This window comes from Euleptes europaea, chromosome 10 (genome assembly GCF_029931775.1).
Source record: "Euleptes europaea isolate rEulEur1 chromosome 10, rEulEur1.hap1, whole genome shotgun sequence".
Classification (NCBI taxonomy): domain Eukaryota; kingdom Metazoa; phylum Chordata; class Lepidosauria; order Squamata; family Sphaerodactylidae; genus Euleptes; species Euleptes europaea.
This window is the reverse complement of record NC_079321.1, coordinates 31003773-31075614: the sequence shown is the minus strand read 5'-3', so window position 1 is coordinate 31075614 and position 71842 is coordinate 31003773. Positions and strand designations below refer to the sequence as shown.

At 44.4% G+C, this 71842-nt stretch overlaps 2 protein-coding genes across 2 annotated transcripts; one reads left to right on the top strand and one right to left on the bottom strand.

The window, feature by feature from the left end:
- Positions 1–24753: 24753 nt before the first annotated feature.
- On the bottom strand, positions 24754–34986 carry CMPK2 (cytidine/uridine monophosphate kinase 2). Its single transcript, XM_056856555.1, has 5 exons — positions 34366–34986; positions 32606–32720; positions 30514–30715; positions 29310–29543; positions 24754–24877 (listed from the first exon to the last, which is right to left on the bottom strand). The coding sequence occupies exons 1-5, from the start codon at positions 34984–34986 to the stop codon at positions 24754–24756; spliced, it is 1296 nt and encodes a 431-aa protein (XP_056712533.1).
- Positions 34987–39452: 4466 nt separating this feature from the next.
- RSAD2 (radical S-adenosyl methionine domain containing 2) lies at positions 39453–50023 on the top strand. The gene is made up of 6 exons (XM_056856556.1): positions 39453–39717; positions 43518–43679; positions 45148–45377; positions 46726–46875; positions 48595–48627; positions 49859–50023. Exons 1-6 carry the CDS (start codon positions 39453–39455, stop codon positions 50021–50023), a joined length of 1005 nt encoding a protein of 334 aa, XP_056712534.1.
- The last annotated feature ends 21819 nt before the right edge of the window (positions 50024–71842 follow it).

Genomic DNA, 71842 nt, shown 5'->3' with positions numbered 1-71842 from the left:
AAATTGAATCAAATTGATTCACAGGGACAAATTCTATGAGCCCCTAACTGAGGTGCCTCCAATTCTCTATTTTCCCAGCCATAGGACTTGCAAAGAATAAAAGGGCTCTGTCCCCACAAAGGAAGAAGGGAAACAGAACTGTGGCTCTCTGTGGCTTGTTTCCAAACATGAATGGCTGGAAGAGCTCTGTGCTCCTCCCTTGCAAGGATCCAACTGGAAGGGAGAAATGCCATTCCATGGGAAATCAGTAGAATAAAAGAAAAATGCAGGGATTGTTCCAGGAAAGGGTGTTCATAATAGATACTGATACAAATCAGTGGGTTATAGATCAAATCAAGCTTGAACTGACCCTAGAAGCTAAAATGACTAAACTGAGGCTGTCGTATTTTGGTCATGTCATGAGACGACAAGAGTCACTGGAAAAGACAGTCATGCTAGGAAAAGTGGTGGGCAGCAGGAAAAGAGGAAGACCCAACAAAAGATGGATTGACTCAATAAAAGAAGCCACAGCCTTCAATTTGCAAGATCTGAGCAAGGCTGTCAAAGATAGGACATTTTGGAGGACTTCCATTCATAGGGTCGCCATGAGTCGGAAGCGACTTGACGACACTTAACACACACACACAATGATGGTTAAAGCAGAAAGTGCCCTCGCAGGATTACAGCTGAACATTAAGAAGTCAAAAATAATGACTACTGGGGAATTACACAACTTTGAGGCTGACGATGAAGAAATGGAAACTGTTCAAGATTTTCTATTGCTTGGATCCGTCAGCAACCAAAAGAGAGACTGCAACCAAGAAATCAGATGGAGATTGAGATGGATTCTAGATCAAATCAAGCCTGAACTCTCCCTAGAAGCTAAAATGACTAAACTGAGGCTATCGTATAAAATGGATTGACTCAATGTCCCTCAGTTTGCAAGACCTGAGCAAGGCTGTTAATGATAGGACATTTTGGAGGTAATTAATTCACAGGGCTTGTGTAGTGGAACATTGTGGAAGACCATTGTACACTCGAGGAGATAGGTGGTGCGCAATACAGTCCTTCTCCATGTGAAAGCAATCTCAGGGAGTTAATTGTCACATCACACTGTAAATAATGAGCACCTGGTGGTGGGGAAATAAATTTAGTTTAGTTCTCTGCTGAGGGAGGGCGGAGCTTCAGATAAGGAGCGAGAGACTGAGAAGAAGCATCTGGAAAACCAGGACGGGCTGCCAGAAAGAGGAGACGACTTCCCATCCTCGTAAGATTATTTTGCCTGGATAAAAGGTTATCTTGGTTTAAGACTACTTAGCCTAGATAAAAGGGTATATTTTGTTTTGTCAAATAAAGACTGCATACCTTGTTTTCCCCAATACCTGCCTGTTGGAATCAGTTTGTTTTTCTAAATCATGGGTAATACAGGTTGTCAAGTCAGAAGTGACTTGACAGCACTTAACACACACACACAAGATCTCTGATTCATTTTACTGTTCCAGAAAATCATGGTAGTGACCCAGACCAGCAATTTCCATGTATTTCTTCAGTTCAGGAATTTCGTTATGCACACCTCTGACCAAGACGTACTGAAATGAGAAGGGGAGCTTGGAAAGGCTTACAGCACAACAGTGAAACAGTACATGCCGGGGGGGGGGGAGAGAGAGAGACCAGCTGCTCAGCCCCTTCCTCCTCTGTACCTGAGGCCCTGGAAGGAAAGGACTGTTACTTTATTCACATGAAATTTTTGGTGCTGTTTCTTGTATAGTTTGTTTAATGTTGTTTTTTATTGGGAGTTTTTTTATGCATACAGAACTGGACTGTGTTTTGATGGACATGCAGTTGCACAACATTATATCTGTTGAGAAAAGAATCAGTATAATAGTCAGAAAGACTAAAACTAACCAGAAAAAGGAAGAGCAACGTGTACAGCAGCATTTGGGTAGTGAAAATGGCTGGGTGATCCATTAGGGAACGACCAGTGCAATCCTAAGTAGAGTTACACCATTCTAAGCCCATTGACTTTTTTGTTGTTATTATTGTTGCTGTCAAGTCACAGCTGACCTAGGGTGACCTTGTATGGTTTTCAAGGCAAGAGACGTTCAGAGGTGATTCGCCATTGCCTGCCTCCATGTCGTGACCTTGGACTTCCTTGGTGGTAATGTATTGGCCTGTTTGGCTCACCATACTTAATTATGTGGGAGCTCTAGCCCTTTAAGTAAAGGCCGTTATGCTCTGCACTTTTATCTCTTTTCCCGTTCTTCCTTTCACCGGCTGCTGTGGCTGCTGTGTGTGTTGATGATTTCTGGAGCTGTAATAAATGTGTTTAGGAGCCCCGTGGCGCAGAGTGGTCAGCTGCAGTACTGCAGTCAAAAGCTCTGCTCACAACCTGAGTTCGATCCCAGGTAGCTGGCTCAAGGTTGGCTCAGCCTTCCATCCTTCTGAGGTCGGTAAAATGAGGACCCATCTTGCTGGGGGTAAAGGGAAGATGACTGGGGAAGGCACTGGCAAACCACCCCGCAAGCAAAGTCTGCCTTGGAAACGTCGGGATGTGAAGTCATCCCATGGGTCAAGAATGACCCGGTGCTTGCACAGGGGACCTTAACTTTTATCTTTTTAATAAATGTGTTGTTTTTAATTCCACTGTGCAGTCATCTTTCCAAGGACTTTTCACAAATACTGACCAGGGCTGACCCTGCTTAGCTTCTTAGATCTGATAAGATCAGGCTAGCCTGGGCTATCCAGGTCAGGGCCCCGTTGACTTAGACAGATATGAAGGGTGTGAGCTTGTTTAGGACTGTACTGTTAGTACTAGGGGTGCAGTCTTTTTGTTTTATTTTAAAAAAAAAATTCTTTCATTCCTTATCGCATCAGTCCATTTTCATGATGAACATTTTGAAGTATGTTATGTGTGTTACTTGAACTAGCCTTTCATAGCTTATGGATCAAAGAAAGTTGCTAAAGCGGGAACCTTCTTGTGGCCTCCCAGTGTAACACTATCCCAGGACTGACTGGCTCAGGGAAATGAGATTGCCGGTAGGCTATTTATTTAGATAGGATACAAGAAACTTTGAGGTATATATGTAAAAAGTAAATTATTGTAATTCCAATAAATTCTAAACTAACTAAATGAATATAATTTAATAAATGTACAGTAAGTAACATATATGCCCTGTCCTGGATGGCCCAAGCTAGCCTGATCTCATCAGATCTCAGAAGCTAAGCAGGGTTGGTCCTGGCTAGTATTTATGGGTAGGGTTGCCAGGTCCCTCTTTGCCATTGTCAGGAGGTTTTGGGGGTGGAGCCTAAGGACTGCAGGGTTGGGGAGGGGAGGGACTTCAATGCCATAGAATCCAATAGCCAAAGTAGCCATTTTCTCCAGGTGAATTGATTTCTATTTTCTGGAGATCAGCTATAATAGCAGGAGATCTCCAGCTAGTACCTATAGATGGGAGGCCACTAAGGAATACCAGGGTCACTGTTCAGAGAAAGGCAATGGCAAACCACCTCATTTAGTCTCTTGCCTGGGAACCCCTCCTGGATTGCCATAAGTCAGCTGTGACTTGATGGCACTTCACACACATACAAGTAACCTATACAACTCTCCTCTTGTCACTGTAAGATACAAGGCCACACATGTTTCAACAAGCTGTCTTCATCAGTGGTCAACCATACAATTTTATTTCTAAAAAATACAGCTGATTCCTATGTCAAAAATTCATGCAAAATATACAAACTATTGCATACAATACACACAGAATTAAAACCCAAATAATTACTGCTCATGGACTAGAGGAAGAGTGGGATCACCCAAGTGAGGTTGTCAGTGATGGACATGGACGTTAGGGTTGCCAGGTCCCTCTTCACCACCAGTGGGAGGTCTTTGGGGCAGAGCCTGAGGAGGGAGGAGTTTGGGGAGAGGAGGGACTTCAATGCCATAGAGTCCATTGCCAAAGCAGCCATTTTCTCCAGGTGAACTGATCTCTATTGGCTGGAGATCAGTCATAATAGCAGAAGATCTCCAGCTAGTACCTGGAGGTTGGCAACCCTAATGGATGTGGTTGCCTCTTCAATGGCTTGCCAAGAGGTTGCTAGCCTTGCATTGTCAGCATCATGGTGGAGCCTGGAGATCTCCCAGAATTACAGTTACAGAGATTAGTTCCTCTGGAGAAAATGGCTGCTTTGGAGGGTGGACTGTATGGCATCACATCCCTGGTGAGCTCTCTTCCCAAACTCTGTCTCCCCTGGCTCCACTCCCAAATCTCCAGGAATTTCCCACTGAGTTGGCAATCCTATCCTAGGCACTCTATTGGGTAAAGAATTTAGTACAGCAGTCATTACACATCAGAAACCTAATGAAGCCGTGGTTTTATCAAAGCCAAGCTTTGTCTTCTGTGCCTTCATTCCCGAGTTGTGGAAAAACAGCTTGCACAACAACCCTCATAGAAACATAACATACAGCTTCCATCACATGGAAGTGTTTCTCACAGGTTTCCACATCACATGATAATAGTTCCTTATTATCCTCCCCTTATGCAGGTGTGGGGGAAAGGTTTGAGAATTTAAACTGGGGAGTTCTCCGTCCAATAGCTGATTCCCTTAACTGTTACACTATCTTGCATTCCTCTGAACAGGGAGGTTGCCGAGAAAACGATAAACATCAGGGCACACATACACACAAAAATGTCAGCAGTAAATTTTCCTGTGAGTTTTAAATGGCCTCTGAGGGGTCGTTCTTCTGAAGCTCCTCTGTTGTACAGTCAAGACAAGCAAGCTGCAAAATGAAAAGCATGGTGGTTTGTTGGTTTGCCTAGGCCTGCAAAATCCCTAGAGCCATTCCTTGTAGAAGCTTATGGGCTGTCAGAAGATTATGTCATTCGGCTCACTTTAACCTGCTCCGCACTGCAGCGAGTCAGCATTTTAGTATGAAATAAGGAACCAGCAGCAGAAAAGAGGTGGGGGGGATTTTCCCTTCTTATATGTTTTAACAGTACTGAAACATAGTGAAGTGTGGGGGCTGTAATTCCATTAAGAGCTCCAAATGACATTAAGCAAACCTGTCCAATATCTGTCTTAATGGGTTAACAGACTTGGTAACTCCAGCTGGATATGGATTACTGCTGAAATTGTGTTCCTTTCAATGTGTGGCAGTCACTGACTTCTAAAGAAAAGAAATATATGATAATTAGTATTACAAACTGATTATCTGATGAGGAAAAATAAAGAAGAAAGGAAGAATTAAAAATTAAAAATGGTGGTGGTAGCAATTGCCCAACAAAATAAAGGAAGAGGGAATAAGTAGTTTGGATATGTAGGCTGTGATCCAAAGGGCACAACAGGAAAGGAATTATATTTAAATGAATCACCCAGCTTTCATCAAAGGAACTGAGTGGGTTTAGGATTGTAAAGACGGTCACAACCGTATTTTAAATTTAATTTTAAAATGAGAGGCTACCTGCATAAGTTCACCTGGAATCTACATCCGGGAATTTCCTACCCTAATTCCAGAAAAGAATCTAAAATGTATCTTGCTGGATCAGACTGAAGGTACATGGAATTCAGAATTTTATGTCCAAAGGTAGCCATTCAGATGTTTCTGGAAGCTTCTAAGCGAGGTTTGAAGTGAGGGAGTGGTGTTTCCCTGCTGTTTGACTCCAGTGTCTGGTAATCCGAGCTACAAAGTCTCTGAACACTGATGCCATTTATGCATGGGAGGTTTTGCCTTGGATTTGACGCTCTTTAAATGCACATTTTCCCCATCCAAATTCTCAAAACACAAAAGTAAGAGTTTTGAGAATTTGGATTGATTAATGATTTGGCTCTTTGGTAACCTAGTTGTAGTAGCGCTACCCTGCTATAGCCAAGGTGGTGAAGTTGGTCCTCTATAGCTCTTATCCACCTTGAGGGAAAATTATCAATGAGTATTAACGAAGTTAATCCAGATGGAACTAGATTTAGCTTAAGCCAAAGGTTTATGGCTTGGGACCAAGCATATGTTTCTACAGGTACCATACCTGTTTCGATCCTAAGCAGGGAATTTGAAATACAACAAGGTACTCCAAATAAAGATCTAAGGAATTTGCACTGTATTGCTTCGAGTTTGTGATGATCTTTGTATAAGCCTATCTGGGAGCCATACATGAGTTGTGGAATAACTTTAAATACTTTTAAATGCTTTCAATGCACAAGGTATGTGAGAACCCCCCTTTGTAAAAAAGAATCTTAAAATTGCTGTGGCCGATCTTTGGGCTGCCTCAGATATATGAGATATCTGAGCCGACCATGTGCTAGATGATTGGAACACTACTCCTAGATACTTAAACACTTTGACTTGTTCTATCTTGTGTCCGTCAATCTGCCATCTATGCTTGGCATTTTTTTTGTAGAGAAAACAATTTTAGTTTTTGAAAGGTTGATTGTTAAGCGCTCCTCCTTACAATAAGCTGAGAGTGCCCGAAGTGCTCTTTTTAACCCTACCTTAGAGGTAGAAAGAATGACAGTATTATCTGCATATAATAATGTGGGAATGTATCTATATGCCACATTGGGAGGGTGGAAATCAGGGTTAAATAGGGACTGTACCATAGAGTTAATGTAAAAATTAAATAGTAAAGGGGCAAGAATGAAGCCTTGTTTTATGCCTCTCCTTACTGGGATCATGTGAGTTAGGTAACCTTGGGGATTACATCTTAAAGTCAGATAGTTATTCTCATGCAATGTATGGATAAGTAGAAGTAATCTATTGTAGAAACGTCTAGTTTTGACCAGTCTGTTACGCAATATACTATCAAATGCCATTTTATAACCTACAAAGGCTGCATAGAGAGCGCATTTGCTTATTATTAATTCACATACTCCAGGACTGAAGCCAGATATTAAGAACAGGTGCTAAGGGTCCCTAAAGAAGTTGCAGGTAATTGATCAAAAAGCACTGATTAAAATAGTTAAATGGTTATTTACATTAGTTGTCCCTAATGACTCTCAATACTAGCCTTACAGATTTGTCAGTACTGATGAACTACCATGCCTGTATGAACCCCACTTTATTTTGGGGATCAGAGCCTAACTAAACAATACACATTGTTTCTTACCAGCCATGTCAGGACACAATTCAGATTAGTTCTGCAAACACAAGCCTTCCTACTAGGGTTGCCAGCTCCAGGGTGGGAAATACCTGGAGATTTTGGGGGTGGAGCCTGAGGAATGGGGGTTTAGGAAGGGGAAGGACTTCAATGGGGTAGAATGCCATAGAGTCCATTTTCTAAAGCGGCCATTTTTATCCAGGTGACATGAGTAGGAAGTAGGGTTGCCACTTTCCAGGTGGTGTGGAAAAATCCTATGTAGGAAATTTACTTTCAGTACACAGCCACTAATAAAATTAATGACACTAAGGGTGTTATTTGCAATATTCTATTATGCCCTTAACATTACAACGTAAAATAAACCATCACAGTGGATAATAGTAATACAGTTACTCAGATGCACAAACGGAACTAAACATTACATGAATAGTCCATGTATCTGAGTTCATATGATAGATGTTTTAGATGAAAAACAACATCCAATCACTTGTGAATACTGTGGTAACTTCTTAGAACATCAGCGAAAATGATTATGACTTATCCGGCAGTACGAGCTCTTCATGCCGAGATGCACTTAATCCCGTGGTCAGCTGGTGGTTGCGGGCCAATCCCGTGCTGTAATTGGGAATCCTGCTGCTGTGTGTAACTAATACAAACACGCTGCTGGAAAAAAGCTATGCGTTTACGCTGCTGTAAAAATCTTGCGTTTCAAACACATAGAACACTGCTGGAAAAAGCTATGTGTTCTATGCACATAGAACGTGGTGACAAGATCCCGGTTTCATCTTGTTTCGCATTGTAATTACGTTGGCGGGAAAATACGTTGGCTTCTTCAGACTTTATATTCTAACATCCGACTGCAATTTTGCAGTTCATGAGAATGACATCGTAGTCCCTTTGTTTATCTGTTAACTGTATTACTATCCACTGTGATGGTTTATTTTACGTTGTAATCCTACATAGGATTTTTCCACAGTATTATCTCAGTGCACATCTTGCTTATAGACTTTCCAGGTGGTGGCTGGAGATCTCCCGCTATTACAACTGATCTGTGTTGCCTGGAGATCAATTGTAATAGCGGGAGATCTCCAGCCACCACTGGGAGACAGCTATGATCTTCACTTTCCCTCCCTGCCACACGGGGCTTGGCTGGGGCAGGGAGGGAGTGAAGATCCTGCTGATTCCCAGCCAGGAGACAGCTGCAATCTTCAGTTTCCCTCCTTGTCCCAGTCAAGCTCCACATGGGGCTGGGGACTGGGAGGGGTGGGGAAGGAGTGAAGATCCCTCTGCGAACTTCAGCTTAGCCTCGCTGCAGGTTCTGCACGTTTGGACTTGGGAACAGGTGGTGATGTTAAACAAAAATCGGCACAGTTTAGCGTCGTCACCTACTCCAAAGTCCAAAACTTCCAGAACCTGCAGCAAAGCCAGGGAGGAAGGGGGAGGGGGAGGTGGTTTTAAAATGGCGGTGGGACCAAAGAGGCATTATTTGGGAATCTGCTTTTCAGTTCCTATTTATTGCCACCGTTTTTCTGCCAACAACCCCCCCCCAAATACCGAAAAGGTATTGTTTGGGGTTTTTTCCTGGTTCAGCATATTGATATGCACATCCCTACACATAGGCAAGATGGTCCCAATAGTATTTGCCCTGAGCACATGTGTGTTTAGGCTTCTGACATCTTAAAAAGATGATGCTCCCACAGTCGGTGGATATATACACTTGGGCCATTTGGTTAACACCCAGCTTCTGCTTTTTCCTCCATTTTTCCCCAGCCCAAACATAAGGCTTGGATGTTGCTTAGGAACTGTAGGTCGGTTAGAAAATGTACACAAAGGTCTCAGGCGTTTGTGGAAGAAAGGCTTCCCCGAGGCCTGCAGGCTGCTCATTGTTCAGCCTTAGGCCTAGGAGCATGTCAGAGTAGAGTTACCAACCTCCCGGTGGAGTCTGGAGATCTCCCAGAATTATAAATGTTCCCACCCCCAATCTCTAGGAATTTCCCAACCCAGAGTTGGCAACCCCATGACAGAGGCAAATAGTCCTCCCCCCACCCCATACTTTAGATTGTGAAAATGATATGGGTAGGAAGCAAAATCTTCACTCCCTCCCCAACCAGACACACCCCATGTGGAGCTTGACTGGGGCAGGGAGAAAAAATAAAGACCTCAGGTCTCTCCCAGCCAAGAGGCAGCCTAATCTTCAGTTCCTCCCCGCTGACCTGAACCCCCCCCCCCCGGAGACGAGCTCTGAGCCCATATTTGGGGGGGGGTTATAAAGCTGAAAAATTTCGAGTTTCCAGAAAAGCCAAATCCATTGTATTTGGCTTTTTCGGTTTTTTTGAAAATTTCTGGGTTTATTAAACCCAAATCCGAAAAATACCCACCCCCCCTCCCAAAAAAACCCTGCACACCGAGGTTTAAGATTTGATCTAATGCTTCATAAGAGTGTCCAGATTCTTAGACATAAACAGGTATGGCTTTAAATTTAAGGATTTGTTAAGAAAAATAACAATAGCGAATAGTCATTAGTAAATTGAATACAGAGCTTGAAATACATGCACACACACTAAATAATTGTTCTACAAAGCTTAACTTCTACTAAATCCTAATCTCAGCAAATGTTACTCATATAAAAAGCAGTGTGGGAAAAGGAGAATGAATGGAAACATACCAGCCTGGCCTAGAAAAAGAAGAAGACTTGGTTTTTATATGCCGACTTTCTCTACCACTTAAGGGAGACTCAAACTGGCTTAAAGTCGCCTTCCCTTCCCCTCCCCACACTAGACACCCTGGGAGGTAGGTGCGGCTGAGAGAGTGTGACTAACCCAAGGTCACCCAGCTGGCTTCGTGGGTAGGAGTGGGGAAACAAATCCAGTTCACCAGATAAGTCTCCGCCGCTCATGTGGAGGAGTGGGGAATCAAACCCGGTTCTCCAGATCAGACTCCACCGCTCCAAACCACCACTCTTAACCACTACACCACACTGGCCTAGTGACTGGTGTGGGTGAAATCCTGAGTGTGTATGAGAGGATCCAACCTAGTGGCTAATCCGTAATAGCCAGTTAGTGTCTGAAAGCGTTAAAGAAAATTCTATCTACCCTGTCAAGCTATAACTGGTTTAAATTTATGTGCCTCAGCCAGGTTTCTCCTTTGTCTGCCCGGAGACCCGTGTTGCTGTTCTATTCCTTGAAACTATCCTGTAAATAAATAAATCTTATTTATTTTTTCTGTTCAAAACCTGCTTCAGTGATCAACATAAACTATTTGCACATGACATATACTTACCTCACAGCCGTGAACCCAAAGCCTATACACTCGCTACCTTTAGAGCACCTGGTAACTGGGACAGTTTCTAGGTTAAAACAACCCTAGATCTCAGAGAATCTTAGGAGGCTGTGTGCGCACCCTCAGGGGAAATAATAGGCTTGTCACAGCAACCCTCGGAGGAAGAGCTTGGACAGAAAGCATATAAGGCCCTACACAGAGAAAGAGGCAGTTCACTCCCTGAAGCTGAGAGGTAGTGAAGCTGCTCGTAGAGGGAGAGTTGATCCCTCACCCTATCGCCAGGATGAGTCTGGGCTACTGGGATCAGATATTGAGACAGGAATAGGAATCAAGTAAGGTAGTCATGTAAGGGAGCTTTATTGTTTCCCAGTTGGCTTCTTCTCTGTGTGAGTTCTGCCCATTTTGGCCAGGAAAATTAATTTAAAAATTGCCATTGGCACGATGGCTTGACTTCACTTCTGGGGGAAACCCTACCATAGAGTTTTCAGTGATTTCTGGAGCAATGTGGCATTACGTGTGGTTCTTCCCCCCCAAAGGGATGTAATGCCAATGGCACCTTCCCATGCCCCCGCCCCACCATCTCCCACTGGGTGTGTCAGCCATCATCTGGTGGCCCTAGTGATAGTTAGGGATGCCAACCTCCAGGTACTAGCTGGAGATCTTCTGCTATTACAACTGAACTTCAGCCGATAGAGATTAGTTCACTTGGAGAAAATGGCCGCTTTGGCCGTTCCCGGGGGGAAGGACTAGCGGGACAAAGTTGCCGTGGCTCTGGTCACCCTGAGGGGTACAGATCTGAATAATTGGACTCTATGGCATTGAAGTCCCTCCCCTCCCCAAACCCCATCCTCCACAGGCTCCGCCCCCAAAACCTCCCGCCGGTGGCGAAGAGGGACCTGGCAACTCTAGCGACAGCCCAGGGTGAAAACGTATCTGCACTGGGAACTCCAGTATAAACAGAGGACAGTTAATTCCATGAGTGCTACCGGCTCATCATTAAAGCCAGTGTTCAATTAGGAGTACTTTGGAGGGCAGATAGGAGTGGTTTATGGGTCTTGGGAAGTTATATCTGGACCCAGTATAACTCCCAGAATGCTGTAAAAGCCTTGTTCCTGCATTTTGTCAGATTGAGCAGCCTAAGAAGATGCTGACAGTGGGAGCTTATTTTTGACAGTTTTGTGGAGGCCTCCTGAGGGGAGATAAATGGATTGATGAGGCTGGCTTTCTCCCCATTTCCACATACATACACACCACACACACCACCCAGCTCACTGGAGCCAAAAATATGTGCAGCTGCAGAAGCTTGCTTTCTTTTCTCTCTCTCTCTCCCTGTCTCTCTCCCTCCTCCCCTTCTGTTTCTTTTTGTTAAATTAACGTCCTGCAGAACTGGATTACCGCTGGCTAATCCTTGTAACCACAGGCACTCAAAATGGAAATCTTGCTTGGTAGCCCGTCTTTGGCATTTGCATCAGACTGCTGAGGGCAAAGATATTCATCTATTAGGATGCAAAAAAAAATGGAGTGGGGCAGGAGAAGGAGGGGAGATCCTGGGCTTCTAATGCAGGGCCATATTAGCTCTGCAGTAATTTATCCTTCCTTCCTTCCTAAGCCCTTTAAAAGTTAACGTTATGTTGAGGATAAGATCTGATCCCCCCTGTTCCATTTACTGATTTCAGTTTTGGTCTGTAGGCAGGATACCATGGGGCGGGGCGGGGGGGGGACTAGCGGGACAAAGTTGCCGTGGCTCTGGTCACCCTGAGGGGTACAGATCTGAATAAGCCATGCAATTATCTTTCATGTGGTGCAAGGATACTCTTTGTCTGGAGGCCCACGGTAGCAGCCTTCTCTGTAAATAGGATTGCCTCTGTTAGGACTCCCCCACACACACCCTGTAAGCTATTGGCAATCCTACTCCTGTTTTGACAGCTAGCCAGGAGGATGAAATTCTGGCCAGCTGGCAAACCTGCTTCCAGGGCTCTTATAATGTGCTGTTTCTATTGCATTCCATGTTATAATAGGAGGACCCTTTAGCTCGGCGTTGTGTATTCTTGTAGTCACTTTACAATGGCAGCCATTTGCTTCCTGCTTTACTACCTTTCAAGCCGCCACAGGGGCCTTTTATTTCACCATTTATATACAGTATGCTGCATTAGAACAGGAGCCTGTGCCGGGCCACCCTTTAAATGCCAGATTAAAAGCTTGTGTAGCAATTCAGGTTTTTTACCGCAAAAGAAGTACAATATTTTAATGTACATTACACAGCACTTTATGTGGTTGTGCTTGAAAAGCACTCATTGCATTATCCATTGGGCTGAAGGGGGAAAAGCAGTAATCCTAAGCACATTTACTGGAGAGTAGAAGAAGAAGAGTTGGTTTTTATACCCCGTTTTTCTCTACCTTTAAGGAGTCTGCCTTACAATCACTGCCTTACAATCACCTTCCCTTCCTCTCCTCACAACAGACACCTTGTGAGGTAGGTGGTGGAACTGAGAGAGTTCTGAGAGAACTGTGAATAGCCCAAGGTCACCCAGCAGGCTTCATGTGTAGGAATGGGGAAACCAACCTCGTTCACCAGATTAGACTTCAAAGTTCATGTGGAGGAGTGAGGAATCGAACCCAGTTCTCCAGATTAGTGTCTACCACTCTTAACCACAACATCATTGAGTAAACCCATTGAGTAAACATGCATAGGATTAGATTGCAGGGCAACTACAACACAACTATTAAGAGAGGTTTTGCGCTTCTGCTGGTTAATACTAATGCTAGCCAGCTTCTGAAGGCAACAAGATTTAAGTATTTGCCAGTCCCAAGATAGGCAAATTTATTTATTTGTTTGTTTGCTTGCTTGCTTGTTTCATTTGTACCTCACCTTTCTCCCCAAAACAGCTAACATTGTTCTTTCCTCCTACATTTTATCCTCACAACAATCCTGTGATGTAGGCTACGCCGATGGCGTGTGACAGGCCCAAGGTTACCTAACAGGCGTCTGTGGCACAGTGGAAATCTGAACCTGGGAGACCCAGGATCTGAGTCTGACTTGCTAATCACTACATCACACTGGCTCTCCCAGATACCCTACCCACCAATGGTACTGTTATTCCCACTTTGCATAGGTCACCTGAGAAGGCTGAATATACTTGGGAAGAATGCTCCATTCATGGGCCTCCTTTCATGCAGGTTGACAGGAACAACAGGAGCCCCAAAATCGTGACGGCAGAGCTGGCTGTAGAGAAGGTTATGCCAAAACACATGCACCAACGTGATCTATCCCAAGAAGCAGCTTTTAAAAATATACCTCTTTGCCCACACAGAGCAAAGGGGCTTGCAGTGCGATCCTAAACAGAGTTATTGTTTGATTAAATGCTGGAGCCTAATTTGATTGACAGAAAGTTCTGTGCTCCTCTAGAATCAGCCCCTCCCTTCTGGTGACAGTTACTTGTAACCAACTGACGCTGCCAACTGCCTCTGTCTCTCTCTGCCTCACACTCTCTCAAGATGTCACATTGTTTCAGTGAAGATGAGATAAATGTTATAGAAACCTCTAAAGGAAAATGTTATTTGTCTTAAAAGACTTTATGGACATTTATTAAAAACAGTTTTTTTTTCAATTTTAATACATGTGCTATTCATATTCCTCCCCATTTATAATATTGGCTGTTTTGAACTCTGCTGCTTGAAACAGGTGGAATATCCTGCACTGAGTGAGTGCTGTGATATTGCCCCACATAAGGGATTGGATTAATTTCCATTCCCCCCCCCCCAGTTATACCCTTCTAAGCCCATTGATTTTTATCATTGACATTGTGCAGAATGTCAGGTTGTGGAAACAGTTCAGATTTTGGAGCACCCTCTAATTTAGGACAGGTGTTACCTTCTACGCTGCCCAAAGTCTGCCGGAGAAATAGCTGGTAATGTAAACCCAGAGATATTGGCACACATATTAGTGTTTCCTTCCAGTGCAGCTTGTGCCAGTTGGGATGCTCAGAACATAATTTGTACGATGCCTGCACACAAAGTGGTGAAGTCCTCTCCAATCAGGAGATTATTCAGTGATCAGGGCTATGTGCATGCCATGATTCCACAGGAATAGCAGATGATGTGCTGGCTGATAGTAGATGTGGAATTCAGTTTAAGAAGTTCATTTTTGACCATCCAGTTCTCTAGCCCTTATGAGAGCCAGCATGAGAGCAAGCGTGGTGTAGTGGTTAAGAGCAGTGGTTTGGAGCAGCGGACTCAGATCTGGAGAACCGGGCTGGATTCCCCGCTCCTCCACATGAGCAGTGGACGCTAATCTGGTGAACTGGGTTAGTTTACCCACTCCTACACAAAAGGCCAGCTGGGTGACCTTGGGCTAGTCACAGCTCTTAGAGCTCTCTCAACCCCACCTCCCTCACAGAGTGTCTGTTGTGGGTAGGGGAAGGGAAGGTGATTGTAAGCCGGTTTGATTCTTCCTTAAGTGATAGAGAAAGTTGGCATATAAAAACCAACTCTTCTTTTTGTGGTAAAGATAAGCCTGTGACAATGCCTGCTGAAACCTCAGCCAAAAGTTGGTACATTAAGATTCCCAGGCATCAACCTCGCAGTAAAACAACAACCTGAAAATGCGGGGAAAACGTCGGGGGAAAGCGAAGTTACTTCTGAAGGTCTGAAAAACCTGCATAATTAAAACGAAGCCCCGAAAACATTGGGGGTGAATGTGATGAAAACAACCCATGCATAAAAGGCCTAAGAATGTGTTCTAGCTCCCCTCTGGCTCTGGTGATAAAGGCTTTCTGAAGGACAGCTTTTCTTCTACTACTGGTGTACAGCCTAGAGCCTCCCTACCATGCAGAATCTATGATTCTGCATGGTAGGGACGCTCTAGGCTGTGCACCAGTAGTAGAAGAAAAGCTGTTCTTCAGAAAGCCTTTAACACCATTATTGATCTGCTTGTTAAAGAGCACTTGATGGATTTCCAAGGAACTGTGCAGTTCCCCAGTATGATATATGTGAGTGTCTCTTTAAGACAGTGGGAATAACCCTCCAGGTGGGGAAAAAAAGACTTCACCTGCTGGCTGCAGACTGTGGGTGAAGACTTTTTTGTTCTGCCTGACATTCCCTCAGCAAACCCTCCTTCTTGACTTCTTGCTGTTTTGGGTTTTATATGTGTGTTTTAGCTCTGAATTTAACTGGGCAGGAAGGTGGGATATGAGTATTGTAAATAAATAAATATTTAGTGGCCCATGCTGAGCCTATCTTTGTGTCTTTTTTAGTTAGCCATGTCTGGGTTGTGTTTTAGCTGGAATAGAATAATAGAATCATAGAGTTGGAAGGGACCACCAGGGTCATTTAGTCCAACCTCCTGCACAATGCAGGAAATTCACAACTACCTCCCCCAAACACCCCCAGTGACCCCTACTCCATGCCCAGAAGATGGCCAAGATGCCCTCCCTCTCATAAACTGCCTAAGGTCATAGAATCAGCATTGCTGACAGATGGCTATCTAGCCTCTGCTTAAAAACCTAGAATCATAGAATCATAGAGTTGGAAGGGATCACCAGGGTCATCAAGTCCAACCTCCAGGGAAGGAGAGCTTACCAGTTCCCAAGGAAGCCTGTCCCACTGAGGAACTGCTCTTACTGTTAGAAAATTCTTCCTAATGTCTAGATGGAAACTCTTTTGATTTAATTTCAATCCGTTGGTTCTGGTCCAACCTTCTTGGGCAACAGAAAACAACTCAGCACCATCCTCTATATGATAGCCCTTCAAGTACTTGAAGATGGTTATCATATCCCCTCTCAGTCTTCTCCTGTTCAGGCTAAACATACCCAGCTCCTTCAATCTTTCCTCATAGGACGTGGTCTCCAGACCCCTCACCATCTTTGATGCCCTCCTCTGGACATGTTCCAGCTTGTCTACATCCTTCTTAAATTGTGGTGCCCAAAACTGAACACAATACTCTAGGTGAGGTCTAACAAGAGCAGATAAAGTGATACCATCATTTCACATGATCAGAACACTATACTTCTGTTGATACAGCCCAAGATTGCATTTGTTCTGGGGATAAAGGTTCTTGTTCTGATAAGACCTTGGTACATCTGCTCCATTTCTAACTCTTGAGGGTGGGAGTTCAGCAAGTATCCTCCCAAAATCGTCATATACCCAGAACAGACTTTATAAATCTCTCTGAAGGAGGTTCCATGTGCATTCATGCATAATATTTGCTTCCCTATGCATTTGTGCTTAAGTGAGCATATGTTCTACAATATAACCATGGTAGGGTCATCTATTTAAATTTGCCTTTCAACGCAGCATATTGACAGAAAATATATTCCAGTACTGAGTGAGCTTATTCTCGTTCTCACTACGCACACACACATTCAACCTATAAAGCAATTACTGTAACTGGAAGATATAATTTTATTTAATCCTTTATGACATTTTTAATTAAAAAGGCTTTAGTGCTTTTTTTCCAGCCTGGTATTAGATTGCACTCTAGATACAGCACCCATGTGGTCTCTGACAAGAGGTCAGTAAGCCTACGCTATGAAATATTCTCCCCAAAAGGGCTTTTGACAGATTTGCCTTGGATAAGAGACACTGTTTTAGAGCAAATTTCCTCTTCAGTATGAAAATACGGCTTCTGCTTTACCTAAGGTAGCTGCAGAATAACACACCACTCTGTGCGCATAACTGACTATGTTTTCACACTTTTTAAAAAAACATTCGGTCTTGTGCTCCTGCTTCAGCACTGAACAGCTGAACTCTCTATGAACCACTTAAAAGCACTGATTGAAATTAAATGTGCTGTAAATTATGTACTTCCTGTCTGAATAACACTGCAATGGATTTGTTCCCTATTAAAAGTAAGTTTTTCCTCTGATTTAATTTGTCACTTCATTAATACAGCTTCTAATTTGCACCAAAGGCACCCCCCACCCACCCAACGTCTGGAAAACAAAATAGGGTTTCACTCTTACCTTCTATTTTATTTACTTATTTATTAGCGTATTTGTTTACTTATTTATTCATTACTCAGATTTCTATCCCGCCCTCCCCAGCTGAAGCTGGGCTCAGGGCAAGTGATAACAATAAAATTATAAATAAAAACAATGCATACACATTAAAACCATATCCAATATCATTAAAACAAAAATAAAACAGTCTTAGCTACAACATTAACACAGTAGATGGTGCACAATTAGAAACAAAATAACTGCTGAGTGCTCCACAGTCAGACAGAACTCCCCATAGCACTTGAAGACTGAAACCAACTTCCTTGGGCTACTGCTAGCCATGGGGGTGGGGAGAGACTAGGGTACCTGCTTTTCCCTATGAGGCATGTTTCATCTGAAGAAACAGCATGGGGAAGAGTTAAAACAAACCTACCTCCAGTATCAAAGCGCTAATCTAATTGTCTCCCTCCCCGACTGCCTTTTAAAGGCAAAACTATATATCACAGGATTTGATCCTAGATCCCTCAGCATAACATGTAGTTTGGCCCATACATAACTGGAATACAGTTGCATCTAATGTCAGGCTATGATATTTTTGGTTTTAAGTTGCTAGGCATGATCGGAGTCGTAACGCAAGAGTATTCCAGGTACATACTAACAAAAGCATTGATAGGTTTGCCAAGCTCGTTTTCGCTACCGGGAGGTTTTTGGGGCGGAGCCTGAGGAGGGCAGGGTTTGAGGAGGGGAGGGACTTCAATGCCATACAGTCCAATTGCCAAAATGGTGATTTTCTCCAGGTTAACTGATCTATATCGGCTAGAGATCAGCTGTAATAGCAGGAGATCTCCAGCCGCTGCCTGGAGGATAGCAACCCTAAGCACTGAACTTGCATGCCTTAAATGCAAGCAATCTACCTTGCTTAACTTGGAGATTGCGACTTGTTCCTGTCATGAGCTAGACTGATCAATCGAGATATAAAAGCTGCACAAAACTTCACCTCCACTTTAACAGCGTTGCTGTTAACTGCCTGCCACTAAATGGGCTTTTTGTCATTTGTCCTGGCCTTTTGGACATAAATTTTCACAATTCCGTTTAAAGTATGACTCTTGCATTTCTTGATAGCAGAAAAGAAGGGGGGAAAGGAAAATTCCTAGCTCAGTTGCAAAAAAGAAAAAAAAAGACTTTTAAAGCTAAGGTATTATTGAGTACATTCCTGCTTCTTTCCCTTAATGAGCCAATTTGGTTAAAAGAATGCTTTAAGGCATTCAGAAATGCTTTAAAAGCAGCAGGTCCCTTCTGGTCTATATCCCAAGATGCAGCCAAGAGTGAAATTTTATAGCCGATTGAAAAAAAAAAATAAGATCCTATTCTGGAAAGTCTGACACACCCTTAATTATAACAGCATGAGCGAATCCATTAAAATAAAATACATCAGAGACGCAGAAGGGCTCTCTATAATGCGGTATTAGATCAATGCAACCAGTACCAGGCTTAAGAGTTCCAGGAATCTTCATTTTTCTACACTGAATGAAGAAATTATAATGGAAACAACAGTGGCTGAGGCTGGCAACATAGCTAGGGTTGCCAATCTCCAGGTACTAGCTGGAGAGCTCCTGCTATTACAACTGATCTCCAGCCGATAGAAATCAGCTCACCTGGAGAAAATGGCCACTATGGCAATTGGACTGACTCTATGGCCTTGAAGTCCCTCCCCTCCCCAAACCCCACCCTCCTCATGCTCCACTCCCAAAATCTCCAGGTACTTCCCAACCCAGAGGTGGCAACCCTAGACATAGCAGGTCAGCTTCCAAAGACGTTGAACATTAAAAGGTACACACAAAATGGCAACTTGGGCAATGCTAAGAGAGTGATCATGGCATAATTTGTGTTGCATGTGATGTTTAAACTTTATTGCACAGAAATATGTTCAGCTCTGGTGAAGTGAGAAGCAAGGAGACAATCCCCATGAGTACTGCTCTGCACTATGTGGCACTAGGGTTGCCAACTTCCAGGTACTAGCTGGAGATCTCCTGCTGTTACAACGGATCTCCAGTCGATAGAGATCAGTTCACCTGGAGAAAATAGCCATTTTGGCAATTGGGCTCTGTGGCATTGAAGTCCCTCCCCAAACCCCGCCCTCCTGAGGCTCCGCCCCAAAAACCTCCCACCAGTGGCGAAGAGGGACCTGGCAACCCTATGTGGCCCTGTAGGCTGTGTGAAAGTAGCACTGAATTGACCACGGATAGGAAAAATGTACAAGGGTCAAACTAGACACAGTGGCAACATTCATATATGTTTAGTCTTGTGTTTTCCTGTTCAGGTGTAAAGCAGAAGTTAGGAGATATTTTAAACAGGAAAGGGACTGCATATGTGAGGGGAGGCAAATAAGGATGTGTAATCTGATCCAGCCCCGATCTGGATCAGATTACACATCCTTATCAGATTACACATCCCAGGCTTCCCCACTCTTGTCAGATCTTGAAAGCTAAGCAGGGTCAGCCCTGGTTAGTACTTGGATGGGAGACCACAAAAGATGTCCAGGGTTGCTATGCAGAGGCAGGCAATGGCAAACTACTGCTGATCATCTCTTGCCTTGAGAACCCTATGGGGTCACCATAAGTTGGCTGCAATGTGACAGCGGTTTCCACCACCACTACCAATCTGACCCAGATCATGCCTGTTCTTTAGTGTATATATCACCCAACTGCAAGACTTTCTGACATTTGAATCTGACCATTATTCACCCCCTTGCTATCCTCTTTCAGTTTGAGAGACACTAAGGGGAGAGAGTGATGCAGCAGGTACCTGTCTGATAGGCTTTTCATCCATCCAGAACAGTTAGCAGATGTTCCTGCCAAACAGGATCATAATAATTGGTGTTGTTTCAATAAAGAATTGAGCATGGTGGTAAAAGCATTAGATTTGCTATCAGTGATGCCATTATGATTCCTAATTGGTTTGTTAGTGTGTAGTTTCACTAGCTTCCCAAATAAAGCCAGTGAACCATCTATATAAACCTATCTTGATAGAATTCCACAGAAACAGCACAACCAAGTCAATATCTTTCACTACTGTAAGCCTTAACTGAAATGCAATAAGTTTGTTGCTTCCAAAATTATACTGACTATGTCTGGAAGCAAAGGATATAGCCAGGAACTGGTGAGTGGACTCATAAAGTTTGGAACATGATGTTAATAAACAAATTCACTATGTACAAGAATCCATGGTAGGGAAACTGTATATTTAGAGGAAATTTTTATACAACAGTGGTAATTTCTGAAACAAAGTTCATCCTCTGGAGAATGTTGAATAGACAGTGTTTGTATCAGTCTACACATACTGTCATCGTGACACTTGTTTTTTAGTAGTTTTCTAATACAATAAAATGTTTAAAAGCCTTAGCTTTTACGTAATGGTACTCCTACGTAATGGTCCTCCAGGATTTATACCCACATAAAGATGACATGTATGGTCCGGTTACTATTATGGTTGAATACTTTGATCATAAATGGCCACTGGCCAGTACACCCTAAAGCATTTGTAAAACAATTGTGGAGGGGCCGTGGCTCAGTGGCAGAGCATCTGTTTGGCATGCAGAAGGTCCCAGGTTCAACCCCTGGCATCTCCAGTTAAAGGGACTAGGCAAGTAGGTGATGTGAAAGACCTCTGCCTGAGACCCTGGAGAGCTGCTACTGGTCTAAGTAGACAATACTGACTTTGATGGACCAAGGGTCTGATTCTGTATAAGGTAGCTTCATGTGTTTTTTAATCAAGCACTAGAAATTGCTTGAACTTATACTGCAAATGTATTCTGTGTGCACACACTATTGCTTTCTTATGGCTGTCCTCTTGCTCCCCTGACTTCCCAACCTACCCAACAGGGGGGAAAAATCTATTAAATTATACCAGTGGAGATTTCCTTGGTTGTCCTGATCCTGCTGGGTGGGGTAAGGGAGAGCTGCCTGGCTTGTCTCTCTAATATCCCAGCCTTCCTCGTTTTGCCTGCCTAGCTCCCCATACTGAGTATGCTCATCAAGTGTTCTGAATTGGATCACAATACAGTGCATGGTTTTTGCTGCCACTAGGGAACTGTACTTTGACCCATTGAGTTCTGAACATGCACCAACATGACAAATGCCACCAAGTGCACATGTGCAAAAGTAGCATGTGCATTCAAAGGTTGTTTATGAATGGATATTTTCACTCATGTTTGCCCCTGGTCTGTCCCAGTTGTTCCTTGGAGTTAGGCATGAGTTTTCTCTCCATTAGAGATGACCTTGCTGCTAGCCCTCACAAATCCTAGGAATTCCGGTTCCTCTGTTAACCCAATTCTTCCTTCTTCCCTGAGCTCAGCCCAGGTGAAATCCCCATGCATAAGGCAAAGCACAGAGCACACAAGCTTTGTTTCTCTCACAGCCAATTACAAAGCAGCTTGTAGAGGCGGAGATTCAAATGCTTCCTGCTTCCCCAGAGCTTTTTGAGCAGAAGGCTTTTTAAAACTGAGGCTTGGATCCCCCCTTTTCAAATTGCTCATTTTTTGTTCTTAAAATGCTTTTTATGCAGTAATTGGGTTGGGGGGATTTTCTCTCACAGTAAACTCTACAAAGTAAGCCAATTACAAAGCAGCAGTTAAAGGGGCGGGGACTTGATTTGAGCTTGGAGACTGCTGTTGCATAGATTCCCAACAGGAGAGTATGGGTCCAGCAACAAACCTCAGGTAAAACTCCCATGCATAAATGACCAAAATGTAGCTGATTGTAAATGATGTATAATCCAGGGGCATTCTTAATCCCAGCACTGCTGTGATTTGTCAAAAATGGCTACCCAGCCACCTGTAATACAGATGCAAAACCACATGAAATGCTTATTCAGAAATGTGATCATCCATGTGAGCATATGGGTTGCTCAACTCATGAGAACAGGAATTATGAGCACAGCAGGACAAGTCCAATGGTTATATCTGAAAACATGGAAGCATCATCTTACATAGAAGCATTACTCTGTACTATAGTTAACCCTGCTCACACATAAGCCATTCATAGACATACTTCTACTTTCATTGGCATCAAAGGGACTAATTGTCCTAAATCCGAATACCTCAGTATGATTGGATTCTCTGATGTGACTGCTTTGTGGACCCGAAATATTTGTGGTCTTCCCTGAAGATTTCATCCAGAGCGAAGCATGAACAACATAATGAGGGATCTATACCAAGGATCTTTTGAAACAAATCTCAACTTTTCAACCCATGTACTATGCTCCTTATTTCACCATGTAAATTTTATTTTCTACTCATGAATATGTCAAAAGCTTAACTAGAGCCAGGGTTTACTGTTCTTAATGCCATGTGACTTCATAAAGAAAAGCAGGCCTTTGAGCATGGGCAGATTTTTTTAAAAGAAACTAAAACATAGCTAAACCCAGAAGTATCTGGGATTTTAAAAAAAAATATATTCAAATCATTTATTTATATTTATACCTTGTCCTTTCTCGGTAGGGCCGGCCTCAGGGTAGCGTACAATAACAATCAATCAATAATTAGATATATAAAAACACTATTAAAACATATTAAAACCATGAATCCTAATATAATCAGGGATACTTTCTTGTAAACAGGCATATATTTAAAAATTAAATAGTGGTACGTCCAACCTTTTCAGGGGGCTAAAGTCATGTCATGTTAAAACATTTTTTGAGACCCAGCGTGGTGTAGTGGTTAAGAGCGGTGGACTTTAATCTGGAGAACCAGGTTTGATTCTCCATTCCTCCATATGAGCGGTGGTGGACTCTTAATCTGGTGAACCGGGTTGCTTTCCCCACTCCTCCACATGAAGTCTGCTGGGTGACCTTAGGCTAGTCATATTCAGCCCCACCTAACTCACACGTTGTCTGTGGTGGGGAGGGGAAGGTGATTGTACACTGATTTGATTCTTCCTTAAGTGGCAGAGAAAGTCGGCAGAAAAAAACCAGCTTGGTGTAGTGGTTAAGAGCGTTGGTTTGGAGTGTGATCTGGAGAACCGGGTTTGATTTCCCCTCTCCTCCACGAGTGGTGGAGGCTAATCTGGTGAACTGGATTTGTTTCCCCACACCTACACACAAAGCCAGCTAGGTGACCTTGGGCAAGTTACAGCTCTGTTAGAGCTCTCAGCCTCACCTACCTCACAAGGTGTCTGTTGTGGGGAGGGGAAGGGAAGGTGATTGTAAGCCAGTTTGAGTCTCCCTTAGCTGGTAGAGAAAGTCGGCATATAAAAAACCAACTCTTCTTCAAATAAAGCCTCACTTCGTTCAAAAAACACTACCTGATCCAACACCAGCTTCTCTATAAAGTTGCGGCATGGCTTGAAGTCCTAGACAGAGTGGAATATATTCTGCTGTTTCAGGACTCTTTTCCTCCTCCAAAGCTGGAAATGGTTGGGAGGCTGTCATGCCTAGCTCTCCTCTGCCCTCTTGTGGCATTACCACTCACTTTTTGAAAACAATAAATGCACCAATGAACCACTGTCAAGGCAAAGAATATTATGCCTCTTGGGAAACTGATTTGCATCTTTGAGGTGGGTCATTTTGTACCAAAGCACCTACTCTTATCAAATGCAAAGACTGTCATTGGGGAAAGGCTAGGGGACACATAACTAATTGGCTTTCTGATCCAGTGAAATATAAAGGGGGTTTAGGTGGACCAACTCATCAGCCCCTGAAACTTTTGTGTGATGTATCGTTGGAGGTACTGTTTGTTCCTATGGATTCATAAAAAGCATAGTATAAATAACAAGACTCCCAGAAACCGGAGAGAAGGCAGTATAGCCACTCTTAGTGGCTAAACTGGGAAGCACATGGATGATATTAAAAGGGTTACAAGAAAAATCAAAGGTCTGCTCATCTGATGAAATGAAAACACTGCATGATTAGTTTCCTTCCAATGACCTGCTAGTCGCCTGCCCCAATCACTGGGTGTGGAAGTGAGCAGCTTCAGGTCAGGGGTTGCAATCAGCTGCAGGGTGGAATATGAAGGAATACTTGAGGGGCATTACCACCTTGAGATGTGTCAAGAGTAACTTTCCGCAAGAAATGACAAAGGCAGTTTGGATCACTGGTGCATGATACCTTATTAATTCTACAGAAAATCAGAATAATCACATGTTGCAGTTGATCAGATCTGGAAATGTTACTGGGTGACAGCATAAATCAACTTCCTGTCCGGATTCTAAATAGGTAGATATTTAGGCCTATTATGCATACACCTGAGCAATCCGTGAAATGGAAGATGCACTTTTCTAGAGGATAATTTTCCATTAAATGTGAGCCTGTGATTTGGCTCAGCGGTGATCTATTAGAATCTTTCATAATTCCTAGGAGTCTTTGGGGGAAGCAGCTTTCTCTTTTAGACAAATGAAAATACTCCTGTTCAACAGAGAAGACTCTTTTGCTAGGGAAATCTGGAATGTGCCGAAGAGTATCAGCCTTAGTGCATTTATAAGCAACTATAGTGAAGGAAAATGCTTTTTAATCTGATGTAGAACATCCTTGAGAACCTCTTCTCTGGAAAGACTGGCATCAACCAGTTGGCATGCAGGATTCTCCATCCTTCTGTAAGATTCTTCGACTCTATTAAAAAAAAGAGCAAGTAATGTTACAAATGGAATCCCAGCCTATTTTGAATGGATTTTAACGAGGGTAGATTGGATTGTTAGCGATAACACTGATTTAATTTAGTTTTAGATTCTGCTTTTTGATCGATGTCCCTGAAGTGGTGAGCAAGTAAAATACAAACATTCAATTCTGAGTCTTTTCAGTTTTCAAAACTTAAAACCATAAAAGAGATGGATGCGTAAGGACGGAAGAATGTGGGAAGGGTGAAGAGGGAAATATGTTGGAAAACATCAATGTAAAAAAAATGGTTAGAACACGTGAGTTGTCATGTTGGATCAGACAAATGGCCCATTTTTTCAAGAATCATGATTCCCAGGTGCCACTGGGAAGCCGAAAAATAGGACCAACTAAGAAAAGCCCTCACCTGTTGACTGCTCCCCAGCACCTGAAAACCCTGGACGGCCCCATTCAGCTATCACGGCCAACGGCCAGAGATAGACCTATCCTGCAAAAAATCTATCCAGTCCCTTTTCAAATCCAGGTAAGCCTGTGGCCATCACCAAATCAGGTGGAGTTTCTACAAGTTAACTACCTGTTGTACCACTTTCAATACAATCCTATGCAGTTACCCAGTCTAAGCCCATTGAAATGAATGGGCTTAGACTGGGGTAGCTCTCTTTAGGACTGCACTGTTAGGTTTTCATTTTGTCTCTCTTGAATGTACTGCCAATAAGTTTCACCAGACCTCTAGTATTACACAAGAAAAGTGTCTATCTCTGTCACACATAGCTTTGTAAACCTCTATCATGTCTCTCTCTCAGTCACCTTCCCCCCCCCCCAAATTAAACAGTCCCAAATGTTTTAGCTTTTGTTGATGGGGAGGGAAGTCGGTCCAGCTGATTCAGATGTTTCATGGCAAGAACCTTCCCCACTGCCTCTCTGGACTTTGCTTGTCCCTCAGGATAGCTGTTCTTACCTCAATGCAAAACCCACTTCAGGTAGTGTTAATTAAAACTGGTCGGACTTTTCCCATGAGCAGCCTAATCCTGTGTATGATTACGCAGAAGCAAATGCAGTGAAATGTCTTTCCTATTACATGTGCATAAGATCGCAGCTGTAATGTGCTCAGACTCACTAATGCCAGTTTATACGATGGAAAAGGATGAATAATAATGGTTCGTTTGAGTAGGACTCATCACTAGCATTGTATAGCTACAAAGGGAGATTAACATAATACAAAGAAGAAATTCTGTTGTGGCCATAAGGCATAATGACAAAAATAATTGTTTTATGGGAGAGGAGGAGGAGAAGAGTTGGTTTTTATATGATGATTTCTCTTACCTTTTTTATAAGGAGAAACAAACCAGCTTACAATCTCCTTCCCTTCCTCTCCCCACAACAGATTCCTTGTGAGGTAGATGAGGCTGAGAGAGCTCAAAGAGAGCTGTGACTAGCCCAAGGTCACTCAGCTGGCTTCATGTGGAAGAGTGGGAAATCAACCCAGTTTACCAGATTAGCCTTTGCCGCTCATGTGGAGGAGTGAGGAATCAAACCCAGTTCTCCAGATTAGGGTCCACTGCTCCTAACCATTAGACCACGCTGGGAGCATACAGAATGTTTGTGCCTGATCATTCTTACTTGTTCATATCAGGAATGGCAGGTTTCTGAGTTTACTTTGTTTTTTTAGAAGAGCCCTTTAACTTTTGCAGATACAATCAGACACTGACTAGAATGCAGCAATGCCCAAATAGAGGCATAAATGGACTTAGTGCAGCGCTGCTTGGGCAAGATCTTGTGTCACTCCGGGCCCTTTCCTCCCTACATATTATAGTGCTTGGAAACTGATTTCTCAAGATATTGCACATGTGGAAATGTATGTGGAGATACAATACGTCTGACTTAATGTGTGTGGTTTCCGTGGTCTTTTTCTTGTTTTCGCTTGCACCAGGGCTCCATGGCAAGAGCAAACTGTGTGCTGGATCCAACCCAGTCTTTACACACTGGAACAGCCTTTTCTACAGATCCAGTTTTTTCATACAATACATGCCTATTTGATGCTCATTGTTACCAACAGACCATCTTCCTTTAAGAAAGTTATAATTATGCTTCCATGAGAAAGACAATCAGGAATCAATCGAGTAGAGCAAAGGCCCCGAGTTACCCCAGGGGCATAAAAAATCTTTGATCCCTTGAATCTTAGGGGGGGGGGATTATGCTTAAAGAGGGAGAAAAAAATATTGCTTAAAGTGTCAGGCAAAGCAGAGCTGAGAGGGTTTTTTTTCTAAGCTGCATTTGAACTTTCTTTTGATAAGCTGCTACTCCTTTCTGGGCAAACACCCAAAATTATTAAATAATGTAAACAAAGCTACAAATTTGTCTGAGAGGTACATGATATTTAATAGTTATTGTTGTGATTAAATCTGGATGGCACATAAGTGTAGTTTTATTGTCTGGGGAGATCAAAAACATAAGGAAATCAGGTGGAGCAAACCTATTTGAAAGAACTCAAGGCTGCATGGGAAAGGCTGTGAGAATATAACACCCTGGTCCACATATAAGCAGGAACAAGGAAGGATAGATCTCTGTAAGGATCAATGTAGGAGGACACTATGGGCAAGTTTAAAATCAAAAGGGGGAGAATCTATAAGGAGCTGCAGGGGCAGCCCTGCCATCCCCCCACTGAGGGCAGGGGATTCCATGCTGCCAGCAGGCACTTCCCCACTGCGGCTGAACCGCCGGCGGGGGGTGGGGGGGACAATGGCTAGAAACCAGGAGGAATACTGGCAGTGTCCCAATGCACTGAAGTCACCCCTTATGGATCCCCCAGCAACCCACTGACATCACTGCATGCTGCAGAGAGAGTGACATCAGTGAGTCGCCAGTGACATCATTACATCACCAGTGAGGGTCCCCAGGAGAACTCAACTTTGATCTGTCCGTAAACAGAAGTGAACTTTTAACAAACATATTTTTATTTCTCCTACATTTTGACTGGAGTTGTGAGAGCACTAAACAAATATGAAAATGTGGCGAAGTTGGACCCAGGAATCTGTCAACCGAAGGCACTAGCGATGGAAGATTTTCCCCACTTTCACGCCCCAACCCATTAGTCCCTGCCAGCCCTGGGAAAGCAGATTCCTGTGGTTGCAGGACATGCATGGAGTAATAGTCATGTCAATTAGGGGGTTCCACTAAAGAGAGGGTAGGGAGAAAGATAGACTTTCACATGAACGCACATGAAGCTCCCTTCTACTGAATCAGACCCTTGGTCCATCCAAGTCAGTATTGTCTATCAGGCCGGCAGCAGCTCTCCAGGGCCTTAGGCAGAGGTCTTTCACATCACCTACTTGCCTAGCCCCTTAACTGGAGATGTGGGGGATCGAACCTGGGACCTTCTGCACGCCAAGCAGATGCTCTGCCACTGAGCCACGGCCCCTTCCTGCCTCTCTGGTCAGCAGAATTGTGCTGATTGACGAGGGAATGATTCCCCCTTTCCTCACTGTGGCCTACAGACCCCTGACTATCATCCTTTGTGGGTCCTCTGACCCTGGGAATCATTTTCCACAATGTAGGAAAGAAATATCTGATACAGAGAAAGGAACATCACCATGGAGAAAAAGAAACACCTAATCCAGGTGTTACAATAATTTGACTGCAGTATCCCACTTCCGCTCCTTCTTGGCAGAATGAGATGGTATGGGGACAGGATGAGACAGAAGGAGAGTCCAACTGTGCCATCCTAAACAGAGTAACACTCTTCTAAACCCATTTATTTCAATGGACTTAGAAGTGTGTGACTTTGCTTAGGATGACACTGAAATACTTTTCAAGCAAAGATAACATCCCAGCAAGTAATGTTTAAATTATCCAAAATGCTGTCTTACTGGTTTTAACCAGCTTCCCTCCGTGCTCATAAACATTTGTAAAAGTGCTTTGGTATAAACTATGGTAAGGCAACTTTCTTCCAAATGAGGACCCACAGGGGCTTGCATCATTCTCCTCTCCTCCATTTTATTCTCACAACAACCCTGTGAGGTAGGGTAGGCCGAGACAGAGTGACCAGGGCCAAGGTCACCTGGCAAGCTTCCATGGCAGAGTGGGTATTAGAAACTGGGTCTCCCAGATCCTAATCTGGCACTCTTAACCACTGCACCACACTGCCTTTATTTGAATGAACCCCTCTTCATTTCCAGTTATCCAGGCTGCTGAAGGCTAGGGCTTTATATGTGGAGCACCGCATGTACACACTGGGATTGTGCAAATACTTTCCCCTTCACATCCAGATGTGGTTTATAGTGTGAGCGTGTGTGAATCTCTCTTCCCCAGAAACACAGTACACCATTCCCCTGCAATGTGTGACAATGAGAACTGTGCACATTTCTGGCTTTCTGGATTGAGGCCACAAAACATAATGATGCTTGATGATATGAAAGGGTTTAGAACGTACTTTTGGCGAAAGAATCTGTTTGCCTCCAGCTCTTCCTCCTCCCTTGTTTTCTCTATCCCTCGTCCCTGCAGTCTCTGGATTCGTTCCTCGGGACTAACTGTTAGCAGTATGACCAAATCTGGTTTTAGCAGGTCTTCGGGCCAGCAGTATACTGGATGATGCACTGGAGGGAGATCGGACACTTTCCCGCTTATTTCCGTCGCAATTGCATAAGCAGCAGTGCTATGCCAATACCTAGTAGAGATTATACACACCAGGGTGAGATTCATATTCAAGCCATGAAGAATTCTGCACTGCAAAACAACAGGTTCTGCAAATGGAGCATGCGATGTTGAATGGGAAACACAGGAGCTATACAAATCAGTAGATGTCCTTTATGCTGATTGTGATTTTTTGAGTACCATCAATCATACTGGTACCTTCTGCCTAAGAACCTCAAGACAGTATATGCAGGCAGTATATTTCTTGCTCACAACCACTCAGTGGGGATAGTTTAGGCTGGGTTAATGGTGACTTTCTCAAGCCCTACAGTGAGCTCCATAGCTCAGTGAGAGTTTGAACTCAAGTATGCCCAGTCGAAAGCCGACATTCCACCAGCACCACCACACTGGCTGTAGTTTAAAGCTCTGGTCAGGGATTGAAGTGGTGAAGGAAGTAAATGACAGACCATGAACAGCCAGATACAGAGCACCAGCATAGAATATCCAAGGCAGTTCAGGACCCCACCTTCTCTCTAGTTTGGAGTTATAAATATAAAAACATCATATCATTACTTTACATTTGAGTGCAGTTGTCTGGCCCCTGATGGGAGAAGGTAGCACTAACTGAGCAATTCACAACCACTTGTATCTGCAAGAGATTTTAAATTTACCCCAGTTTTACAAGAGTAGATCACAATGGGCAGCCCTGTTAGTCTGTCACGAGCAGCAGAAAAGAGCAAGAGTCCAGTAGCACCTTAAAGACTAACAAAATTTCGTGAGCCACAGTTCACGAAAGCTCATACCCTGCCAGAAATTTTGTTAGTCTTTAAGGTGCTACTGGACTCTTGCTCTTTTCTATTACAAGAACAGAGTAAAGAGTAAGTAGTCAAAAGACAACCATGACTATTTTCCTATATTTACTGTTCTTCAGAAATAACAGAAGCATGAGTTCGCAAATTATTTTCAATAGTGTGCAACGGGGAAGGAATTTTTGTCTTACAAACCTGTCTATTATCACTGGCGACTTAGTGGATGCTTCTGCAATTTCAGAAGCAACGATGTAGTTGGTCAGAGCATAAAACGCTTTTCGAATGAGTGTTGGTTCGTCATCAAATCTCTTTCTCCACTGACTGACGCAAGATGGGGGGGATCTCAAGAGTATGGCATTAAGTAAGTCCTTCAATGACCGAGTTATGGTGGTTTTGCCTACGTTTTACACAGGGCGGAAAACACATTGATTATTCATAGGACAAGTATTTATCAGGTTGATAAAAATCCGATAATGTATTTTACTCATGTGAAAGGACGTTACATTTAGAATGGTGGCCTAATGAGAGCCAGTGTGGTGTAGTGGTTAAGAGCGGTGGTTTGGAGCGGTGGAGTCTGATCTGGAGAACTGGGTTTGATTCCCCAACTCCTCCACATGAAGCCAGCTGGGTGACCTCGGGCTAGTCACAGCTCTCTAAAGCTCTCTCAGCCCCACCTACTTCACAGGGTGTCTGTTGTGGGGAGGGGAAGGGGCTTTCAAGGCAAGTGAGAAGCAGAGGTGGTTTGCCATTGCCCTCCTCTGCAGTCTCCCATCGAAGTAGCACCCCTGCTTAGTTTCTGAGATCAGGCTATACCATGCCACCTTCCCTAATTTTGCTGGTCATAGGGTGGAAATCACCAGCTCAATGTCAATGTTTTTAAAAGTAAAAAGGACCATGTATTAGAACAAAACAATTAAAAAGTAACGATAAGTATATACACACAGATCTATCTGTTGTGTAGAGCTTGCCCCAGGATGGCAGTGAGGGTCTAACTTTGCTTTTTGGTCCACCTCTGGTCCTGTTGACTAGACAAGCACTGGGAGATCCTTGTTCAAAACATAATTCCCAGGTGCATGGGGGCCTGATTTGGATTTGGTATGTGGGGAGAGGGGGCTTAAGCCTTTTCCCCCACATTATTTTCTTGACCTGACAAGGCCCCTGTGGGCACTATTTGCCCCATTGGGGAAAGCTGCAAGGGGGCAGCTGCCTGGATCCATTTCAGGTTGGGAAAAAATGGAGCAGCAGGGAAGCTTAAGCTTCTTTTCCCAGGCACCATGGTCCTGATCTGGATAAGGCCCCCTGCGCACCTTGGAATTAAGTTCTGAGCACAGAACGTCCAGCGCACATCTGGTTGACAGGACTCAGGACAGACCTGTATATTATGAAAGGATCCCTATATTTTAGGGGGAAACAGGCCTGTCCTCTTTTGAGTTTTCAGTTGAGCTGCAAACTCCATTACACAGAAATGAGGATGGCGCATCACCATCCTAGACAAGGGGAATCTGTGTACAAATGCCACATCTTTGCCCATCCGACACAGATCCACTGGGGGCTCAATGGAGAATTTCCTGTAATCTGGTACCCTTTTCCACACCACATTATAAATAAGGCTGTGTGTGAAGCACCTGAGGATCTGAGGTACAATTTATTGGTCAAACCTCTTTTGACACAAGTTTTGAATACACACTCCACTTTTTGACTGTCTCAAAAGGCATCGCCTTGCTTCTGAAGAAATTGGTTCAAAAAGAAGCAAGGCTTTGCCCCCCTACTAGGGTGCAAAGGTAAGGCTGACCCGTCTTCCAAACTGGAGACTGTTTAAGCGTTAGCAAGAAACTATATTTTCCTTGTTTCCTATATGCTGTAGTTCATTTCATGATTTCCCACTATCTGTTTGTACATGTGTAGATTAAACTTGTTAGACTTTCTGCTTCAACGTTTAAGAAACTTTTGAGGTTATTTTTCCCAAGAGTCAGCCACTTTTACTTACACTAAAATATGATTTCAGAGGGTAGCCATGTTGTTCTGCAGTAGAACAGCTAGATTTGAGTCAAGTTGCACCTTAGAGACCAATGAGATTTTCAGGGAGCTTTGACTCTCGAAAGCTTATGCCCTGAACATTGAGAGAGACAGACAGACGCACCCAGCTTGAAAGGGTAGTTTTTGTGAATCAGGAGGGGAAAAAACCTCCAACTGTGCATGCAATGGTGAGATGTATCTTCATTTAACAGGACCACTGGCGCTTTTATAATAATTTATTTGTGGCATTGGGTTTGCCATAGGTCCTTACCTGTTGCATCCAGTCCCTCAATAACTATCACAGGAAAAGATCCCCTTTTTGGAAGTTTAGGGCACTTATCCACAAGATCGAGGACCGCTTTGGCTTCAGGAATCAGAGTTGTGCACTGTAATTAAAACAATTAATTCAGAAGCTCCTACTTGCAAACAAGCATTTTAGTTAATTAATCAATTTCAGAAAAGAAAATTCTATCCCACCTCTATGCTATTAAAACAGTAACAAGCATTGATGTAATCAGCTTCAACAACATTTGACGAATATAGAGAATCAGCACAAAAGATTAGTAGACCTGAGAACTTTGGACATTACGGCATTAAGAAAAAACAGGAAGAACAACCCAATCGTGTTTCTTGCTTCCTGGGGTTCTTTGGAATGTCTGGATCAGAGCTTGACACCCAAGCCCTTGCCCAGGAGATGCATATTCCTTGGGTGGAGGGAGATGTTCAAGGTGCAATTTGGTCATTACCCAGAAGCACAGAAAACACAAGCCCTCCTTCGTCCTCACCACCTATACCTGGTTAGGTATGAAGCTGCCTTCCAGTCCATAAACTATCAACCTTCTTCATGTCAATGGACAACCCTTAAAGATGTGTGTGTGGGGTGGTGGTGGCTTAAAAGGGTTCAGAGCAATGTGTGAATGTCTCCATGGTCTAATCACCCTTCTTTGAATCCTATACACAAGGGATTTTAGGAACAGTGGCCCAAAAGATCTCACCTTGCCCACAACCCAACCTGTTTTTATATATATACACATACACATATATAAAAATTTTTTTATAGGGTACAGAAATAAAAAAAGGGGACTGGGGGAAAAAAAGGAAAGGGTTGAGTTTCTGTGTCCAAGTTTTGTCAACACACTAAAGACATATCTCAGAAATCAATTTAGCTTAAAATACACCCTATTTTTTTTTACAGTAAAATGTATATTTCCTCTTTGTAGACATTTCATAAGCCAGTACTGATAACGTCTTTAATAGTAATATAAGTATCGTCTATTAAAGGCTAATACTAACCCCACTCCTTTTAACATCTAGCCTGATGGAAGACTTGGGGGGGGGGAGAGAGACTGTTATTTTAGCTGGTCTAACAGATTAAAGCCCTGACCTGGATCTCGTCAGATCTCAAAAGCTAAGCAGGGTCAGCCCTGGTTGGTATTTGGATGGGAGACCACCAAGGAATACCAGGGTTGCTGTGCAGAGGAAGGCACTGGCAAACCACCTCTGTCAGTCTCTTGCCATGAAAACCCCAAAAGAGGTTGCTATAAGTTGGCTGCGACTGGACGGCACTTTACACCCACTAGATTAAAAGAGCTCCATGGAGCAGAGTGGAAAGCTGTGGTACTGCAGTCAGAAGCTCTGCTCAGGACCTGGGTTCGATCCTGGAGGAAGTCGGTTTCAGGTAGCCAGCTCCAGGTTGACTCAGCCTTCTACCCTTCCGAGGTCGGTAAAACGAGTACCCAGCAGGAGGTCAAGTGTACACAACTGGGGAAGGCACTGGCAAACCACCCCGTAAGCATAGTCTGCCTGCTCAACGCCAGGGTGGGCCGTCCCCCGTGGGTCAGCAATGACCCGGCGCTTGCACAGGGGACCAGCCTGACCTTCAATAGAAGAGAACCCGTGCCTTTTGTTTTGGGACGTGGCCCCCCCTGGCGACCCGCTTTCTCCGCCCTTCTTGAGCGGCGCTGCCCGTCTTGCAGGGCTGCACGCTGGAGAGCCCTGCGCTAGGCTTGGGGGGCCGGCGAGCGCGCTCACCTCCTGCAGGACCCGGCGGGCGGCCGGGCGGGAGCCGAACCCGGCGGCGTCCCGGAGGTGAGCCGCCGCCGGGTGGGAGGCGGGCGGCGGCGCCCCCACCACCCGCGCCCGGCTTAGCAGCTCCTTGCCCCCTGCCTCGGCCAGGCGCCACAGCCCGCGCCACAGCTGCCCGTCCTCGCCCTCCTGGTAGACGGCCAGGTGGGCCGGGGCCGGCAGGCAGCGGCGCAGCAGCTCCTCCAAGGCGCGCTCGCCCTCCGGCGCCGCCCGCACCAGGAAGCCCCGCTCCCGCGCCGCGGCGGCGGCCCCGGGCCGGTACGAGAGGAGCGGCAGCGCGGCGAAGGCGGCCTGGCTCAGCTCCCGCCGCAGCCGCTCGTGCAGCCGGGCCGCCCGCACCGGCTCGCCGGGCACGCAGAAGGAGTAGCAGCGCCCCGGGCCAGGCGGGAAGCCGCGGGGTCTGGCGCCGCCGCCGCCCGCGCTCCCGCCGCGCCGGCAGGCGAAGTCCACCAGCTCGCAGCCGGGCAGCTCGGCCACGAAGCGGCGCTCGGGACGGGGCGGCCGGGCGGGGGGCAGCGCCATGGGGCTCCGCAGCAGCGGGGGCGGCAGCGCGCCGCGGCGGAGCATGGGTGCTCCGCGGAGCCCTGCCGGCGCTCGAGACGGGCTGCGGCGTCAGAGCGGGGAAACGAAAGGGACCGAGGCGGCGGGCTTGGGGGTCCCGGGATCTCCTGGGCGGCTGGCCCGCACGCAACCCGGGGCGGGGCGCCGCCGCGGTCACCCTGGCGGGGAAACGAAACTGAACAGGCGGACGGGTCCGCCTGGCGAGGGAAAAGCTGGAAATTGGCCCGAGGACTAATGATTGTTCATTCCCAGTGGGTCGCCGGGTTAGTCTGTCTGCAGTAGTCGAAAAGGGCAAGAGTCCAGTAGCACCTTAGAGACTCACAAAAATATTTTCTGTAGTCAAAAAGGGCCAGAGTCCAGTAGCACCTTAAAAGACTAACAACAATATTTTCTGGCAGGGTATGAGCTTTCGTGAGCCACAGCTCACTTCTTCAGATACAGCTAGAAAGTGAATCCATCGGTCTTTAAGTAGAGGAACAGTATGTAAATGTGAATAGCAGGCTTCATGGGATTACGTGTGATAGGCAGAAGAGTCTGTGATGTCCAGGGGAGAGATGGGTGTGGAGAAATCAGCATTGGTAATGGGCCATGAATGCAAGGTCTTTATTCAGCCCAGGTAATTCATTGACTTTAGTTTGAATATCAACTGTAATTCAGCAGTTTCTCTTTCCAATCTCCCTTTAAAATTCCTTTGTAAGAGAACTGCTACTCTTAAATCTGCAACAGAATGTCCTGGAAGGTTGAAATATTTTCTGATAGGGTATTCTGATTTCAGAAAATATTTTTGTTAGTCTTTAAGGTGCTACTGGACTCTTGCCCTTTTCTAATTATTGTTAGTAGGTGATACGCTACCTTTCCGGTATCACCCTTGAAAAGAACTGTGCCAGTAAAAGTTATCCTTATCTTTGACTGCTGCCCATTCAGCTGAAACTTTAACCACCTGTGTAATCATGGCTGTGGTTTTCTGTGTAATTGATGAAGTGGAGATAACTGAAGCCATCAGTGAAAGCTAAGGAGTTTTGCCACGGATGGTAAAACAATGTTGGGGAATAATCTCCCAAGCGACTTGGGACAATCACTGCCGACAAAAAGATGGTCACAAGAACATAAAGGCCTTGCAGGATCAGACCAAGGCCCATCAAGTCCAGCTGTCTGTTCACACAGTGGCCAACCAGGTGCCTCTAGGAAGCCCCCAAACAAGAAGACTCCAGAAGCAGCATCCTGCCTGTGTTTCACAGCATGCTCCTCTGGTCCTGGAGAGAATAGTTATGTGTCATGACTAGTACCCATGGATAGCCCTCTCCTCCATGAACATGCCCACTCCCCTCTTAAAGCCTCCCAAGTTGGCAGCCATCACCACATCCTGGAGCAGGGAGTTCCACAATTTAACTGTGCATTGTGTGAAGCCTGAAAGCGGTGCTGGAGAAACCGTGGTTGGGGAAATAAAGAAGTGGGGTGAATTGGAGAAGCCTGGCACAGAGCCTGGTTTAGGAGGGTGGCAGGGATTAATTTCTAAAGACTTACTCCCATATTCAAGATATTTGTAATATGGGTAGGTTTCTGAGTGGTTAGGGGGACAGCACCTTTTGCTCAGAGGCAACCTTGATTATTTCACTCACATTAATGGTGAGAGATTGCACAGGCCTGAGAGAACTCTGTATTAGTATTGTAGTGTTGAGCAGGAATGGATAGGGGAGGGGCCCTGTCTCGGTGGTAGAGCCTCTGCTTGGCGTTCAGAAGGTCCCAGGTTCAATTTCCGGCATCTCCAGTTAAAGGGACTAGGGAAGTAGGTGCTGTGAAAGACTGCTGCCTGAGACCCTGGAGAGCCGCTGTCAGTCTGAGTAGCCAATACTGACTGATGGACCAAGGGTCTGATTCAGTATAAGGCAGCTTCATGTGTTCATGTGACATTTTAGAAAAGATGGGATACAGGAGCTAAAATTGTGACAGAAACCAGTAATACAAATATAACTAGCAAAATACCCATCACTTTGACAGATGGGGTGCTAAGAGAGTATCACAGAGATTGATGGTTCTGCCTGTGAAACCAAAAAAGATACTTCAGGGACGGGTGTGCGCACAGTACCACACACCAGAGCTACTGGTAAGGGCAACACATTATCATTTTCCATAGTAATGAATGGCTGCTCATTCCTGCAGGAGAGCACACTGAGGAAGGAAAACATCTACAGGTGCCATTTTTCTGGAGTTGGTAGCTGTGAGTGTCAAGACCCTTGATTAAACAACACCCTTGGTTGAAATGCATTCACTGAACTTTAGAAGACACAACATTAATTGGTTGCAGTTTTCTTATCTTACTCATTGCCTGTTTTTAGGCCCTCTTTTTTGTTCTCTCTGGGGGTTATCACATTATGTATTCCCAGCGATGTATTAAGAGTTGAAAATGTTATAAAAAAACATCGCTTTAAAAGGGTTTTTGGATGCCACGGCTAAAAATGGTTGGAAGACATCTTCACAGCTAAAGGGGCCAAACAAAGTGCAAACAGTATTTTTATAACATTTTCAAACTCTTAATACATCACTGGGAATACCCCCTCTCTCTCCCTCTCATACACAGCAGAATCTCTCCTGTGTGTTTACTGTACCAGTTAAATTCAACTGGTGGATCTTTCCCATTGCTGTATCCCTGTGCTGGGAAAAACTTGCACCTGTTGGATTTCTGACTGACAGATGGGATTTGGCAACCTTAGATCCATTCACACCCACCCCTTCCCACACAAAACTTTTCCAGCATCTTTTGAGCATGGGAACATAGACAGGGTAGGGCCAGTGGATTTGCAGCACCTAAGGTTTTCTTAGTAGGTGTTTAAATTGGTGGCACAAACATATCCAATGGGAGTTTGTTTGTAAAATAGGAAAGTGCCTGATTAAAGGGGGGAACTGAGAGGGAAGGTGGCACTTGCCTTCAAAGCCCCTTGCTTGGGTTGCCATAAGTCCACTGTAACTTGATGGCACTTTACACACACACAATGGAGGGGAAATCAGTGTTGGGCACCCAGGATTCCCACTAGTGGATTTCTTAAGTTCACTCTGTAACCCTTTACATGCGTACACAGTAGTTTCCCTTTAGGTACTATAAGGGAGCATGGAAAAGTTCTTAAAGGGAGGAGGACACACAGCTTAAGAAAATCCTTGAAATGAGGAAGGTGTTCATTATGCATAAAAATGTCAAAAGAATCCATTCTTATTCAACTAAAATTTCTGAGCCTGGTTCACACATGTAAAAAGTTGATGAGGTGAACAGTTGAAAGAGACTGGAGGTGGCAGAACAGCCTGTACTGGTGGTGGACTCCAGCATTCAGTTGCATAAACACTCCTTGCAAACAGAAAATCAGTACAGCAGGAAGAGCCTCCCATGTTTGCTTGGGGTGCTGGTTTTCCACTGGCAAGGAGTTTTGCTTTTAAAAATAGGTTAAAATGGTACAGTCCATTCTATCACGTCTGCACTCTACCACCTCATTCTCCTGCAGGTATGAAACAGACATTAACACCCCAGCGTTTGACAAAAATATTCCATATCTGCTGGTTATGGAGCAATCAAGTTTTATTCAAAGACACATGGTAGTTTTATCCAACAAGCAAGTCTGACTTCAGGAAATCCTACATTTTATTATTATTTCTGTTCTGCAGCAACTTCAGAGTGGAAAGGGCCTTCGATCCCCATCCCTCCTTGGTTTGATGGAGGCCGGATTTACACAGATAGCCAGTGTAGTATACTAGTTAAGAGTGCTGGACTAGGATCTGGGAGACCCAGGTTCGAATCCCCACTCTGTCGTGGAAGCTTGTGGGGTGGCTTTGGGCCAGCCACACACTCTCAGCCTAACCTACCTCACAGGGTTGTTGTGAGGATAAAATAGAGGCGAGGAGAATGATGTAAGCCCCTTTGAGGCCCCACTGGGCAGTAAGGCGGGTATAAACAAAGTAAATAAATAATAAAAAAAATACACATGCAAGAGGATGAGGTGGTAAAATGGATTGTATAGGCCACTTTAGGCTCGCACACGGAGGATCGCAGTCTGGAATGTATGTTTAAAACCCGCTGCAAACACAAACAGTGCACCAGCCAACGAGAGGGAGTGGAAACTTTCTCCGTGCTGGGCTTAATTCCCAGTGGGTAGCCGTGTTAGTCTGTCTGCAGTAGTAGAAAAGGGCAAGAGTAGAAAAGGGCAAACTCACCCCAGGCAGAGTTTCGAGAATTCGGATGGGGGGAAATGGGCATCTATAGAGTGGCAAATCCAAGGCAAAACCTTCCATGAATAAATGGCCTTGGGGGGGGGGGGGTCGCCTGGCCACCGTCGCCACCCCTTCCCAGCCCGAGGCGAGTTTTGCTTCTCGGGAATGGAAAGCGAAAGCGGCCGTTTTCCCTCCGCGGGACCGGCGGTCACCTGCGCCCCAGTGTTCAAAAGGGCGGCGAGGGGCCGGCCGGCCCCAGATGGACGCCGCCGCCCGCCATGGCCTGGCTGCCCGGCCTGCTCCTGCGCCTCGTGTGGCGCGCCCTGGGCGCTTTCTGCAGCGGCCTGGCGCGCCTGTGCGCCTGGCGCGGCGGCGGGGCGCGGCGGCCCCGCGCGCCTCCCGGGCCGGTGCCGCTCAGCGTCAACTACCACTTCACGCGCCAGTGCAACTACCGGTGCGGCTTCTGCTTCCACACGGCCAAGACTTCCTTCGTGCTGCCCCTGGCCCAGGCCCGCAGGGGGCTCGGCCTGCTCAAGCGGGCGGGTGAGTGAGCGAGCGAGCGAGGGACCCCCGGCGCCAGGACACAGCTGGGCGCGGCAGCAGCGCAGCCTTGCTGAGGCGGCGAGGGTGGCCTTGAGGCGGCCTGTCGGAGGCCACTGAGGCCCGGGCAGGCTGGGCCTGGGGTCGGCCGCTCTCGAGATGCTCCTTTTCCTCATCCAAAGGCTCAAAACGCTGCCTGGGGGCTTATTGTTGAGTTTGGAGAATTGGGATGAGGGAAATGTGCATCCAGAGAGCGGGAAATCCCAGGCACAACCTCCCCGGGCATAAATGGCCGTAGAACCACAGAAGGAAAACGAATGGGGACCCCAATCCCTGGCAAGCTCTCCAGTTTTGTCAAGTAGTAGTAGAAAAGGGCAAGAGTCCAGTAGCAACAAAAATATTTTCTGGTAGGGTAGGAGCTGAAGAAGTGAGCTGTGGCTCCCGAAAGCTCCTACCCTGCCAGAAAATATTTTTGTTAGTCTTGAAGGTGCTACTGGACTCTTGCCCTTTTCTACTACTGCAGACAGACTAACACGGCTCCCCATTGTGAAACAGTTTTGTCAAGTTCATGCACGATAGGACTATTCAGGGCTCCTAGTAAGTATTGATACTGGTCATGATGCATACCTATGCCAAGTTGTTTTCTGTTGCCCCAGAAGGTCGGACCAGAACCAGCAGGTTAAAATTAAATCAGAAGAGTTTCCATCTAGACATCAGGAAGAATTTTCTAACAGAGCGGTTCCTCAGTGGAACAGGCTACCTCAGGAGGTGGTAAGTGCTCCTACCCGGGAGGTTTTTAAGCAGAACGATGTATTTTATCTCCCTACCTCTTCAATCTGTATGCAGAATATATCATTAGGAAAGCTGGATTAGATTTAGAGGAAGGTGGAGTGAAAATTGGGGGGGGGGGGAGGAACATGATCAATTTGAGATATGTTGATGATACTGCATCACTGGCAGAAAAGAGCAAGGACTTGAAACGACTGCTGCTGAAAGTTAAAAGGGAAAGTGCCAAAGCAGGACTGCAGCTGATCATCAAGAAGACAAAAGTAATGACTACAGGAGAGCTACACAACTTTAAGGTTGACAATGAGGAAATTGAAATTGTTCAAGACTTTCTATTACTTGGCTCTACCATCAGCCAAAAGGGAGACTGCAGCCAAGAAATCAGAAGGAGATTGAGACTGGGGAGGGCTAGAAGGAGCTAGAAGAGATTCTTAAGTGTAAGGATGTGTCACTGGCAACCAAGATCCGGTTAATTCATGCCATCGTATTCCCTATTACTATGTATGGGTGTGAGAGCTGGACAGCGAAGAAAGCTGATAGGAAGAAAGTAGATTCCTTTGAAATGTGGTGTTCGCCTGCAACCTACCAGCTTTTCCCAGGTGAATGGGTGGTATGCCATCCACCTTCCGCCGGCTCGGTGGGCCCCTACGCAGCCCTCACCTCGCTCTCCCCCGAGGCCAACAGCTCTCCAACCATGCCATCTTTGAACCTTCCTCCCCCTCCTAGCTTGTTTGTGACCCGAGCGGCCGGGCACTTCCCCAGCCGCAACTCCATACCACCGCCTGAAACTGCTGGGGCGGCCGAAGCTCCTGCCTCCTTCTCTCCCCCCACCCCCGGCCCCCTGTGTGCTTGCTGCGCCACCGCCAGAGGGTCCCCGCTCAACCCTCCCCGTGCTACATTCCCCCTGGCCCGCACGATAGTCGCGCCACCGCCGGAGGGTCCTCGCCCAGCCCTCCCCGTGCTCCGTTCTTCCCGGCTGGCATGCTTGCGTTTGTGTGTGTGTGAGAGAGAGAGCTCCCTGTGCGGGGGAGGGGTGAGTGTGTGTGCGTGATCCTGGGCTGCTGGGTGGCCCGGGGGGGGGGAAGAGAGAGTGTGTGTGTGTGAGATCTCCATGAAGGGTGTGTGTGTCTTGGGGGGGGGAGTCTCCCTTTCCTTCCTTCTTTCCTTCCTTCTTTCCTTTCTTCTTTCCTTCTTTCTTTCCTTCTTTCTTTCCTTCTTTTTCTTTCCTTCCTTCCTTCCCTCCTCTGCATAACCTCTGCGAGGGTTGCCAACCTCCAGGTGGTGGCTCTCCCAGCAGAGGGGGGGGGGTAGAAGCTAGGGTTGCCAGGTCTGGCAACCCTAGCTTCTCCCCCCCCCCTCCTCCGGGAGAGCTACACCTGGTATGGCCCCTGAATGATGCTATAAATATGCAAATAGCCCCTGGCAAGAAAAAGGTTCCCCACCCCTGCTATAAAGGAAGCCATCGCCCTCAATTTGCAAGATCTGAGCAAGGCTGTTAAGGATAGGACACTTCGGAGGACATTGATTCATAGGGTCGCCATGAGTCGGAAATGACTTGACGGCACTTAACACACACACAGATGGCCATCTGTCAGCAATGCTGATTCTATGACCTTAGGCAGATCATGAGAGGGAAGGCATCTTGGCCGTCTTCTGAGCATGGAGTAGGGGTCGCTGGGTGTGTGTGGGGGGGAGGTAGTTGTGAAATTCTTGCATTGTGCAGGGGGTTGGACTAGATGACCCTGGTGGTCCCTTCCAACTCTATGATTCTATTCTCTCCAGTATCGGAGGAGCATGCCTATTATATTAGATGTTGTGGAACACAGGCAGGATAATTGTGCTGCAGTCGTCTTGTTTGTGGGCTTCCTAGAGGCACCTGGTTGGCCACTATGCGAACAGACTGCTGGACTTGATGGGCCTTGGTCTGATCTGGCATGGCTTTTCTGATGTTCTTATGTCGCCCCCCAACCCAGAAAAGGGGTTTGATAATCATGCAGGGTGTGTGTAAATGGGATGGGATTTGGAGACCTGGACTCAAATCGCCCCTCTGACATGAAGGGTGATGATCTTGGATCAGTCTTTTTCTCAGTTTAACCTACCTTACATGGTTGTTGTGAGGGTAAACTAGCGGGAAGAACAGTGTATGCTGGCATGGATGGGATATCAATGTGGTAACATAGGAATGGAGACTAGAGGTTATCCTTTAAAGTTTAAAAAACCCTCCCCCCATAACATAGTATTGGCTGACAAACAAAAGATGATTTGATCTCAAAAGTCACAATACAGAATGTTACAAATATAGCAAGAGAGTAAGAATTTCACCAGGACAATAAAGTATAGAAAGAACCAGTTAGCATACAATGTATCATTTATATAACAGGTCACAGTATTGAATATAACTTTTATGAAGAATAAAAGACCACTGACTAGATAAGACTGGTAGCTCTTAATGTTCAGGGCATGGGCCAAATTTCTTATATGAGTCAACAAATGATAAGGGAATCCATTTTTCTATATAGACCTAAGAGAAATTGTGTGTGGCTATAATTTGAACAGCTATTTTGTCAGCTGCTAATGTTTACCATAAGGAGCCCAGTGGCGCAGAGTGGTAAGCTGCAGTACTGCAGTCAAAAGCTCTGCTCACGACCTGTGTCCGATCCCGACAGAAGTTGGTTTCAGGTAGCCGGCTCAAGGTTGACTCAGCCTTCCATCCCTCTGAGGTCAGTAAAATGAGGACCCAGCTTGCTGGGGGTAAAGGGAAGATGACTGGGGAAGGCACTGCCAAACCACCCCATAAACAAAGTCTGCCTTGGAAACGTCGGGATGTGATGTCACCCCATGGGTCAGGAATAACCTGGTGCTTGCACAGGGGACCTTTACCTTTTTAATGTTTCCCATATATCAAAATTCACAAATAAATACGGGTCTTTATTAGAATTGACCAAACTGCGTAGCATTCAGGCTTCATTTCTGAAACACAGTTTTCACTTGTGGTTTTTCTCTCTGCTACATCCTAGGTATGGAGAAAATAAACTTTTCAGGAGGGGAGCCATTTCTTCATGAGAGAGGAGATTTTGTGGGGAAGCTGGTGCAGTTTTGTAAACAGGAGCTAAAACTCCCAAGTGTCAGCATTGTGAGCAATGGAAGCATGGTTACAGAAAGGTGGTTCAAACGTTACGGTGAGAGAAAGAATCACTGAATGCTTTATTTAAAGTTTTACATGCTTTTAATATATCTTTTGATTGGGAGGAAATCTTAAAAACAAGATTGATGGAATGTTTTGCATGTCATTTATTCTCTTCAGAGATTTAAAAAAATCCTTTGACCGAGGATATTCCTATATCACTGAAGAAAGAGGTTATTCAATTTAGTTCTTATTGGTAAAAGGGAAAAAAAGATCAACAGAAGATGTGTTTAAGAACAAGACTTGGTTTTTATATGCTGACTTTCTCTACCACTTATGGAAGAATCAAAACCGGCTTACAATCATCTTCTCTTCCCCTCCCCACAACAGTCACCCTGTGAAGTAGGTGGGGCTGAGAGTGTGTGACTAGCCCAAGGTCACCCAGCTGGTTTCATGTGTAGGAGTGGGGAAACCCACTCTGGTTCACCAGATTAGCCTCTGCCGCTCATGTGGAGGAGTGGTTCTCCAGATCAGAGTCCACCGCTCCAAGAATTGTGGTAGGATTTGGTCATCCTCTACTGAATGTTTAGGAATTGCTTAAGGCTTGTGAATATTGGTCACCTGTTCTAGCCTCAAACAAGGTTTTTTTCCCTCTTGATTTTTCTTCTTTTTATTTTTAAAAGGTATTTTCATTATTATATCTTCCCTTTCATTTTGGTTTTGATAATCCTGAATATTCCTAAAAACTTTATGATAGCAGAACAATTCCAAAAAAAGCATTTCATATTTTATTAGCGGTGGGGTTGGACCAGCACAATGTTTCCATGGGCAGCGGGATTTCTGTTCTCACAGCATGACTTTCTCATTCCCCCCCTGCTGCTTCTCAGTTTGAAAGTCCCACTAACATGCTGTTCCTGAGGAGTGGAATTTTGGGCTACAACAGGTGGAAGGAGGTGAGAAAGTCATGGTCTTTGGGTGGGAAATCCTTCTGCCCATGGAAATTTTCTGTGCTGGATCCAAGCTTGTATGTTTGCATGATAACGTTTGGGGGTGGACTTTTTATATACTAATGAAATATGAGATCTTCTTATCTCATTTGGTTGTATTTTCAGGTGTCTTTACAGTACCTAGTTTTAAATAAATTATTATTATGACTACTACTACTAGTATTATTATTATTATTATTATTATTAAAGCAGCTCTCACAGTTGTGCTTTACACACATGGCAGATGTGCTGTACACACATGGCAGCCAATAGAGAGGAAGGAGACGTGAAAAATTATGTTAATTTTCAGTGTGTTGGCACAATGGATTTATTGCACTCATTTTGGTATTTTCTAATGGTTTTATTGATAAATCAGTGAACAGTGAATGAAACATAATGAGGATGTAAATATTTGTCCCTTCTAGTCCTGTTACTTTACGGTCAGGTTAAAAAGTGGGTCTAGGCACAGGACTGGGTAGAATTAGATAACTCTGGACTAATGGTTTTGTTGACCACAGTGTGCATTGTCTGTTTCAGGGGAATACCTGGATATTCTGGCAGTTTCTTGCGACAGCTTCAGTGAGGAAGTCAATGTTTTAATTGGCCGTGGGCAAGGAAAACATAACCATATTAAAAATCTCCAGAAGCTCAGGGGATGGTGCCGAGATTATGGTGTGGCTTTCAAAATAAACTCGGTGATTAACAGATTCAACGTAGAAGAGGATATGAATGAGCAGATTCAGGCACTAAATCCTGTCCGCTGGAAGGTAAGGAAGAGATGGGAATGTTCAGTGGTTTTCCTTCCAGCAAAATGTGTGAGAAAAAATACAAATTTAACATTTTGAGAAAGTGATGCTGCTTTAAAACATGGAAGCTAAGGACTGTTTTAAGGACAGTAATGCACATTCTGAGACAGGATATTGATGGATTCCATTAGTTCTGCACTGTTCTGCATGGTAATGGTGCATCAGTTCTGCTCCAGTGCATAACTAGCCTGTGGAATCCGGTAAGCTTAATGGAGAATCACTGAAGCAGTCATAGTAACAGCATTTGCACAAGGTCTGCAGTTATGCTGGCACTTAGTTGCATGCTGTTCTTGCTTTGTGAGAGTGAACCCAGATATTATAAGAAATATGGAACTTGGCTCTATCTTCGGTGAACCATGGGAGAGGATTCTTTTTCTGAATCTCTGGCTGGCTCTGGCAGTTGGACGTTGAAGGGGGACTGGAATTCCTTGGCCTGGCTGGACGTAGAAGCGTCTGATGGCCCCTTTAATTCAGCATCTGGTTCAGAAGGCTCATCAGCTGCATTCCCAGGAGGGTCAGCTGCCGATGGGATGGCCAACTGCTCCAGTTCTGCATCCGAGGCCTCAGACTCAGCCACAGGGGGAGGCATGACACTGATGCATCTTCCTGCTTCTGATGTCCTTGCTGGTATGAGTGTGGAGATGCATGGCATGTTCGTGAGAAGAAAAAACTATTTTAAAAAATAGAAAAAGGGGGGGGGGGAAAGGCCCATTGCCTTTAGCTGGGCTACGCCACCCAAAAAGGCTGCATAGCCATGCCACTGCACCAAAGGGCGATCCTGGGCTGAAAGGGGTGAGGAAACTGCTTAAAGGCAGCTCTGTCCCTGGAAATGCCCCCTCACGCCAGTGTATGCTGCCTCTTCTGGGATTTAGTTCCTGGGGTGCTGGCGCTGGCGTGGGAGGCCGGCGCAACTCCACGCCGCCTAGGTATCAGTGTAAATGCCCTCCATGCCACCGCCTAGGTATCAGCGTAAATGCCCTCCATGCCGACATAAGTGCCCCTTATCATGGGATAAGTGGGCACGTGCACCGGCACAAGGTCACGCCCCCTCCCCTCAGGAATGCACCCTTAGTGCCCTTCATAAATATCGAACATTTTGGTTCTGTTGATCTCTATGAGAAAGCCCTGTGGGCGTATTTTCTGGTATCTGATAAGCTTTACACTAGCAAGTCTCCAATAACTTTAACCTTGTTACCCTTTATTATATTGTATTACTGTAGAAAGAGACTGTTGAGCCCACTCTATCACATTATTACGTGTCCTGGAAGTTGTGACCAGCAAATTTAAGCATCTATTTTATGTCTCTTAGGTATTTCAGTGCTTGCTCATTGAAGGGGAAAATACAGGAGAAGACGCTCTGAGAGAGGCAGAAAAATTTGTCATCAGTGATGAAGATTTCGAACTATTCCTTCAACGTCATAAAGATGTTTCATGCTTGGTGCCTGAATCTAATAAAAAAGTATAGTTATAACTCTTGACATTCATACTGTTTGAAAAATGGCATCTTTAATTCCAGAGGTAGAAATCAGAAGGAGACAGTCAATTGAAATGTTAATGGAGAAGTGACTGTGCTCTTGATTTCTTGGCCTATAGGGAAAGTTTATCTGGCCAACAGGGTACTTGTCAGAATTCACTGCAATGTCTTCTGTGAATAGTGTGGTTGAACTAACAGGTGCACCTGTGCAAAATGTAAAGCCCAATTGGGCTGCCATTGCGCCAATATCGCAACAGCAGTAATCTGCAGCAGAGACCTGCATCTTTGGTTTATTCACTACCTCAGTGTTGATTAAGTTTTTTAAAAAGTGAGAAATACTAAATAAGAATATAATAACTCTTGCCAGTGAGTGCTTTGGCCAGGCTGTATGTATTTCATAATCATACTCTGCAAATGATGAAACTGGAACTCTGTTTTGATGCTTTTCTAAAAAGCACTAAAAGTGCAATTATAAGCAGAGTTATACCCTTCTAAGTCCACTGAAGTAAACTGGCATAGAAGGGGTGTAAACCTGTGCTTAGGAACGGTAAGAAAGCGATCCTAAGTAAGTCTCATCCTCTCTGATCTGTTTAATGGAGCTTGCTCCCCAGAAAGAGTTCTTCAGATTGCACTGTTGGAAGTGCAATCCTAAGAACATCTTTCTAGGAGCAAGTCTCATCGAATAGATCCGGGTAGCATTCTGAGTAGACCTTAGGCTTACCAGATGCCTGCTAATGTCAGGCAACCTCCTGGTAATTGTTGCTGAAGCCCATCAATGCTCATCTGGTTAGTGGGGGGAAGCAGGAAACTCTGTAGCTTTTCGGGGCAAGTGCTAGAATGTGGCCCTGGTGTGAAACTGGCAGTTTCGAATTGCGCCGGAAGTGACGCTAGCATGTGGCACCCTAGAGCACTCTCTCTCCACAGTAAGCCTCTACCTCACCCCATTTCCCATCAGTTGCAACCCTGGTAGACCTGCTCAAGATTGTTCTCACTGTGGCAGAGTAACCTTTCTAAGCCTGTTGACTTCAGTGGACTTAGATGAGTGTAAGGTTGAGGAACTAGAAAGAAGGAAGTTGCTGAGCAATCAGTTGTGCCATGGGTAGACGTGATGGTCATAGATTATGCGAAAAGGCTGGGTAGGGTGCTGTTTTAAAAGCAAAATGAACATGTTGGGGAGGGAAGTTGGGTCTTCCCTGACCTGTGCCTTGCTTTCATGCAGCTTTTCTCCCCAAGTGAAATAGTCTCCGCCATGGCCATTTCAGGTAAAGGCTGAAATGCCATTTGGATAAAGGTACTGGGCGGCAGGGCCTAAATGGAGGTGCACGGCCGCTCTGCCGTCGCTTACGTGTGTGTTTCACTCAGATTCCCCCATCTGTCCTTTCTGTCATGGTTAAACACATGAAATTCCTGCTCTCACATTTGATTTTGCCTTTGGGAGTTGCTTCAATACAGCCATGACACAGCCCTTCTGGAACTGTAGTGCTTTATTTTATTTTATTTACTTCATTGATACCCTACCTTTCTCCTCTAAGGGGCTTATGTTGTTCTCATCTCCTCTATTTTATCCTCACAACAACCTTGTGAGGTTGGTTAGGCTGAAATAATTATATTGCTGTTAAAATAAAATCTGCCATCACTACTGTTCACAAAACTTCAAGCAAGTAAGGAAATTAATTTCCTATTTTAACTTCTCTTTTTTAACAGATGAGAGATTCATACTTAATTCTGGATGAATATGTAAGTCTTTTTATTTCTTGTTTTGTTTACCCCACCCAAAAAAACTTTGTCCCTGAGTTAGATCTCGTGGAAAATTTCTGCTGATTGAAGGGACAAATTTTACCCATTCCCCTCCCTCCTACAAATTTCTGACCTCCTTGTGCTGTTCCTGGGGGGGGGGGTCCCTGTTCCCAGGGACAGCATTATGGGGGCATTTGGGGCTGCAGTGGAAGGCAGGGGGTGAAGAGGTCCTGTCAGCAGAGATTTATCACAGAATCCAAGCCCCCATCTATGGCCTAAAAGTGTTGCTCTGAAAATCTGAGAAAGGAGTGAGTTCCATAGTCAGGACACCACTGCAGGGATGGCACTGTTACCTTTAGCCACCCGTTTAACGTCAGAAGGTGAAAGCACCCAAAGAAGAGCTTTTAATTAAAGCTCTTCATTGATAGGAGGCTCACATAGAAGCAAATCATTCTTAATATACTCTGATGCGCCACAGGTATTCTTTGTGGGAGGGGAGTGAATATGAAACCCATATTTGAAGGAATGCCCTGGGACACCATTCCTGAATCATTTTCCTGTTTGCTGGTGATGGCCATTTGTGACTGAGATTAGTTTCATTGCCATAGAAATGGCCAAATATGTATTTTTATCTTACCTAGGGAAATATGGCTCATAGAATTGGCATACAAATTCTGAAATGGCTTTTGGAATGTTTTCATACATGACATTAAAAATATGTGTCCCTTCCTATATTTGTAATATGACCATAAAATGTACATTGCTCAGAATGTCCATTTAGTTTCATCTGAGAAAATATTCTAGCGAAGTAAAAATCACATTTGTGTTTTTTGGAATTGGTTTTTGATAGACTCATTGGCTTCAGTAAGGTTACTTGATTTACTACTCTGTTTGAAAGGTGAAGGTGTTGGATTGTGTCTAGAAATGAACTGGTAGTCTGTAGAGCTCTTTAAATCTGGGAAAGGTGGTTTCCCTTCTTTCCTTAGGAGCTATAGTTTTTCTGCTGGGTTCCAAACAATGGCATTTTTCGACTATTTTTATATGGCTATCCCAGGTAGAGTAAAATACATCAGTCTAATCTGAATATACTCACAGCATGGGTAACTATGGACAAGATATATTTATTAATCTACTCAGAAGTTTTCTTTGTTGAAATTAGGCAGAGACTGTCTACTTGGTGTATTCTGCTGCAAGTTGCCTCTCTAAATATTCTTCTCTCTTGGTTTTTCAGATGCGTTTTCTAAACTGTAAAAATGGCCGGAAAGAGCCTTCCCGATCAATCCTGGACGTAGGTGTAGAAAACGCTATACAGTTCAGTGGATTTGATGAAAATATGTTTTTCAAGCGAGGAGGAAAATATGTATGGAGCAAAGCAGACATGGGACTTGAATGGTGACTAAACATATTTAGACACTACAAGGGTGCAGAAGTTATGAACATCTGAATTATTCTACTCTGAAGAGAAAGATGGTTTCAAAGAGATTTTTCCCTGCACTTTGGTATGCAGCAGTGTTTATATGTGTGTTGCTTGTGCAGAGAAAACCATCAATTGACGCTTGCCCATAAATACAATTATTAATGGGTTGCAGTAGGAGCTGCAAAGAGGAAGACCCAACATGAGATAGATTGACTCAATCAAGGAAGCCGCATCCTTCAGTTTACAAGATCTGAGCAAAGCTGTTAATGAGACGATGTTTTGGAATTCGTTAATTCATAGGGTCGGTATAAGGCAGAAGCGAGTTGATAGCACTAAACACACATATGTTATGAGCGGAAGTTCAAATGGCTAAAGAAATCTATACCTTATTTTGTTAGCAGGACTAGAGAATTACATGATTTTTTATTTATTTTTACAAAAATGTATATAAGTATAAAAATAAAAAGAAGAAAAATGTTGCTCCCTCTTTGCATTTTGTTTAACTAAGGCTTCACTGTGATGAGCTCAGAATATAACTTGTGATATAAACTTTGAGGACTAGAATCTTCTCTCCTTGGATAATTTAAAGGCAAGTTTATGCCACTCGACCTGTCCAGTTCTCCTGAGCTTTCAAGATTTACCGCTATGGGACCTCACAATTTTAATTTTTAGTTGCTTGCTTTCCTTCACAAGGTGTCAGATTGGGTCGAATCCCCATCTGTCAAGGAAGCTTGCTGGGTGACCTTTGGCCAGTTACACACTCTCAGCCTCAGCCCTGGCAAGTATTTAGATGGGAGACCTCCAAGAAATGCCACATTCGGGCAAACCAGAATGCCTCTTGCCTTGAAGACCCACTGACGGAACATTTGTTTTCTTATAATTCCTTTTAATTTAGATTTCAGTGAATTAAATCATTGCTAGCTACAAGTAGTGAACTCTGCCCTAGCTCTGACCTGGAATTTTACTATGCCTTGGTCCCCTTTGAACTAGTTTCTTCCTGGCACTACAGGAAGGCTTATCTCTTCCATGTGCCCGGATGTCTGCATATCCTCTACCTTTTGTTGTTATTAAGTGATCTGGCCAGGGCAATATACCCTTGAAGGGTTATTAAGTGTTAGCAAAGAGTATTCACTCCCTCCTTTCCTTTGAATAAGGTCTCTCTGTTACCAGCTCCTGGGCAGCAGGGGAGGCCCAACCTGAGGGAAGGACCACATATCATATACCTCCACATTCAGGGGACTGTTTCCTCTGAGAGGGCACGCGCTGGGTCCTGGTCCAAAGTCTAGTTCTTGTCCATCTGCTCCCAAGTTGGATGCCCCCAGGAAAATTCACATACAGACACTGGGGCCCAGCCCCACCCCCCAAAAAATCTTTGGACCACCTCAAATTACACATCCCCACACTCCAGAGACTGTCCCTTCAAGAAGACATACAATGGTGCCTGGTCCAAACACCGGTTCTGGCACCACCGGCTTCCTTTTGGGGGGCCCCAGAATCCTGTATTGCAAAGAAGATTTGAATAAGGAACTGGAACAGTTGTGTGCCTTCTGCACCCCAAAGTAAAGGTTGAACCACCACATATCAAACACCTCCATATTCAGGGGACTGTTTCCCAGAGATTTCTACTGAGATTTTAAGGTATGGACTTCGATGGGTCAAATAAAACTTTTAATAGAATAGGATCTGACTTTGTGTATTCTCTTTTGGTTTAGGACTCCTTTCATTGGAGTTAAAAATTGCCCGCCACCACCTCTGAACATCTGTTGCCTTGAAAACTTTGCAAACCCTACAGGGTCTCCATACATCAGCTGACTTGACAGCAAAAAAGTGAGATAAGAATCCTATGACCCTAAACAGACCTGGGGGAAGTCACTTGTTCTGAACTTGTGATTTAAGTTCAGCAATCTTGCTTTGTAATTTCCCCTTGATTTCTTTGTTTGAGGACTGCCACTCTTAGGTCAGCAATGGAATGACCTGGAAGATTCTACTGGTTTTTGAGTGTTGCATTTTTTAAATGTTGCATTTATGTCCATTTATTATTTTGCATAGGGACTGACCTGTCTAATGTATGGACTAGAAGGGCATTGCTGACGTTTGATGGCATATATAATGCTGGAAGATGAACAATGAGCCTGAGATGGTATGGCCGGTGTTGTTAGGTCCCGTTATTGTGCTGTCGGAGTGGATATGGGGACAGAGCTGGCATCTTGGTTTGTTGCAGGCCCTGGTCCCAGAGCCTGTGACCATGTTTGGAAGGGTATTGCTGTGGGTGATAAGCTATTTAAGGTTAGGAGGCTGCCTGTGGGCAACAAAAGGTTTGCCTCCCTATGCCTGTGTGAGAGGAGTATTCTCTAGCACAGGTTGTAAGTCGTTAATGATGCTTTGAACCAGTTTGAGCTGAGAGTGGTATGTGACCACCAGTGGTGTTCTGTTGTTGCTTTGTTTGGGCTTAACCTATAGTATGTTATCCCTTGCTATCATTCTGGCTTTGTTGATCTGTTTCCTTACTACATCAGCTGGGGATTGTAATTAGGCCTGTTGAATTAAAAAAAAATTCGGTATAGTTCGGATTTGGCTGAACTTGGCCCATTTAGATTCGGGATATGCTGAAGTCCGAACTCCCCCGCTTCGGGTCCGTGCAATTCGGCAGGAATTCAAAGTTTGCGAAAAAAATTCGGCCGAATAAAGCCATTAAAAACACAGCCGCTCCTTTCCGCGGCTCTGGGGGGGCATTTTTGGGGGTAGAGGTCCCAAACTTTCAGCAGAGCTTCAAAGGATGCTTCTTGAAAGACCCCCCAAGTTTTGTAAAGATTGGGTCAGGGGGGGCTGAGATATGGGCCCCGAAAGGGGTACCCCCACCCTTAATGTGCATCTCTGAGCAGAGCTTGTGGCCCACGCACAAAGCTCCCAGCCCCGACAAACAGCTGAGAAGTTTGCAAAGCATTGCAACACGACTGAAAAGCAACACGACTGAACAGCAACACAACCTTGTAAGCAACACCTTTGCAACTGTGCAAAGCAACACCTGACACCTGGGAGTTTGCAAACCATGGAAAGAGACAGAGGCAGCTAGCTATGCATAATGACCAGGAGGGGTGGAATTTCCCCTTTTGCATGGGACTCCAAATGCATTCTTTAAGTCACCATTTGAAAACAAGCTTTGAGCAAGCATCCAATAGACCTAACCGCTCTTATGAATGAGGGAAAACCTGAAGACACACAACTGAAACCCCCCCCTCAAACCAGGGAGAGAGAGACTCGAGGGGGAACACACACCCCAGGCAGAACCGGCAAAAGCCCCCTTTGGCTCCCCCCACCCACCCACAGAAACTGCTCCCTCCCCACACACACACAGACTCTGCTTCCCCCCCCACACACACACAGGAGAAAAATTATAGATTAAAGCCCCCAAAGGGGTCTTACTGTGGCTGTCTTCTGTTCCATCAGGAGGGGCTGGGGAGGACTCGGTAATCCAAGACGATTCCATTTAGGCACGGGACGTTTTGCTCTGGAGATGCATACTGATCCATTCATCCCAATAGGGGAAACGGGAAAGGGGAAAGCCCATATCTCGGGACCCCCTGACCCAATGTTTACAAAACTTGGGTGGTCTCTTAAGAAGGCTTGTCTGAAGCTCCGCTCAAAGTTTGGGATCTGCACCCCCAAAAATGACCCCCTGCAGCCACGGAAAGAGAAAAGGGAGCCGATATTTCTGCCCCCACTGAACCCATCTTTACAAAACTTGGGTGGTATCTTAAGAAGGCTTGTCTGATGCTATGCTGAAAGTTTGGGGGCTGTATCCCCAAAAAAGCGCCCCCTGCAGCCACGGAAATGGAAAAGAGGGGAGGGAAAAGGGGTAGAGCCCATATCTCGAGACCCCCTGACCCAATGTTTACAAAACTGGGGGGGTATCTTAAGAAGGCTCATCTGAAGCTCCACTGAAAGTTTGGGGTCTGTACCCCCCAAAAATGCGCCCCCTGCAGCCATGGAAAGAAAAAAGGGGGGGAGCCCATATCTCGGGACCCCCTGACCCAATGTTTACAAAACTTGGGTGGTCTCTTAAGAAGGCTTGTCTGAATCTCTGCTGAAAGTTTGGGGTCTGTACCCCAACAATACACCCCCTGCAGCCACAGAAAGGAGCGAATGTCACTTCCGGGTCAGGTGACCCCCCCCCCCCGTTGCAAGCGCGAAGCCGCGCTCCCGCCGTCCGCTGCTACGGGGCACATAATTAGCCCCGGGAAGAGCCTGCAAGCGGCACCCCTCGGGACAAGAGGGGATGCAGTCCTGGGTGCCGGTGGTGGATCTGCCATGGGAGCGATAGCCGCCGAGAAATCGGCGGCGGTCGCTCTGGCGGATTCCACCGAAGAGCCGGTGCCATCTTAAAGAAGACGGCAGGAGAGAGCGAGGTGGGACCTGACTTTTTGTTTTATGGATTATCAATAAAGTTTTTTTTCCCTGACTTTTAAAAATCACTATTTGGGGTGTGTGGCAGTTTTTTTCTTCTTGAAGGACAGTCCTGAATCTATCTATAATTCAGTTACGCTTTCTTGTTCTGTTTTTTGGCTTTTTGCCAGTTGAGTGACGCACTCAAAAAAAAAAGTTTCTTTTAAAACTAAAGACCATTGAACTAAGAGAAAAGAATTGGAGGATAATCAAGTGACATGGCATAGAAACTTTATAGTGGTCATAGTGATTGTTTTCTCCAAAGTGCTTTGTTTTGAATGAAATGAAATAAAAGAAACTTTCTGCCCCCCCCCCCCTACCTTCCCTTGGATTATAATGGATTTGTAATTTCAGTCTCCAGTCTTTTTTGGCTCACCAATGGGTGAGAAAGAGAAACACACTAAGGACATTTTAAAAGACACAAAGTTGGTGGTACAGCCTCCTGTTAGACGGTCCTCTGTGACTCAAATAACTCAAACAACCAAACAGACAACTTCACCAATTGCATCAACATCTATTGCTGCCAAGATGCCTTTAAAAACTAAACCTGAAGTGACCTTGACTTCTGTTTTTGAATTGCTAACTAAGACCCATCAGGATGTCACTGAAATGAAACAGGAGCTATCTCAGAATACAGCTACTATAGCTCAGAATTCAGCTGCAATAGCTGCCTTGCAGGATACAATTTCATCTTTGGCTGTCAGGCAAGACAGGGTAGAAACCAAGCTTAAAAAAAATTCACAGGAAACTAAAGAAACTAAGAAGAAGGTGGATACCCTGGAGATGTCAATAACATCTGTAGCTGACAGACAAGAGACCCAAAATGATCAGATGGCAATGATGGAGCTCAAGATAAAAGAATCTTCCCTACGTATTCGTGGATTGCGAGAGAAAATTGAGGATCGGGACTTGCGTAGATATCTGACGGTTCTCTTGGCAGATTTTTTGCAAGAATCTGAAGAGGTGACTGCAGGGATGATTGTGACAGCCTACAGAATAAATTCAGCATATGCAACCAGGAATAAAGTACCGAGGGACTGCCTGATTCAACTGTTTTCTAAAAGCCACAGAGACTTAATACTTAATACTCACTACAAAACACCACTGAAGGTTGGAGATGAGTCACTGAGGCTGATGAAAGAAATACCTGCAAGACTACTGAGGAAGAGGAAGGATTTTATGGAGATTGCCCAGCGCTTAAGACTCAGTGGAATCCAATACAGATGGGAATATCCGCAGGGTGTCTCTTTTATTTTTAAGGAGAAAAGGTTCAAGTACACAGAAGTGGATAAGGCAGACCAGTTTTTAAGAAGATATGATGCAGAACTGGTTAAACCTCTCAAGTCAGCTAAACAAGTTCCAACTAGAGAATCTACAGAAGAAGAAAAGGCATCTGAAGCTTCTGGTGGTGGAGATTTGCCAGTAGTTTCATCAGAGGACTCTCCAAATGATGAACCTGAAGACTGAAGATTGAATAGATGGGGGGTAGAGGGGGATTGCGGTAGTAGGAGTCTAGCATGTATTTACTGTGGAAATATATGGAATCTAATTGAAAATTTGATATGTTACAGGTTATATCTTGGAATGTTAATGGATTGAACTCTCCCAACAAAAGGAGGAAAATATTTCATCATTTACGAAAATCTAATGCTAATATTATTTGCTTACAGGAAATGCATATACTCCCAAAGGATGTTTTCAGGTTGGAACATGCTAGGTTGGGTACTTTATTTACGGCTTGTAATAGGAGTAAAAAAACTAATGGAATAGCTATGTATATATCTGCTTTATTACAACCAAAAGTTATTTATCAAGATACAGAGGGAAGAGTTTTGTTGTTGGAGGTAACAATTGGTTACCAAAAGGTATTGCTTGTGGGAATATATGCACCTAATACAAATCAAAAGGTATTCTATGAGAACTTAGCATTATTATTAGCTGAATATGCTACTGAAAAAATGATATGGATGGGGGACTTTAATGGAGTCAAGGTACCTAAGCTAGATAGATCTGGGAAAAAGAAAAAAGCAAGTAATGAAGGAAAGCTACCAGGGATTTTTGATGTTCTTACAGATCAGTGGGATATGTTTGATGTCTGGAGGTTGACACATGGTAACAAGAAGCAATATACTTTTTTTTCACAGAGACATCTCACGTGTTCCAGGATAGATATGATATGGATGTCAGAGGGTCTGGTACAGAATTTAGAAAACTGTGAGATTTTACCTAGGGTGTTGTTAGACCACAATGCGGTTTCAGTTAAAATTGAAATGGGAAATAGAGGTTATAAACCCTGGAGAATTAATGACTTTCTTTTAAAAAATAAAAAAATTGTAGACAAATTGAAAACTGAAATATTAAATTATTTTAGAGAAAATATGGATAAAGGTACCAGTGAAGACATAGTTTGGGACGCTGGCAAAGCAGTAATTAGGGGATTTTTAATCCAACAAAACACAAGATATTATAGGGAAAGGGAGAATAAGAAAAAATGCATATTAGATGAAATAAAGCAGGCGGAGAGATATTTAAGTAGATTGCAACATAAAGGGGCTAAACAAGAACAACAAAATAAGATTAGAAATTGCCAACATCAATATGAATTCTTACTTGCTGAAGAAATTGAACGAAAAGTTACGTATACTAAACAAATATTTTTTGAACATGCTAACAAACCAGGTAAAATGTTAGCTTGGCAAATTAAACAGAAAGATAAAAAAACACCAATAACTCAAATAAGAAGGGAGGGCAAGATAACAAGAGGAGATAGTAGATACATTTGTGAAATTTTATACAGACTTATATAAAAAAAGTTAGTTTCAGAGGTAGAAATGGCAGTCTATCTTGCTAAATGGGACTGGCGAAAAATAACACAAGAACATAAAGAACTTTTAGATTCTCCAATAACCAAGGATGAACTGGAGCAGGCTATAAAAAAAAGCAAACTGAATAAATCTCCTGGACCAGATGGTTTTACAGCATATTATTACAAAACATTTAGGGAGCAATTAATCCCCTATCTTCTGGAAGTTATGAATTTAGGGATGACAAAAGGTATTATTCCTCAGACATGGAAGCAAGCAAATATAGCCTTAATACCAAAGGTGAATTCTGATATATTGGAAGTTAAAAATTATAGACCGATTTCATTGTTGAATATTGATTACAAATTATTTGTAGCAATTTTAGCTACTAGACTAAAAGGAGTATTGAATCAATTAATACATGATGATCAACTGGATTTTTACCAGGAAGATTGATTAGTCAAAATGTTAGGGTGGTAATAGATCTTTTAGAATATGCGGAACAAGACACAACACCAATAGCTTTTATATTTTTGGATGCTGAAAAAGCTTTCGATAATGTTAATTGGCAGTTTATGATTAAGGTATTAGAATATATGGGTTTTGGTGATAGTTTTAAAACTGCCATAAAAAGTATATACACATATCAAACAGCTAATTTGATTATGAACGGATCTTTATCACCAAAGATTGAAATTCAAAGGGGAACGAGACAGGGCTGTCCTCTTTCCCCTTTACTTTTTATTTTAGTACTAGAGGTTTTACTGAATAATCTTAGAAAATCTAATGATGTAGTAGGGGTAAGAATAGGGAGAAATCATTATAAACTTAAAGCTTATGCGGACGATTTAGTATGTTTTTTGATTTACCCGAATGAACAGTTTGACAAATGGAATAAAATACTGGAGGTTTATGGAAAGATTTCAGGTTTTAAAATTAATAAGGCAAAAACAAAAATTTTGGTTAAAAATATGACTCTTTCACAGCAACAAACATTGACCAAAAAGTCGGGACTCAATATTGAACATAAAGTTAAATATTTAGGTATATGGTTATCGAATAATAATCTTAATTTATTTCAGGACAATTATGTGAAACAATGGCAACAAATAAAAAAAGATTTGATAAGTTGGGAAAAGATTCCTTTATCACTTTGGGGAAGAATATCAGTAATTAAAATGATGTTACTGCCCAAGATGCTTTTTCTGTTTCAAAATTTACCAATAGTGACAGGGGTACAGATATTTGAGGAATGGAAAAAAGATATTCTGAGATTTCTTTGGGGTAAAGAGAGACACAGGATTGCATATAATAATTTAATAGAAATAAGGGAGACGGGAGGATTGGGATTACCGGATCTAAAAATGTATTACCAAGCGGCATGTTTCACCTGGATTAAAGATTGGATTCTCTTGGAGAATCCAAAGTTATTAGAATTAGAAGGATATAAATTACGATTCGGGTGGCATGCTTATTTATGGTATGAGAAGCAGAAAGTGAATAAGGAATTTTATTCTCATATTATTAGGAAAAATTTATTACATGTATGGAATAAATATAAAGATGCTTTAGAAAGTAAAACTCCCGGTTGGATAAATCCTATAGAAGCTTTTATGCGAAGAGGTGCACATCTAAATTTGGACTGTGATATTTATAGAGAATTGATAGACTATAGAGATGGGGTATGGATATTGAAAACACGTGAAGAACTTCAATTAAAAGACTGGTTTATGTATTATAAATTAAATGATGTTTTTATTAAAGATAATAGATTGGGATTTAATCATACTAAGTCTAACTTTGAGATAGTATTATTGAAAGGTAATAAAGGATTGATTGGTAGGATTTATAAAGTACTTATAGAATTGAATTTAGAACAAGAAAGGATTAAACCAGTCATGTTGAAATGGATGAGAGATCTAGGATATAATATTGATTTGGAAATTTGGGGAAAGCTCTGGAAAAATGAATTTAGGTTTACTATTTCGAATGAAATAAGAGAAAATTTATATAAAATGTTTTACAGATGGTATATAACCCCCGTTCTATTGAGTAAAATGAAAAAAGATGACAAAGCGTTATGCTGGAAATGTGGTACTGATATAGGAACGTTTATCCATAGTTGGTGGTTTTGTAAAAAAATTAGAAGATTTTGGCAATTAGTTATGAATGAAACTAATAATCTTATTAAAGTAAAAATCAAGCGAGATCCCGCTTTTTGTTTATTGGGCATTCCAAATAGAGAATTGGATAAAGGTGATAGAGTCATATGCCAATATAGTTTTGCAGCAGCTAGAATTATAATTGCAAAAAAGTGGAAACAAACGATCAAACCTTCAATTAGAGAATGGAGAGAAAAACTATGGTTATATATGCGGATGGCCAAAATTACAGCATCTTTACATGGTAAAGACATGGAGGAATTTAAAATTATGTGGTCAAAGGCCGCTGCATATTGGGATAAATCGGCAAAAACGGATTTTAAGAATTTAATTAACGAATTATAGTATAATGTGATTCTAATTAATGTATAATAATGTGATTTTTTTTATTAGTCACTACACCCCATCGGAAGTCCATTGGTGATGGGCACTGTGGTGGGTGGTGGATTTTTGAAGTAGGGCGTAATATATATTCTTATATGTATAACAACGTATGTATAATAGAATTGTACGCTCTATGTATGTTTGTATTATTTTTTGTCTTTATTTTTATTTTTATTTTACTATTATTTTTTCTGTTCTTTTTTTCTTTTTTTCTTTTTTTTTGGATTTATTATAAAAATCAATAAAAAAATTAAAAAAAAAGAAGGAGCGAATGTGCACAAGCACCCCCCACACACACACACACACGAGGATTCCCCCCCCCCTCTCTCTCCCCGGCCGGGCCGCACATCAGCTGATTCCTCCAGTACTCAATCCTGACTGATTGGCCAGAAGAAGACCCAGCTTGGCCACCGATTGGCTGGGGGAGGAGAATGCTGCTTACTGACGGTTATGCTGCTTACTGACGCCCCGAATTGGCCGGATTTATTCGTGAACTCCCGAACTCGCTGAATTCGGCTTCCCAGTTGCCCGCCATTTTTGAGTTCGGTTCGTCCCGAACTAAAAACCACCGAATCAGGGGAAATTCGGCTGTTTTTCAGTTCGGGTCGAACCGAATCAACAGCCCTAATTGTAATTCCAAGAATGCCTGCTATAGGGGGGAAAAGGCACCTAGTGGCCCCTTCCTAATGCTAATGTGACTTCAAGAGGAGAACTGGCAGGTATCAGGCTGTTTAAACCTCCAGTCCTGCCCCCTTTCTATTAACTTATTTTTCCCCTTCCCAGCTGGAGAGGTTTAGTAGAGGAAACAATAGATTGCGGGGGGTGGGTGTTGTGGGAGAAAATAGGCCGGCAACGGTGGCATTAAACGCCCCTCCTGCATGCATGCCTCTTGCTATTTGTAACAGTCTCCCCCCATGCACAATTCATGTAAAATGGGAGTTTAGAAAAACACAATTGCAGAGAAAATATCTAGTCCAGCTTTCAGTAGTCCTGTTGAACTTAATAGGGAAACTGAATGTTTTCATGTCTAGCATTCTAAATGACAAGAAGGGGGGGGGAACCCTTTGTTTTTTTAATTCATTTATTCCCTATTTCCTCCCCGCAAGGGGGATCCAAAGGGGCTTACATTCCTTTAGCTACAGCCCTCTTGTTTGATACTAATTTTAGTTTGTATTTTTAGTAACAGCGTGGAAATATTTAGAAGGCTAATTTCAAGTTGGTCTGGGTGACCTTTTAACATATGATATGATACAAATGTAGACAAAAGCCACACTGTCTATATAAAGATGTATTGTACACCATGTCTGTGTGAAATACTTCTCAAATTGTAATTCCCTTAATCTCTATTTATATCACCATAACCATAATGATACACAGCTCCGTGGGGACCAAAGTGTGTCCAACATTCTTCCATCCTTGTGCGTCCTTTATATAGGTTTTCAACATTATTTTTCCCTCTACAAAATATGTAAAATGCCACAGGAGCAATTATGAGGCTTGATTCCATAGTAATTGCAAAATCTGCCCTGTCTTCAGACAGAATGTTGCCTAAATAAAAGTTTGCAGGCCAACACCCAGACCACATATCTTTTACTATGGATTGCCAGCATGGTGTAGTGGTTAAGAACAGTGGTTTGGAGCGGTGGAATCTGATCTGGAGAGCCGGGTTTGATGCCCCACTCCTCCACATGAGTGGTGGAGGCTAACCTGGTGAACTGGATTTGTTTCCCCACTCCTACACACGAAGCTAGCTGGGTGACCTTGGGCTAGTCACAGCTCTCTTAGAGCTCTCTTAGCCCACCTACCTCACAGAGTGTCTGTTGTGGGGAGGGGAAGGGAAGGTGGTTGTAAGCCAGTTCGATAATTCCTTAAGTGGTAGAGAAAGTCAGCATATAAAAACCAACTTTTCTTCTTGTTTCAGGACATGAAACCTGAGACCCACTAATGAACACATATAGAAGTGATACTGCCTGTCTGCTATTCAGCTTTTTAAACAATGTTATTCCAAATTTAGCTGCTGGATGAAATTCTGAAATGTAGATAGAGCTGAAAGATTCCAATCTTATTTAGATTCTATCAAACCATGCTCCTTAGGGCTGTTGGAAAAAAAAATTCGGCAAAATTCAGCCCGTTTTTATTCAGGAAATGCGAAAGTCCGAACTCCCCCTATTTGGATCCATGGAATTCGGCATGAAATTTGGCGTTCCTGAATAAATTCGGCAGAATAAAGCCATTTAAAGCACATTCGCTGCTTTCCATGGCTCTGGGGGGGGGGGCATTTTTGGAGGTAGAGGTCCCAAACCTTCAGGGTAGCTTGGAGGGACCCTACTTGCAAGAACCCCCAAGTATGGTGAAGATTGGGTTGGGGGTCCCGAGTTATGGGGTCTGGAAGGGGTCCCCCCATCCACCCATTGGAATGAATGGGAGCTGGCAATCCTTAATGTGCATCTATAGAGCGGCAAATCCAAGGCAAAACCTCCCATTGTTTCTCGTTGACTATTTATGCATGGGAGGTTTTGCTTTGGATTTGCTGCTCTCTAGATGCACATTTTCCCCATCTGAATTCTCAAAACTCTGCAGGGGGGCTTATTGTTGAGATTTGGAAATTTGGATGGGGGAAATGTGCATCTGGAGAGTGGCAAGTCCAAGGCAAAACCTCCCATTGTTGCGGACTGATAAAAGACGGCGTTGTTTACAATTAGCTACGCTTTACCTTGGGAGCAAAGCCCCACCGCTTTTACTTCCGAGTAAGCAGGCCGGAGGATCAGGACTTGCCCGCCCTTTCCTCTACATTTCGCTTCCTCCTGTCACTGCTTCCTCAGCCCCAGGGGCACCCAAAAACAACGAAGACCGGGGTGGGGGAGAGTTGAGGGAGGAGACAACGTGGCTGAGCTGTCACTGTCAGGGGAAAGGAGAAATCCTGAGCAGGGACACCCACGGGGGGGGAGGGGGGAATAAGCAGGATGCTGCATTGTATGGCACATACAGTGCCTTCCCCAGTCATCTTCCCTTTACCCCCAGCAAGCTGGGTACTCATTTCACCGACCCCGGAAGGATGGAAGGCTGAGTCAACCTTGAGCTGGCTACCTGAAACCAACTTCCGTCGGGATCGAATTCAGGTCGTGAGCAGAGCTTTTGACTGCAGTACTGCAGCTTACCACTCTGCGCCACGGGGCTCCTGCTTTGTTTTAAAGCTCCCTGCAAACAGAAAACTAGCACATCAAATTGTTTGCCTGGTATACTAATTTCCATGCATGTTTTTTTTTTTAAAAAAAATATGAAGCAGCATTCAAAGGCAGAAGCCACCACCAGCATTCTGCAGTGGTACCTTTTTACTATTTCAGTGTTTGATCACCTCATTCTCCCATGTGCAAAAATGGGCTCTAAGGGTCTAGCCAGACTTGTACATTAAGAACATAAGAAAGGCCATGCTGGAGTAGACCAAGGCCCATCAAGTCCAGCAGTCTGTTCACACAGAGGCCAACTAGATGCCTCTAGGAAGCCCACAAACAAGACGACTGCAGCAGCACCATCCTGCCTGTGTTCCACAGCACCTAATATAATAGGCATGCTCCTCTGAACCTGGAGAGAATAGGCATGCATTACCTATTGGACTAGTGTCCATTTTGACTAGTAGCTATTGAATACCCCTCTCCTCCATGAACATGTCCACTCCCCTCTTAAAGCCTTCCAGGTTGGCAGCCAAGCACAATTCAAATTTAGTGATCAGGTGCACAGGGACCGGGCATGGAGGGGAGTTAAGCCCAACATGAAACACCCCATGAGCTGTTATTTACCCAGCTGTGGAAACTTATGTGTAACCCTAGTAATAATTCCATCATTTACTGAGAATCTTGTGGCATCCTTGAAGGCTAACTAAATTTTATATCAGCATAAAGTTTTGTGAGTTAGGCCTCATGTTAACAGATACATGAAATGCCAGAACCAGAACACTGATGACGTGAGGTTTAACTCAGGAAATCTAAGGCTGAAAGAAAATGTAGATTCTTGTAAAGACTCCTGTCTATTTTTACAGGGTGTACTCTTGTCAGTAAGAGCTCCTTTGAGGCTCTCATGCCCTGTCTGTGATTGACCGGCTGTTTTGCGTGCCAAATGTTATGCTCAAAGAAAAAGAGCATCGAAATGTTTCGAATTACATTCCGACCGTACAACCTGTCACGAGAGGCGCTGGCCCAGAGAACGTTGAAAGTAAATCAATAGAGTTTCCGTCTAGACATTTAGGAAGAATTTTCTAACAGAGCGGTTCCTCAGTGGAACAGGTTTCCTCAGGAGGTGGTAAGCGCTCCTTTCCTGGAGGTTTTTAAGCAAAGGCTAGATGGCCATCTGTCAGCAATGCTGATTCTATGACCTTAGGTGGATGATGAGGGGGGGGGCACCTTGGCCATCCTCCAGCGCCTGAAGCATGGGTCACTGCATTGTGCAGGGGGTTGGACTAGATGACCCTGATGGTCCCTTCCAACTCTATGATTCTATGGGCGAAAACGCACCGCAGGTTTTGCCTTGGATTTGCCACTCTCTCGATGCACATTTTCCCCATCTGAATTCTCTCTTTTTTTAAAATAATTTTTTTTATTATTTTTCTAAAATTATTAATCACATAGTTTAACAATGACATAAACAATAAAAATAAAAACAACCCCCATCTGAATTCTCCAAACTGTGCACGGGGGCTCCTTGTTGAGCTCGGAGAATTCGGCTAGGGAAAATGTGCATTTAGAGAGCGGCCAATCCAAGGCGGAACCTCCCAAACGCGTTTTCACCCCTAGGATGCTACGGACGCGGCCCTAGCAGCCCGCGGATGGAAACCTCGGCTCGTTGCAACCGGCGCCGCGGGCCAGCAGGGGGCGCCGCGAGCGCGCGCCGCACCCGGAACGCCGCGGCCGCTTCAAAGCCAAAGCCGCCCCGGGCTGCAAAAACCCACCGGAGCTTCATGGCGTCCTTGTGCTCAGATTAGCTATTCCCTCCTCCTTCCTTCTTCCCTCCCTCGAGGGAGGGGAGGGCTGGGAGAGGAGAGGAGAGGAGAGCAGCCAGCCGGCCGGCAAGGAAGGCACGCAGGCGGCGGCGAGAGAGGCAGCACAATGCGCCAGGCGCCGACACCCTGCAAAGGCGGCACGGGAGACTGAGCAGCGGCGGCGGCGGACGCAGAGCGCAGGAGGCGGCAGTGCGGGGCGCGAGCCTTACACCTCCCTCCCCAGCCGCCGCTGCAGGCGGGTAAGTGGTCCTCCGCAGCCTCTTCGTGCCTGCTCCAGTGGCGCCTTCGTTGCTCTCGGGTAGGCCGCCCTGATCTCGTGGAGCAGCCGCCTGCAGCGCGCGTGGCTGGCCCGCGCCTGCCAGGCAGGCCTCCTGCCGCGCCCGCTGGCCTGGGGGGCCGTTTGCACCCCCCGCCGGGGAGGCAGAGGACCCGGAGGGCAGAAGCGGGGAGGGGGTTTGGCGGGTGGGTTGGCCTGGCAGGGCGGCAGAGGGAGGCGAGAGGGGATCTCGCCTGGGTTGCCTGGGGAGGGGCCGTGGCTCAGTGGTAGAGCATCTGCTTGGCATGCAGATGGTCCTAGCTTCAAGTTGGTGATGTGAAAGACCTGATTTTTTTTTTTTTTAAGAGGTGGGGACGTGGCTCAATAGTAGAGCATCTGCTTGGCATGCAGAAGGTCCCAGGTTCAATCCCCGGCATCTCCAGTTAAAGGGACTAGGCGAGCAGGTGATGGGGAAGACCTCTGCCTGAGACCCCGGAGAACCGCTGCCGGTTGGATTAGACCATAGTGACTTTGATGGACCAAGGGTCTGATTCAGTTTAAGGCAGCTTCATGTGTGTTCATGTGTGGGAGGATGGACAACCGCAGGTTGTCAGCGAAGCCGTAGTAGAGGCAGGTTGCACGGCGGTGCGGAGATGTGCCAGGCAAATTAGAATAAGAGTTGGTCTTTATATGCGGACTTTCTCTACCACTTAAGCGAAGAATCAAACCGGCTTACAATCACCTTCCCTACAACAGAAACCTTGGGAGGTAGCTGGGGCTGAGAGAGCTCTAAGACAGTGGTTCTCAACCTTTTTTGCTGCATTCCCCCCCTTTCACCATTGTTCAGAATATAATTCCCCCCTTTCCAAAATGGTCTATCTCAAAAGGTGAATTCCTAATAATATGCATTTTTCTGAATAGTGGTCCCAGTTTCCCCCCTGGAACCCTAAAATTCCCTTGGGGGGGGATTCCCTCCTTGTTGAGAACCCCTGCTCTAAGAGAGCTGTGGCTAGCCCAAGATCACCCAGCTGGCTTCATGTGGAGGAGTGGGGAAACCAGCCGGTTTTTAAGGAGAGGCTAGATAGCCATCTGTCAGCAATGCTGATTCTATGACCTTAAGCAGATGATGAGAGGGAGGGCATCTTGGCCATCTTCTGGGCATGGAGTAGGGGTCACTGGGTGTGTGTGTGGGGGAGATAGTTATGAATTTCCTGCATTGATCAGGGGGTTGGACTAGATGACCCTGGTGGTCCCTTCCAACTCTATGATTCTGTTAGGGTCCGCCGCTCATGTGGAGGAGTGGGGAATCAAACCCAGTTCTCCATATTAGAGCCACCACTCCAAACCACCACTCTTAACCACTACATGACGCTGTCCGATTAGATGACCTCTTGTCCATTTATATTATACTACAGTAATAGGAGCCACAGCCTGGAAAACTGCAGTTGAAGTTAATCACAGAAGGGTGATTATGGTTTTTCATAACTCTTTGAAGATTGTGGTGATTTTATATATATATATATATTCTGCATGGTGATTAAGCATTTAAACCGATAAATGAGTGCCTGTAAGGGACACAGTCAGTGGCTCACTGTTGATCACAGAGAAAGAGACAGGATGGGCATGGAAGTACGCAATTGCTTGATTTATTTTCATTTATATAACCCACCTGTTTCCCCAGTGGGGGACCCAAGGCAGCTTACATCGTTCTCGGCTCAAACTTATCCACACAACAACCTTGTGAGGTTGGTTAGGCTGCCAGTGTGACTGGCCCAAGGTCAGCCAGCAAGCTTGAACATGAACACACATGAGTCTGCCTTATATTGAACCAGACCCTTGGTCCATCAAAGTCAGTACTGGCTACTCAGAGTGGCAACAGCTCTCCAGGGTTTCAGGTGGAGTCCTTTCACATTCCCTACTACCAGATTTCTTAACTGGAGATGCCAGGGTTTGAACCTGGGACCTTCTGTATGCCAAGCAAATGCTCTGCCACTGAGCCACAGGCCCTCTCAAGCTTCCATGGCGCAGGGACGATTTGAACTTGGTTCTTCCAGATCCTAGTCTGACACTAACTGCTGCATCACACTGGATCTGTCTAGGGTGCACATGGAGGTGTGTGTGTCTATATATCTATTTATATACATCCATTGAAAATTTGATACAGTTTTCGATGTCATTCCTGCACTCCCTTTGGCATAGGCACAGCTGGCTTGCATTTTGGCACCTTATATTTTATGAGTCGTTTTTACACAGTGCGCTTCTGCTCAGTGTTCATCTCCACAGCCAGGGTAGGAAGGAGTCCAGAGGTGTTTTTTCCCACCGTCAAGTCACATCTGACTTAGGGTGATCCCATAGGGTTTTCAAGGCAAGAGACGTTCAGAGGTGCTTTGCCATTGCCTGCTTGTGTCACAGCCCTGGTATTCCTTGGAGGCCTCCCATCCAAGTACTTTCCAGGGTCGACCCTACAGCTTCTGAGACCTGACAAGATCAGGCTAGCCTGGGCTATGTAGAGATATGCAGAAAGACTGTGCAGCCACTGGCCATGACTGTAATACCAGCATGGCGTAGTGGTTAAGAACTGTGGCTTGGAGCGGTGGACTCTGACCTGGAGAACCGGGTTTGGTTCCCCACTCCTCCTTGTGAGCGGCGGAGGCTAATCTGGTGAACTGGATTTGTTTCCCCACTCCTACCCACGAAGCCAGCTGGGTGACCTTGGGCTAGTCACAGCTCTCTTAGAGCTGTCTGAGCCTCACCTACCTCACAGGGTGTCTGTTGTGGGGAGGGGAAGGGAAGGTGATTGTAAGCCGGTTTGAGTCTCCCTTAAGTGGTAGAGAAAGTCGGCATATAAAAACCAACTCTTCTTCTACCCATACAGTTACCTTGGTTTCCCTTAGCTTAATCCTTTAACTTGTCAGATTTTCTCCTGGGGAGAAAATTAAGAGACAAAATCTCAAACCCCTTAGCTGTACTTGAAGGTTTGTCATAAGGGTTGCTGGCGTGGTGCCTGTTGGCACCAAGGTGCCTGCCACCACTTTTCCTGGCAGCCACCAGGCATTTCTAGAAAGTGGGTGGGGCGAAATGGGGATTTTGCCCAGCAGGGATTCTGATTGGCCATTGAAAATCTGATTGGCTGTGCAGATTTTTAAAAAATGTTGCCTTGGCAGCAGCTGTGATCATACCACAAGAATTGTCACTGTGTGACTGATGATAACCTGTGTGTATGCCAGAAAAATATTTTGTAAACAGCTTCTAGCTAAAATGTTCAAGAGTTACTGTTAGAGTTGAGCATAATGTCCGTCTCTGGTATTTTGTGGTTGGCCCTGCCTCCTGTAGTAGCCATTTTCTGGTTGCACCCACTACTCTGTTACAATTCCAAAGGTACCTGCAGACTGAAAAAGGTTGGGGACCCCTGGTCTGTTGAGTGTTAGTAGAGTGTGTAAGTAGAACTGAGGGGAAAACATTTAAGAAGCTTTCTGGAGATTCAGACAGTGTCATTCCAGGATACTCCACCCCTTTCGGCACACTTATTTACTGAGAACCAATTTGGCATTACTTAGAATAGTCAAGGTTTGGCCCTTTTTGTTCTTTTTATCTGTGGTGATAACAGATAAAGCAGGCTTTTCAGGAGAGTTGTGTTGATGTCCTAATCAACTTATCAGGCATTAAGTCCCACTCTTGAGTGAACTTCTTTAGAGTCGTGCTGAAAGTTAGTTACCGGTAATGTGTATTAGTTACATCAGAACAGCTTATTAAAAACACTGGTGTTCGTTTGAGTGCATCCTTGGGTGTGAAGTGGGAGGGGGTCTCTACTCATGTGGGTAGGATAGGCTGAGGGTAAGTGGTTGGCCCAGGATCACCCAGCAAGATTCATAGTGGAGTGGGGATTTGAATCTGGGTCTTGCAGATCCTAGCCTGACACTCTAACCAGTACACCATGCTGGCTTTCTTCTTGTGACCCCACATGTCTCTGGCTATCACACCAGGAAAAGTCAGTGGGCTGAAACTGCTGCTGGCCATTGTTTCCTTTATCCATTGTAGGGCCTGGTTCATGCTGATGTTTTTTGTGCTCCACTGCCTGGGTCCAGGTGGGTAGGATTAGCTGAATGAAACAATAAGAAATTAGGCTGCTTTGTGTGTGTGAACATGTCTTTCAAAAGGAACCAGCAGTGGTAGTTCCATTATTTGGGTACAAGGGTGTGATCTGGTTTATGTGGCAACAGTTTAATAATTCCTTAAAAGGTAAAGGTCCCCTGTGCAAGCAGCAGGTTATTCCTGACCCATGGGGTGATGTCACATCCCGACGTTTACTAGGCAGATTTTTGTTTTATGGGGTGGTTTGCCAGTGCCATTCCCAGCCATCTTTCTTTTTACCCCCAACAAGCTGGGTACTCATTTTGCCACCCTCAGAAGGATGGAAGGCTGAGTCAGCCTTGAGCCGGATACCTGAAACCAACTTCTGTTGGGATCGAACTCAGGTCGTGAACAGAGCTTGGACTGCAGTAGTTCAGCTTACCACTCTGCGCCACCGGGCTCCTAATAATAATTCCTTAACACACTATAAATCCTTCTCTTCTGTTAGTGGGTAGATGACCATTTTGCAGTATGTTCTCTGTGCACTTTGCAGGGGTTGTTTTCCAAAGGTGGTTTCTTTAGGAGAGAAAGAGGTGGGCTTCTGGTAGAAAACCTTCCTAATCCCTCTTCCCCCAATTATCACTGGCTTGCTTCTTTATGTGAATGGCAAGCCTTCCTGTCGTCCTTACTAGAGGCCCCGTTTCTGTCCTGCTCCTGCAGTTCCTATCTGCTAAAATGGATGAAGATTATGTGGGTCTAAAATTAACTAGGGTAGGGGTGGAAGCAACACGTTTTTTGTACTAACAAATGTGAGCAGCGGATTGTGTTAGATCCTGCCCCCTCAAGGCTGCCAGGCGTATGGCAGTCCTTTGCGTGTTTCCAAAGAAGTCCTGGCCATCTCAGCCAAACCTGGCAATTGCATTCCTTTTATCTCTGCTGCGTGGATCGGCACATATGCTATTCTTGGTGTGTGTTTTAAAGCGAGCCTTACTGAAGCCGCTAGGTGGAAACCCACACAAATTGAGCGATGACAGTCATCATTAGCTTCAGGGAAACTGGAAGGAGATACGGAGGAGGCAGAGAAGAGGAAAATGGCACCTGGCAGTCTGTTGTGGTAGCAGTAGCCTCGGGCCTTTATCCTTAACCTCAGCTTGCATAAGAGAGGTTTACAATGAGTTAACAGTGTAAGAAATAGATATCCACAGCAAGCAATGCAATAACTATTGTTCAGCGATATTTAGAATTCTGCCCACAAGCTTCAATTTTCACACAGTTCTTCCAGTAAAGATGGTCTACGTAAAAATATATATATATATATTTCCTTTTGAGAAATTATAATGTTACATTGTGCCTGGGTAAATTGAGAACTGGACTTTTAATATTTGACTAATAGTGATGGCTAGTTAGGATACACTTTAATTATATTGTATTTTATCATAATTTGTATGACATTTTGTATTTTATCTTTATTGTATAATTTTCTTGTTTTACAGTCTAATTTAGTTGGGCTACCTACAAATAAAATATTTACTTACTAATAGTGACATATGAAGTAGTTTGTTTGCTTCCCAATGATAAATACTCAATCTTTTGTTAAGCATGACTGTTGTAAAAGATTTTTGGGTTGTAGTGTAATTTATGTTTTCCATATATTTCTGGGGAGCTCTTTTTTCTTGAATGCTGAAGTGAGTGTGTCTTAACATTTGTTTATATTATTGGGGGCATGTTTGGTTAATGTCATGGTCACTCCAAGCTATATCGTACCTAGTTATATCATAGGAATCTCTCTTCTTCCACCAAACATTCAGTTCTAGTTATATAGGCCTTCATTACTGGCTTTTTCCCTTTTCCCTTCTAAATTTGTGCTCTCCTGAGAATCCTTGTCATTCATTTTCTGTAGCATGCCAAGCCAGAAAGGTTACATCTATGGGACATGATTTTCTCTTCATTACTAAAAAGGTTTTTGTTTTTATCCCTTTCTCATTATCAGTTTAAAGAAGAACGTCTACAAAGGGATTTTCTCTTAATTAACTGGAACAAAGATAGGACAAAATAAGTAAGCTTACAGATAAAAGATATTTTGGAGAAATACTTACAGAATTACTGTGTTATAAAAATGAATGCTGTGTGAAACTTGTGTGCGTTCTCTTGTGGCTAAAAGAAACGACCTACAACCTCTCATACAAATGTCGAGAATAGATCCATGCTGCCACGCACTGGCTGAAATAGCTCTCTTGCAGAAAGAAAAATAATGAGGACAAACTCTGGTAGATGACAGAGGGGATACCGACAGGTTTTCCTGGCAAGGGCCTGTGTTTTTAATAACTGTTAGGCAGAAATTTAGTAGAAGCTTTTCCTAAGGAGGAGATGAGCTACGCAGAGGGGTGCCACTGAAGAGCTTCTTCAGGTCCTGTACTTGAGTAGCATTTTACAAATGCAGTTATACCATTTGTGTTGTTTGTTAATCTTATGGCTGTATAAGAGTTAAAGTCTTGGAAATTCTTACACTGTAGTACATTTTAAAGAACAGTTCTCCCTGTATTGAAACTAATGTTCTGGAAACTGCATACCTTAACTGACTTTTTCTGACTTTTTGTGGGAAGACAACTGCTGCTATTTTTATCTATTTAGGTCTTTGGGCTCAGTTGGTTCTATGCACTTTTTCAGCAATCATAATTATAAATG

Coding starts and splice junctions, on each gene's coding strand:
- CMPK2 (XM_056856555.1), bottom strand. CDS start 34,986: ATGCTCCGCCGCGGCGCGCTGCCGCCCCCGCTGCTGCGGAGCCCCATG. Junction 30,716..32,605: donor TGAGGGACTGGATGCAACAG/GTAAGGACCTAT, acceptor TGTAAAACGTAG/GCAAAACCACCATAACTCGG. Junction 29,544..30,513: donor TCGCCAGTGATAATAGACAG/GTTTGTAAGACA, acceptor AATCTCTACTAG/GTATTGGCATAGCACTGCTG.
- RSAD2 (XM_056856556.1), top strand. CDS start 39,453: ATGGCCTGGCTGCCCGGCCTGCTCCTGCGCCTCGTGTGGCGCGCCCTG. Junction 39,718..43,517: donor CGGCCTGCTCAAGCGGGCGG/GTGAGTGAGCGA, acceptor GCTACATCCTAG/GTATGGAGAAAATAAACTTT. Junction 45,378..46,725: donor TAAATCCTGTCCGCTGGAAG/GTAAGGAAGAGA, acceptor TATGTCTCTTAG/GTATTTCAGTGCTTGCTCAT.